The 72089-nt window shown below is 43.0% G+C and overlaps 2 protein-coding genes across 3 annotated transcripts; one reads left to right on the top strand and one right to left on the bottom strand.

Annotated features, from left to right (window-relative positions):
* Positions 1-34327: 34327 nt before the first annotated feature.
* On the top strand, positions 34328-40005 carry LOC113191828 (protein DGCR6). Its single transcript, XM_026401689.2, has 5 exons — positions 34328-34511; positions 34589-34749; positions 38323-38423; positions 39071-39211; positions 39479-40005. The coding sequence occupies exons 1-5, from the start codon at positions 34402-34404 to the stop codon at positions 39560-39562; spliced, it is 597 nt and encodes a 198-aa protein (XP_026257474.1). The 5' UTR covers positions 34328-34401; the 3' UTR covers positions 39563-40005.
* Prodh (proline dehydrogenase 1) lies at positions 36654-57973 on the bottom strand. Of its 2 annotated transcripts, none has more exons than XM_026401688.2 (14): positions 57580-57973; positions 55652-55860; positions 51148-51182; positions 50441-50593; positions 49338-49402; positions 49016-49132; positions 48531-48610; positions 47714-47795; positions 45982-46074; positions 45706-45852; positions 44292-44467; positions 42674-42772; positions 41069-41157; positions 36654-37075 (listed from the first exon to the last, which is right to left on the bottom strand). In XM_026401688.2, the coding sequence occupies exons 1-14, from the start codon at positions 57856-57858 to the stop codon at positions 36948-36950; spliced, it is 1752 nt and encodes a 583-aa protein (XP_026257473.2). In that variant the 5' UTR covers positions 57859-57973; the 3' UTR covers positions 36654-36947. The 2 variants fall into 2 exon arrangements, with proteins under 2 accessions (XP_026257473.2, XP_026257472.2); XM_026401687.2 differs by lacking the exon at positions 36654-37075 and adding an exon at positions 40258-40971.
* Positions 57974-72089: the final 14116 nt, after the last annotated feature.

The raw sequence follows: 72089 nt of genomic DNA, 5'->3' as shown, positions 1-72089 counted from the left end.
ATTATGTCAAAATGAATCCTAATATTATGTATAACTGAAAAGAATAAAAATACCAAAAAAAAAAATGAAAGCATCACCAACAGAGTTGACCACTTTGAAGAGATACTAAGGCCTTGGAGACAAAGTATATAATCTTGCAATAAAGTCAACAATAAAGAAAAGATGTTTAGAAACCATGACAGAGAATATTCAAGAAATCTGGAATAAAATTAAGAGAGCAAATATAAGCATCATTGTTGTAGACAAGGACACTGAAACACAAACTATAGGAGTGCAAAACCTTCACAATGAAACATCAGAAAATTTGCCAAACCATAGAAATGAAATGGAAATCCAACTACAAGATTCGTTTAGAACCCCAAATAGGCAAGATCAAAAAAGATCCTTTCCAAGACATAATTAAAATGCCTAATATAAACGTAAGGTTAGAATTTTTAAAACTAGAAGAAAGCAATGGCAGGCAGGTCACATTTAGAGGTAAGCTAATTTTTTTATTTTTTTAAATACACGCAACAGTGGAATGCATTATTCTTATTACACATATATAGTACAATTTTTTGTATCTCTGTATATAAAGTATGTTCTTGCCAATTTATGCCATTATACATACACTTTTTTGTTTTTTGTTTTGCATTACAATTCTTAATAAACATATATACCACAATTTTTCATATCTGTTTGTATATAAGGTATGTTGAGGGGCTGGAGATGTGGCTCAAGCGGTAACGCGCTCGCCTGGCATGCACAGGGTGTTGGGTTCGATCCTCCGCACCACATAAAAATAAAATAAAGATGTGTCTACCAAAAACTGAAAAATAAATGTTAAAAAATTCCCTCCCCCTCCCTCCCCCTGTCTGTCTGTCTGTCTCTCTCTCTCTCTCTCTCTCTCCTCAAAAAAAAGGTATGTTAATACCCAATTCAAGTCTTCATACATGTACTTTGTATAATGATGATCATCATATTCCACTATCCTTGTAGAGGTAAGCTAATTTAAGATTTCAACTTATTCCTCAACTCAGACCCTAAAATATAGGAGGATTTGGAATAACATATGCCAGGCTTTGAAAGGAAATGGGTGCCAACCAAGAATACTATATCCAAATAAATTATCTTTCAGAGTTGAAGATGAAATTAAAAATTTCCAATTTATTTAATATCCACTGTTTAGGGCCTATTCTGCTATTGAGTGGAGTACCTAGTATTTAGGTATACTAGGAGTGTGGGAGGTTAGTATGTTTTACTTGTACTAAACCCATCTCCAAAGTTTCCTTTTGAAAAGACTTTTTCCCCTCCTTAATTTTTAAATTCCTGCTTTACTAAATATTAAGTGTTTGGGGACAATTTTCATGCTCATGTGAGCACAAAAGTGAAATGATTCTGTCATTACACCAGAATGTTTGTTTTTAACTCACAGATCAAATGTACGTTAGTAATTTTTTTATTTAGATTTCAAAGAGTTGATAGGCTTGCCATTTTAAGACACATCATTGGAGATCTACTTATTTGCAAATAGCCTAGTGCTCATTGGGAAAAATAAGTCAGTGGAAAATATTTTTCTATTGTTCTTTTGAAAAAAATTTTGTCTAATTATTCGTGTTTTAGCTAAAGAATTGTATTACATTTGTGTTGGGCCCAATCTCCTCAAGTCATGGAGAGTGCACCCTGAAAAATCTAAACTCGGAGTTCCTGTTTATTAACCAAAGCCAAGGAGGCTAGAATGTGGAACACAGCAGGACAGCTTTAACTCTTCATGCTATGCTAATTCTTATGGGGCATGATGTTCCAACTGTACCACCTGCTACATACTTTTAAGTGTATGTTTCCTTGCATTTTATGAGAACATATTTTGTCACTGGGAAAAATGTTTTTTTGGTTTTTTGGTTTTTTTTAGTACTAGCAAACAAATTAGCTGTTTTCAATATGTTATGGGAAGTCAATGAGTGTGAGGTTCACACTGTCCTATAAAAGATGTGCTGTGAAAGAACAAAGTAGTCTGCAGCTTTTCAGGCTCCCCAATTCCCAACAAACAAATTGTCAATTTTAGGACTCAGAGTCTCCATGCATAATTGCTGGACCAAAGCTTAGCAGTGGTTCATTCTCAGTACATTTGGAGAATAAAAAAACAACACACATACATACATACACACCAAAAAAAAGCTTCCATGATAAGCTAAAATAATTCATAACCACTGTCTTTTTAAAAATATTTTATTTTTTTTAGTTGTAGTTGGACACAATATCTTTATTTCTTTTTATGTGGTGCTGAGGATGGAACCCAGAGTCTTGCACATGCTAGGCAAGTACTCTACCACTGAGCCACATCCCCAGGCCAACCACTAAGTCTTCACTATAAAATATATTCAATGTAATATTTCATGCAGAAGAAATTAAAATGAGAACCAACAAAGGTATGAATATCACTGAATAGTCAATTAAAGAAGAACCAAGTCTGAATGAAGAATTAGAAATCAAAATGTCAAAAAATAATAATTATCTCTCTACAATAACACTGAATGTAAATGATCTCAATTCTCCAATCATAAGATAACAGAAGTGAGATCAAAGATGGCAGAATGGACCTAGGCACTGATCCCCAACCTCCCTACAACACAGAAAGGAGGCAGTGAAAGAACAGCTGATCTGAGAGATAGATGACAGAGCAAATGTTCTAAGACACAATGGTAAAGAGTCTGAGACCTGGAGAGACTTGTAGTTAACAGAGTGGAAAATAAGGGCAGAGTTCCCTAGCCCCAAACCAGGACTCAGGTGAAGGAAGGGGGAGAGAAAACAGAGAAAGAGGAAGACAAAATACACATAAGTTCACCCCTTTAACAACATCTGGAAAGAAAAGACACCAAATTAAAATGTGACAATAGCATTGGAGTCCTTGAAGCAGTTCAAACAGTTTAAAATCAAATTATGTATACGAAGACATACTAGGGTCTGCAGCCATTTTTCGGGAGCCCACAGCTGAATGGTCACCCTTTAATTTATCATGGCATTCTCCCACCTCCAAATAGCAACAAATTAAACAAGATGGAATACTCTTACAATGGGATATCTTAATGATTCATCAGAAAGACCTTGTAGAGGAGTCATTACAAGCCAAAAGTCACTGAAACACTCTCCCTGCCCCCACTGCAAAAAAGGGGAGTTCAGTGGAGCAGACAGACCCTGGAAAGTGCTAGTTCAACCCAGTGCTCTGTATGGCCTGCATGGGAGCCCAGGAAGAGAGGTAGTAATTGCCTGCAATTCACTGTGACAATAATTGAGAGCCCAGATAGAAGAGGGAAGGCAGTTTTGGTCCAAGAAAGAGGAAAGAGAACATATCAGGACTTTTTACCCCACTGATGAGAAACATGTCATGGCAGGAAGATGACTATATCCCTGGCAGTCTAGAGGGACTCAGGAACTCAGCTGCAGCTAACAAGAGGCATTCATGGCAGAAAATTGCCTGCATCCTGGGAAACCTAGAAGGACAGTATCCCCAATCATGACCACAGTGTGAGACCTTATCCCAGTGGAAAGCTACCTGGATCCCTAGCAGCATGGAGAGATGGTCCCCAGATTGTAACTGCAGCCAGAAAAGGGCCAGTCATGTCAAGAAGTTGCCTGAGTACAAGGAAGCTAAAAGAGAAGATGCCTGGAGCCAGGTGGTAATTAGTCAAGATGGAAAACTGCCTGGATCAAAGGCAATAGGGAGCAGTGACACCCAGAATGACCCATGTTTGGACACTGGCTGCTTGATGCCTCAGTCATAGTGAGGGAAGCAGTGCCCATTCAAATCCTGGGGCAGTGGAAGCTAGAATTCAGGCAAACTGGTTGAGTCTTTAATCAGTAGTAAGGACATTATCCCAGTAAGCTGCATCAGCCAGGGGAATGCTTCTGCACTACAGATCATCCATCCACAATCACAGGACCTATGCTTATAGATATCAACCAGGCTTTATGCCACTTTGAAAAGGATCTGGTAGATGGGACCAGTTACACAGTGACCAAATCATAGTGACAGCCCAGAGCCCTGCAATCTAAATTCCTGCACACAGCAGAAACAACTAACAGACATAACATCACACCCACAAAGAGTCAGTCCTAGGTCCCTGAGCTGACAAAGCAGAACTGTCTGGTGGGTGATCCATAGTAATTAAGGGAGTGGTCCCATACTCCAGCACCTCTGGAAGGATCCAAGGCCAAAGAATGACAAACATCTTCTAAATGTCCCAAATCCTGATGAAATCCAAACCAAATTTCAATATGAATTCTTCACCTTGGCATAGTTTATTATAAATAATTCTAACATCGACTTTGATCATATATATCACTCTTTATCTTGGTTTAATAATTGTTAGCCTAATAGCAAACATTGTATCCTCAACCCATTTGAATGTATTTTTTCAATGGTTTACTGCACTGATTGGAATCATTCTACATTTTTCTAAGTTCTGATTTATATTTGTTCCCCTTACCCCCACTATTATCCACCTTACATTATCTCCTACTGCCTCAAATCCCCCATCCAACTTTTTCTCCCTTTTACCTTGGTGTATATTATTCTTTTCTATCTTTTTTTTCTATTTTGTTATTCTCTCTTCTGTCCATTTTTTCCCTTTCCCCCTTTCAGTTACTATAATGTTATAGCAATTTTACTATAGTTAACTAATTTTTCAAACTATTTCAGAACTCTACAACAAGTTTATACCTGGATTAAAAGGAACTATGAAGAACAGTATCAACAGGTTTTTTACTTCATATGGTTGTATAGTACATGGATTTATCCTGAAGTGAATGTAGTAAATAGGGCTTAGTGGCTTCTCTCAAAATGACACTGATGCTTGTAACATCAGAGGCCACACACTGAGTTAAAATGTCAATTCCTGGATATTCACCAAGCCCAGGGCACATCAGAGAAAGAAGCTTACAAAATAGTCCTTGTTTTAAAAAAGAAGCAATGGCCATCCAAATAGATGGATAGATATACCAATAATATGAAAAAGCAAGGGAACAAACCACCCCAAACAGCCCATAACACTTCAACAATTCACTACATTGATACAACCATGGAGTAAATGACAGAGTAAGAATTTAGAAAGTTCATAGTTAAAATGTTCTATAAGCTCAAAGAATATGGAAGGAGTAAAATTAGAGACAAAATACAGGACATGAAATATCATTCCAATAAAAAGATATAGATTCTGGAAAAGAATCAAATGAAAATCCTGAAAATGAAAGACCCAACAAATCAAACTAAAAATTCAATGGAAAGCATCACATTAGACCACTTTGAAGATAGATTTTTGGCCTTGAATATAATGTACATGATCTTGAAAATACAACTATTTAAAAAAAAAAAGTTGTTAAGAGACCATGACCATTCGGGTAACCTGGAATAACATCAAGAGGAAAAAATTTAAGAATCAATGGGGTAGATGAAGACTATGGAATACAAACTAAGGGGATGCACAATCTTTTCAATGAAATAGTATTAGAAATTTTCCCAAATCTTATGATTGAGATGGAAATTCAATACAAGAGCTATATAGAACTCCAAATAGGCAGGATCAAAAAATATCTTCTTCAGGCAGGGGTTGTAGCTCAGTGGCAGAGTGCTTGCATAGTATGTGTGAGGCACTGGGTTCAATTCTCAGAATTGCATATAAATGAATCAATAAAATAAAAACCATTGACAACTAAACTATATTTTTAAAAAACTCTCCAAAAAAACAGTATAATAAATATGCCTACTAAAAACAATAGAAAATACTACAAGAGAAAAATGGCAGGTCAAACTTAGAGGTAAACCAATTGAGATTACAACTGATTTTTCAACCCAGCCCCTAAAATCCAGGAGCGTTTACAGTAGTATATACCAAGCTCTGAAAAAAAAATGAGTGCCAACCAAGATTACTATACCCAGCAAAGTCATCCTTCAGAAATTATGAAATAAAAACTTTCCATGATAAACATAAACCAAAATAATTCATAACCACAAACCTGCACTGCAAAAAGTACTTGATGAAATTTTTCATGCAGAAAAAATAAAAAATTAAAATTAAAACTAGCATAAAATTAATTGTATTAGAAGAACAATCAAAGGAGAATCAAGTCTAAATTAAACATTAGAAATAAATCAAAGCAATAAGAAGTAAAAATCATCTTTCTATAATAATATTGAATGTAAATGGTCTAAAGTTTTCAACAAAAAGACATAGATTTGCTGATTGGATTAAAAAAACAAGGCCCAACAATATGTTGTTCTCAAGAGACTCCTTTACAGACAAAGAAATCCACAGACTAAGGGTGAAAGTTTGGGGAAAGACATACCACACAGATGGTATGCATAAACAAGTGGAGTAGTTATTTTTATATCAGAGAGTGGACTTCAGTCAGAAGAGACAAAGAAGGTTCATCCATACTGGATTAACCAAAAACAAGATATTGTTCATAATAAGGCCCTAAATAATGGTGAATCTATGTACATGAAACAAGCTCTCCTCAATATTAAAAATCAAATTAACAGCTGGGCACAGTGGCACAAGAACAGTATCAACTGTTCAGTAGAGCCCAGAAGTCTGAGGCATAAGGATAATAATGTTCAAAACCAGCCTTAGCAAAGGCAAGGTGCTAAGCGACTCAGTGAGACCCTGGCTCTACATAAAATACAAAATAGGGCTGGGGATGTGGCTCAGTGGTTGAGTGCTCTGAGTTAAATCCCTGGTACCCACCCTCCTCAAAAAAAAAAAAAAAAAAAAAAAAAAAAACCATGATACAATAATACTAGGTGATTTCAACACACCTCTCTCACCACTAGACAGATCACCCAGACATCAACTAAGCAAAGATTCTTCAGAACTAAAAAATACTATTAATCAAATACACCTAAGAGACATCTATAGAATTTTTCATCAATCAATGAATGAATTCACTTTCTTCTCAGCAGCATATGAAACATTTTCTAAAATAGATGATATTTTAAATCCCAAAGTAAATCTCAGCAAATATTAGAAAAGCAATAATTCTTTGCATCCTATTAGATCATAATGGAATAAAATTAGAAATCAATGAGAAGATAAAAAATAGAAACCACTCAGACATCTGGAGATTAAATAATACACTTTTGAATGATGAAGGGATAACAGAAGTAACTAGGGAAGAAATACATAAATTCTTAGAAACAAATGAGAACACTCATACAACATATCGAAATCTCTGGGACTCTACAAAGGCAGTTCTAAAGGGAAAGTTATAACACTGAGTTCTTATATTTAAAAATAGAAAATAAACGATCTAACATTATAACTCCAGACACTAAAAGAACAAACTAAAACCAAAATCAGCAGAAGTCGGGAAATTATTAAAAATAATTCTGAATTATTTTCAGAGCTGAAATCAATTAATTTAAGCATAAAAACAAAACAAGTTGGATGGCAACAAATTTAGAAAATTTTTACAACAAAAGAAAAAGTTAAGAAGAGAGAACCTACAGAATGACAGAAATCTCTGCCACCTGCTCTTTGGATAAGGCATTAATATACAGAATATATAAAGAATTCAAAAATACCTAACACACAAAAAGAACCATAATCCAACTAATAAATGGGAAAAATATTAAACAGTTTGAAAAAGAAACACCAATGACCCCACAATATATTAAGCAATATTTAACATCTCTAGCAATCAGGAAAATGTAAATCAAAACTACATTAGGACCAGTTAGAATATCAACTATGAAGAATATAAACAATAAAAATAAGTGTTAGTGAAGATTTTGGGGAAAAGGTACTCTCATACATTGTTGGTAGGTCTGAAAATTAGATCAACTACTCTGGGAAGCAATATAGAGATTCCTTAAAAAAAAAAAAAAAAACTAGAAATAAAACCATCATATGACCCAGTTATCCTACCTTCACTATATATCCAAATGATCTGAAATCATCATACTGTAGAGGTGTAGTCACATCAATATTTTTAGCAGCACAATTCACAATAGCGAGCTATGGAACCAACCTAAGTGCCATAGATAGATGAATGAGGGGAAAAGTAGTTTTATGTAACCGCAAAGTAGAATAAATTTATGGCATTTGCTGGTAAATAGATGAAACTGGAAATCATTGTGCTCAATGAAATAAGCCAGACCTAGAAAGTCAAAGGTTAAATGTTCTCTCTAATATGCAGAAGCCAATGTAAAATATTATGGAAAAAAGAAAAGAAGGGAATTCCATTAAAATAGAAGAAAGATTAGTGGAGCAGAAAAGGGGATTGAGGGGGAAAGGAGATTGAAGGGAAAAGAGATGAATAATGGGATGAATCTGACCTAACTTTCCTATACCACAGTGAATCTCATCATTTTTATATCCATAAAACACTATTTTACAATAAAATATAAGTAAATAGCAGAAGTATCTGAAGAAAACATGGGGTGAGAGGATGGGAAGGAAAGGGGTAGTATGGGCACTGAATTAGAGCAAATTATATTCCATGCTTTTACAATTATGTCAAAATGAATCCTAATGTTATGTATAATGGAAAATAACTAATAAAAAGACATAAATCAACAGGTTGGATTTAAAAACAAGATTGATCATATGTTATTTACAAGAGATTCAACTTATGGGCAAAGACATCCACAGATTGAAAGTGAATGGATGGGAAAAGATATACCATACCAACGGTAGGTATAAACAAGCAGGATTAGCTACTTTTCTATAATAAAAACTGACATCAAGTCAAAATTAAACAGAATGTTTTAAAGCATTAATTGGAATCAATCTTACTATCTTTGTTTTCCTAGTTCTAAATTATACCTGCTTCTCTTATCTACCTACTCATCACCTGGGATTATCTAATATAACCTCAAATAACACACAGCCATCTCTTTATCCTCTATACCTTGGTATAAATTACTCTTTACAGACATTCACCTCGCTGTCTCACTCTCTCGCTCTCTCTCCTATTCTCTCCCTGTTTCTACCTTTCTTTTTCCCTCTCCTACTTGCACAACCCTCTCTACTTTTAGCCCTGCTTAAGGTTATAGTAAGTTTACTAAATTTAATAACTAGGTTTTTTTTTACCTTTTCCAGAACTTTATTATAGATATATGCCTGAATTTGAGGAACTGCAGAGATGAACTGCAACAAGTTTTTATTCTAATAAGGTTGAATAAAACAAGTCTGGCTCAGTGGCATCACTTAAAGTGGCAGTGATATCAGCAGAGATCAAACAGTGAATTAAAATATTCATTATCTAGATGTTCACCCAACACAGGCTTTTAAGAAAAAAAAAAGCTCAAAACCACTCCTTCACTTAACAATACTGATATATGGGTAGTAGATATGCAAACAGTATAAAAAAAGCAAGGAAACAAACTATCCCAAACAACTCAAAATGCCTCAACAACAGATTTCATTGACACCATAATGAAGGAATTGTCAGAGAAGGAAATTAGATAGTTCATAGTTAAACATTTTATGATGTAAGGAGTAAAATCAGAGAGAAAATATAGGAAGTGAAAGATCTCTTCAATAAAGAGAAATTCTGAAAAGGTAGAAAACAGAAATTCTTGAAATAAAAGAATCAATAATCCAAATTTAAAATGAATGGAGCATCACCAATAGAGTAGATCACTTTGAAGATAGACTTTTAGGACTTGAAGACAAAGTATGTAATCTTGAAATTAAGTTGAACACAGGAAAAAAGGTTTTAAGAGACCAGGAACAGAATAGTCAAGAAATATGGAATAACATTAAAAGATCAAATTTAAGATATATTGGGATAGATGAAAGCTCTAAAATACAAATGAAAGGAATGAAAATAAATAAAGAAAAAACTAAAAAAATAGGGGCTGGAGATGTGGCTCAAGCGGTAGCGTGCTTCCTGGCATGCGTGTGGCCCGAGTTCGATCCTCAGCACCATATACAAACAAAGATGTTGTGTCCGCCGAAAACAAAAATAAATAAATAAATATTAAAATTCATTCTCTCTCTCTCTCTCTCTCTCTCTCTCTCTCTCTCTCTCTCTCTCTCTCTCTCTCTCCCTCCCTCCCTCCTCTCTTAAAAAAAAAGAAAATGGATGCTAGTCAAGAAAATTATATTCGGGGATAATAAGTTTTAAGACTGAAGATGAAATAAAAGCCATACATGATAAACAAGAGATACAAGAATTCCTAACTATAAAGCCTACACTAAAAAAAGTACAAAATATTTCATGAAGCATAAATGAAAAGCAAAAACTAGCAGGAGTAGGAACTACACTAGAAGAATAATCAATCAAAGGAGACTCAAATTCTAAACACTAAAAGTAAATCAAAATGACAGGAAATAAAAATAATCTCTCAAATAATAATATTGAATGTAAAGAGTCTAAACTCCTCAATCAAATGACATAGGTTAGCAAATTGGATTAAAAAACAAGACCCAAAAAATATGCTGTCTGCACAAAACTCACATCACAGGCAAAAACATCCCCAGACTGAAGGTGAAAGGATGGGGAAAAAAACATACTCTTCACAAGGCTCTTATAAACAACCAGGGGTTACTATTGTCATATCAAATAAAATGGACTATAAGATAAAATTAATCAGAAAAGACAAAGAATATTATTTCATGCTGCTTAAAGTAATCATATATCAATAATATATAATGTTTATAAATATTTATGCCCCAAGCAATGGAATATCTATGTACATCAAAGTCTTCTCAATATTAAGAATCAAATAGATCATAGCACAATAATACTGGGTAACTTTACCATTCCTTCCTCATCATTGGACAGATCATCCAAACTAAATAAAAATGCTACAGAACTAAAAAACACAATAATTTGAATGTGACAGACATCTGTAGGATATTTTTCATCAATCAATTACACAATTCACTTTCTTCTCAGCAGCATATAAAATGTTTCCTAAAATAGACCATATATTAGCCATAATAGCAATTCTTAGCAAATGCAAAAAAATAGAGATAATATCTTGCATTCTATCATATCATAATGAAATTAAATTAGAAATCAACAATAAGATAAAAATAGAGGATGCAGGACAGAGGGAAGCAGCATTCTGTGTCGCTCCATGATCTGGGACTCAAGTATTGAGAATACTGCTTCTCTGTATGTAATATTCCTGCTCCTGCACAGGAATCATGGCCACCATGCCTGTACAGGGCTCCAGGCCTCAGCATTAGACTACTCACCCATGCAGGACTACCAGGTACCCCAGCGGGACCATCAACAACAGCACCCACACAAAACTTCCAGCCACCCACCCAAGCAGAAATCTTGGACACAGCTCCCACACAGGAGACCTGAAAGCTACCCACATGCAGGATCTCCAGCCAACACTCCCCTGTGGACACCCATCTACCAATGTGGGGTTGGTTGCTTCCATCTTGGGACTCTACAGCAACAGAAATAGTCCCCTAGGGTGGTAGCCTGCCTGCACCTGGGAAGACAGACTCTGAAGACAGCCAACAGCCACACTGCATGCCACAGAGCTAGTCTCTGAACTCATCATCCAATGTCATCACCAGGCTCCCCCCACCCTACCAGACACCCCATCGCTGAAAGAAATAGCCTCTTGGGTCACCTTCATCACCATCTTTAGTGGGAGCAAATTCCAGTTTGGAACTCCAGCTGGCCAGGTACCCAGTTTCTAACTCCCCCCTCTCCCAAGCAGCCACCAATCCTGCACAATGACTATACAAAACAAAACAGCTCTCAGCAGAGCAGGTGTGCACCATGCCCAAAGCACCACATACAAGAGCCCCAGAGAGAAAGATCCCTATCTAATAAGATTGCAGTAGGGGGAAAGGTGATTGTGATACAGTTTAGAGACTAACATAGAGACTAGGAACTGGAGGTCTTCATGCAAGATAAGGAAATAAGACCAGGTGCCCACATCACAGGAGTAGGCCCAAAAAGAGATTCTTGAGGTACAGTCTCCCTTCAGAGACTGATAGGTGCCACACCCCACTTTCAGATGCAGTTCACCCGGAACCAAGCCTCCCTCCCTGGTTATCTTCACCATCCTGAGGGCAGAGATACCAGCTAACAACAGACAACCTTTCTATTGGATGAGAAAGGAAGCAGGAAAGATACTGATCTCCAACCAAAACAATCCTTATTTCTTCTTCAAGATTTTTTTTCTTCTCTCTCCCTATTCTCTTGCCCTCACATCTCCAACATATGTGAAACCAAGTATTTTGCATGGATTAGGATATTGAGGACTGGGATGACTGAATAGTATATTACAGTTGTGTTGTATATTCTTTTTTTCTTTTTTTCTCCAATTTTTACTACTTTAACATTTTCTATTTTTATTAATATATACGTGTTTTTTCTGAGTACTCTACCGTCCTGTCACTAGTCTACCCAAATTTACTTCCTCTATATTCTCCTACTACTAACCTTCTTCTTTAGATTTCTTTCACACTTCCTAAGATATAATAACTACATCACCTCCTACAGCTTCAGCATATCTTCCTATACCTCACCCCCAGTTCTTTGTCCACCATCAGAAACTGTAAACCCTTATACAAACCTACTGATTATATTGAAGATAATAGTTGAATTCACCATTTCTGTACATTATGACCAAACAATAAACATCTTAATAGCATCTATTTGTATATTAGGTTGTATATTGTTTATATTGGGATCTGTTAACATTGTTCTTCCACTCTAAGGAGAGGTATTAGAACCCTAGAGGGACACTATAAGCCTATGGGGTAAAAATGGTAATGAGTTCTAGAAGGGAAGACACACAAACAATATGAAAAGACAACGGAAGAAAGTGCCCAAACAAATCAAGATATCACATTATTAGAATCCATGGCCAGCACAGCAGATGAAATTACAGAGAAGGAGTTCAGGATGTACACAATTAAAATGTTCTGTGAATTAAAGGATGATATAAGAGAGCACATACAGGCACTAACAGATTAGACCACTTGGAAGATAGGACCTCAAACAATGAAGACAAAATATATAATCTTGAAAAGAATGTAGACCACACAGTGAAAATGGTAAGAAACCATGAGCAGAACATTCAGGAAATATGGGATAGCATAAAAAGACCAAAATTAATAGTTATTGGGATATATGAAGGCATGGGGTTCCAAACCAAAGGAATGAACAATCTTTTCAATGAAATAATATCAGAAAATTTTCCAAACATGAAGAATGAATTGGAAAACCAAATTTGAGAGTCTCACAGGATGCCAAATATACAAAATCACAACAGAACCAAGCCAAGTTACATTATAATGAAAATGCCTAGCATACAGAATAAGGAGAGACTATTAAAAGCACAAGAGAAAGAAATCAAATTACATATAAGAGGAAACCAATTAGATTATGTGCAGATTTTTCTACACAAGCCCTAAAAGCTAGAAGACTCTGGAACAACATATATCAAGCTCTGAAAGAAATGAATGTCAACTAAGAATATTATATCCAGCAAAATTAAGCTTTAGATTTGATGATAAAATTAAAAACTTTCATGGCAAAGGAAAGTTAAAAGAACTTACACCTAGAAAACCTTCATTATAGAACATCCTTGGCAAAGTATTCCATGAAGAGGAAGTGAAAAACAACAATGAAAATCAGCAGAGGGAGGTAATACACTAAAGAAAAAACTAAACAAAGGATAAACCAAGTCAAGTTAAATAACAAAAATGGCTGGGAATACAAATCATGTTTCAAAAATAACCCTGAATGTTAATGGCCTAAAGTCATCAATCAGAAGAGATAGGCTAGCAGATTGGGAAACAAAAAGTTTCAATAATATGCTGTCTCCAAGAGACTCATCTCATAGGAAAAGACATCCACAGACTGAAGGTGAAAGGTTGGGAAAAATCATACCACTCACATGAACTGTGGAAGCAAGCAAGGGTTTCCATCCTTATATCAAATAAAGTAGACTTGAAGCTAAAGATAATCAAAAGGGATAAAGGAGGTCATTTCATACTACTCAAGGAACTCATACACAACAAGATGTAACAATTATAAATATATATGCCTCAAACAATGAAGGATCTATGTTCATCAAGAAAACTCCTCAAGTTCAAGAGTCAAATTGACCAAAACACAATAATTCTGGGTGACTTTAACACACGTCTTTCACCATTGGATAGATCTTCCAAACAAAAGCTGAACAAAGAAACTATAGAACTCTGGGCTGGGGTTGTGGTGCAGTGGCAGAGCACTTGCTTCAAATATGTGAGGCACTGGGTTCGATCCTCAGCACCACATAAAAATAAACAAACAACAAAATAGAGATATTAAAAATAGGGGCTGGAGTTGTGGCTCAGTGGTAAAGCACTTGCCTCGCATGTGTGAGGCCATGGGTTTGATCCTCAGCACTGCATATAAACAAATAAATAAAACAAAAAGTCCATTTACAACTAAAAAAATATATTAAAAAGATATTTAAAATGTATATTTAAAAAAAGAAAAAGAAACTATAGAACTCAATATTACAATCAATAACTTAGATTTAACTGACATATATAGAATATTTCATCGATATTATATTATGCCACAAAGCAACTCTTAGCAAGTACAAAAAAGTAGAGATAATACCCTGTCTTCTATCAGATCATACTGGAATGAAAATTAGAAATCAATGATAAAATAAAAATAGAGAGGCTGTGGTTGTGTCTCAGTGAGAAAGTTCTCGCCTAGCACATACAAGGCACTGGGTTCGATCCTCAGCACCACATAAAAATAAATAATAAATAAATAAATAAATAAATATAAATAAATAAATAAAACAAAGGTATTGTGTCCACCAACTAAAAAGATATATTTTACAACAAAAAAAAAAATAGAAGTTGCTCCAACACCTGGACTCTAAATAATATGCTACTGAATGAACAATGGGTTTCAAAAGACATCAAGGAGGAGATAAAAAAATTCTAAGGGGTAAATGAGAACACTGATGTAACATATCAAAGTCTCTGGGACACTATGTAGGCAGTACTAAGAGGAAAGTTCTTTGCATGGAGTTCATTCCTTAAAAGAAGAAAAACATCAACAAACAAATGACCTAACATTACATCTCAAAGTCCTAGAAAAAGAAGAACAAATCAACACCAAAAGCAGTAGAAGACAGGAAATAACTAAAATCAGAGCTGAAACCAATAAAATTGAAACAAAAAAAAAACAATTGAAAAAAATTGACAAAACAAAAAGTTAGTTCTTTGAAAAAATAAATAAAATTGAAAAACCCTTAGCCATGCTAAGGAAGAGAAGAGAAATTACTAACTGGTGAAGGCGATCCCTCTCCCACTGTCTTGACAAGGTCACAGTAAAAATAAGTGCTGGCAAGCTCTCTCCCACTGTCTTGACAAGGTCACAGTGAGGATGAATGCTGGCAAAGCCGTGCTGGTTGGTAGGAAACCGAAACCATGAGACCCTTTTTTATGTAATTGGGACTTTTCATTTTCATGCTCATGTTCCTGACAGGAGGCATGAGTATGTTAAATAACAAACCAAATTAAATTTCAGATGGCTAGAACATAACAGGTAGTTCATGCCTTGAAGGCTGTTCTAAAGCATATCAAGAACAAAGTAGAAAGCTGCTCTACTATCTCAGCACATTGAGGACAAAACTGATAATGGACATCAATCATTCTCCGAAAGGTCATGAGAATTTTAGGCACAACATTGATTATATCAACTAGAACCCAAGCCCATATTTCCAGCCTCTTAGAAAACCTAATCATTATGCTCATTGTACAAAACCCACCATATGTAGTTTCATTCTTGATTAAGGAAAGTTATGTTATACGTTTAGGAAAGTTAAGACATATAAGGATACATTCTTTTCATTTCTATAAACCTTTTTTTACTTCACATAGGGATTTATGATGAGCATATTTAATATTGGCAGAAAGTGGACGGATGTTTAGAACTTACTTTTTATTGAGAAAGGTTATAAAGATATAAGAACTAGTGCACCTTGATTGAGAAACAAAGAAACTCTTTGAAAAAGCAGCTCAACCAGTTTTATGAGAATAAATTTAGGAATTAATTAAAGTAGCTTTATAAGACATATTTTTAGAATAATGTTAGAAGTATTATTCTATTTAGATTCTTGGGTTTAGAATTCTTAAGTTTTTAGTTGTATGGGTTTCTGATATGTTTTAAGAATGGTTTATAAACTTTAGGATATTTTAAGTATAAGATTTAAAGGGACTTTTTTAGATGGGAATTTTGGATTAGAAATAAAAGTGCAGGTGTACTTTAAAACTGAAAGGTTAATGATAGGTTAGGAGACTTAGTCTGGTTACATAGTTTGGCATTAGTTAATAAGAAAATAGTACATCTTGGGAAAATCTGAAAAAAATGTAAATTAGTGACACATTTTATTAATGATTGATAACTAAAAAGTCAAATTCTGGAAAAATCTAAATTGATATTCCATTTTTCTATACCTCTAATTATGGTTAAGGAAACGTTATGTCTTGGCAAAGTTTTGAAATTGTATAATTAATGACATATTCTGAATCTATAATGATTAGAAAAATTGTAATAAAAGATGATCCAGATAAACTGCATTAGAACGAACTAACACTCTCTCTCTCTCTCTCTCTCTCTCTCTCTCTCTCTCTCTCTCTCTCGATTGCTCCAATGAAATGACTCCTGTCTCATCTTTTCGCCAATGCCACTCATCCATCAGGACTCCCTGGACCCCGCTAGGGCTGGACCCCCGCAACTAACATACATGATGAAAAAGGGAATGTCACAATGACACTACAGAAATACAGAAGATAATTCGAAATTATTTTGAAACCTGTACTCCAATAAAATAGAAAATATCAAAGTCACTGACAAATTTTTGGAGTCATATGAATTGTCCAAATTGAATTGGGATGATATACACAACTTAAACAGATCAATTTCAAGCAATGAAATAGAAGTTACAATCAGAAGCCTACCAACCAAGAAAAGCCCAGGACCAGATGGATACACAGCTGAGTTCTACAAGAACTATAAAGAAGAACTAATACCAATACTCTTCAAATTATTTCATAAAATATTTTTAAAAAGGGAGCACTTCTAAACTCATTCTATGGAACCAATATCACCCTGATTCCAAAACCAGGCAAAGATACATCAAAGAAAACTTCAGACCAATATATCTAATGAACAGAGATGCAAAAATTCTCAATAAAATTCTGGCAAATCAAATACAAAAACATATCAAAAAGATATTTGCACCATGATCAAGTGGGGTTCATACCAGGGATGCGAGGTTAGTTCAATATATGAAAATCAATAGACTTAAAGATAAGAATCATATGATCATCTCAATAGATGCAGAAAAAACATTTGCCAAAAAACATCACCCATACACATTCAAAACACTAGAAAACCTAGGGTTAACAGATATATATCCTAACATCATAAAAGCTATCTATGCTAAGTCCCAAGCCAACATCATTCTAAATGCAGAAAAATTGAAAGCATCCCTTCTGAAAATTGGAACAAGACAGGGATGCCCTCTTTCACCACTTCTATTTAACATAGTACTTGAAACACTGGCCAGAACAATTAGACAGATGAAAGAAATTAAAGGGATACACATAGGAAAAGAAGAACTCAAATTAGCACAATTTGCCAACAATGTGATTCTATACCTAGAAGATGCAAAAAATTCCACCAGAAAACTTCTAGAACTAATAAATGAATTCAGCAAAGTAGCAGGATACAAAATCCACACCCCTAAATCAAAGGCATTTCTGTGTATCAGTGACAAGTCCTCTGAAATAGAATTGAAGAAAACTATCCCATTTACAATAGCCTCAAGAAAAAAAAAATAAAATACTTGGGAATCAACCTAGTGAAAGAAATGAAAGACCTCTACAATGAAAACTATGAAAGACATTAAAGAAGAAAGAAATTAAAGAAGACTTTAGAAGATGGAAAGATCTCCCTTCTTCTTGGATAGGCAGGATTAACGTTGTCAAAATGACCATACTACCAAAAGCACTATACAGATTTAATGCAATTCCAATAAAAATCCCAATGGTATTCCTCATAGAAATAGAAAAAGTAGTCATGAAATTCATCTGGGAAAAAAAGAGACCCATAATAGCTAAAGCAATCCTTAGCAGGAAGAGCGAAGCAGGTGCCATCGTTATACCAGACCTTAAACTATACAACAGAGTAATAGTAACAAAATCAGCATGGTATTGGCACCAAAACAAAACTGGTAGTCCAATTGTACAGAATAGAGAATACTGAGACGAACCCACAAAATTACAATTATCTTATATTAGACAAAGGTGCCAAAAACACGCACTGGAGAAAAGATAGCATCTTCAACAAATGGTGCTGGGAAAACTGAAAATCCATATGCAACAAAATGAAATTAAATCCCTATCTCTCACCATGCACAAAATTCAACTAAAAGTGGATCAAGCACCTAGGAATTAAACCAAAGACCCTGCATCTAATAAAAGAAAAAGTAGGGCCAAATCTCCATTATGTCAGATTAGACCCTGACTTCTTTAATAAGACTCCTATAGCACAAGAACTAAAATCAAGAATCAAAAAATGGGATGGATTCAAACTAAACAGCTTCTTCTCAGCAAAAATAATAATAATAATAATAATCAGTGAGGTGAAGAGAGAGCCTACATCTTGGGAAGAAATTTTACCACTCGCACATAAGATAGAGCACTAATCTCTAGGATACACGAAGAACTCAAAAAGCTAACCACCAAAAAAAAAAAAAATCAAAAAAGGCCAAGGAACTGAACAGACACCTCTCAGAAGATGATATACAATCAATCATCAGATATATTTTTTAAAAAAATGTTCCACATCTCTAGCAATTAGAAAAATGCAAATCAAAACTACTCTAAGATTTCATCTCATTCCAGTCAGAATGGCAGCTATTAAGAACACAAACAAAAATGTGTTGGTGAGTACGTGGAGAAAAAGGCACACTCATATATTGCTGGTGGGACTTCAAATTGGTACAGCCAATATGGAAAGCAATATGGGGATTCTTTAGAAAACTTGAAATGAAACCACCATTTGACCCAGCTATCCTACTCCTTGGTCTATACCCAAAGGACTTAAAAACAGCATACTATGGTGATGCAGCCACATCAATGTCTATAGCAACATAGTTCACAATAGTTAAACTGTGGAACCAACCTAGATGCCCTTCAGTAGATGAATGGATAAAGAAAATGTGATATATATACACACACATACATACATACATACATGATGGAAAAGTACTCAGCAATAAAAGAGAATAAAATCATGGCATTGCAGGTAAATGGATGGAGTTGGAGAATATAATGCTAAGTGAAGTTAGTCAATCCCAAAAAAAACAAATGCCAAATGTTTTCTCTGACTCATAGTAAGGTTGGGAGGGGGAGCATGGGAGGATTAGATGAATGCTAGATAGGGCAAAAGGAGGGAAGGAAAAGGGAGGGGGAATGGGGATAAAAAAGATGGTGGAATGAGATAGACATTATTACCCTAAGACATTATTACCCTAAGTACATGAATTGTGTGAATATACTTTATATATAGCTAGAGATATGAAAAAATGTGCTCTATGTGTATAATATGAATTGTAAGGCATTCTGCTGTCATATATAACAAATTATAATTTTTTAAAAAAGAAAAAACAGAAACTACTCTATAACATTGAGATAAAATAATACACTCTTAAATGATGAATGAATTGCATAAGAAATAGGTAATATAAATATATATATATAGAGAGAGAGATAAATAAGAATACTGATAAAACATATTAAAATCTCTGTGACACTATGAAGGTAGTTCTAAGAAGAAAGTTGAGCACATATATAGAAGCACATATATCAAAAGAATAGAAATATAGCAAATAAATAATCAAACATTATACCTCAAAGTCCTAAAAAAAAAAAGAACAAACACCAAAATCATTAGAAAACAGGAAATAATTAAAACTGGAGCCAAAATCAATAAAATCGAGATTTGAAAAACAATTTTTTAAAAAATCAGTGAAACAAAGAGTTGCGGGGTTTTTTGTTTGTTTATTGTTAAAAAAAAGAAAAGAAAAGAAAAGAAAATTGGAGCTGGGGTTGTGGCCTCACACATTCGAGACCCTGGGTTCAATCTTCAGCACCACATACAAAAATAAACAAGTGAAATAAAGGTGTTGTGTCCAATACAACTAAAAAATAAATATTTTTTTAAAAGTGCACAATGATCAAGTGGGTTTCACCCCAGGGATGCAATCTTGATTCAACGTATGGAAATTACAAATAGGCATGAAGACAAGAATCACATGATTATCTCAATAGATGCAGAAAAAGCATTTGACAAATTCAGCACCCACTCATGTATAAAACTAGCAATAATACCCAAGGCCAACATTGTTCTAAATGGAGAAAAACTGAAAGCATTTCCTCTAAAACAGAAACAAGAAAGGGATAACCACTTTCAGCAACCCCTATTCAACATAGTCCTTTAAACTCTAGCCAGAGCAATTAGGCAAGGTGAAAAAAATTAAAGGCATATGAATAGGAAAAGAAATGCTCAAATTATCAGTTTGCTGATGACATTTCTCCAAGAGAAAACATCAATTGAGTTTCTTCAATGATTACAGTCGATAGAAGGCAAATATTATGTGACTAGAATACAGATTATGAGATGAAAATACAGATCCAGGGTGATGAATAAATAGTGCTTGATAGATAATTCACAAAAATAAATGCACCTAAATATTAGCATTTTAAAGTCAGGATTTTGAATTTCTCAACTAAAGTACAAAAATTGATGGAAATTATAAATTATGTTGTTAAATTTTCTGACTATGCCCCTTTAACATTTGTAAATATTCTTTGTGTATTATTTTATCTTCTCAACAACTGGAGTATCTTCTGTTTTTTTTTTTTCAATTTACACTATCTATAAAAATGATGTAAGCTGAAATAAATGCAGGAAATATCATTGTTTAGTTGAAAAATGTAAAAATGTATATATTAAAGTTCATTTTAGCAGATGCCATAATAAATCAAAAATAAGCCACCAGAAATGAGTGAAAAATAATGGAGCTTCACAACCAGGTAAGCAAGTCAGCACCCAGCCATCAGGAATAGCTGGCAAGGAAGTGCATGACTGGGAATATTAAAGGGCACAGGAAGGAGAGATTGAGTTAGGAGAGTGAATCAGAGCCAGGAATCATGTGGTCCACAGGCTACAGAGTGGGCTCCTACACCACATGAGTGAAACCCAAAGGAGATTCCTGGGGTGCAGTCCTCCAGCAAAGACCAGTAATTGATGGTGCATTGATTTAAAATCTAGATCAATTGGCATTCAATGAAGGGACTGGAGCATACCCAAGCTTGAACCACACTACAGGAGTTCAGCCTCCAGGATTGACCCTCCCACCCTAACAATGCCTCCCTGAGGGTAGAGCAAGCATCAAATCCCAGACAAACCCAACTAACTGCTAAAAAAGAGAAGCTGAGAAACTTTTAAACTCCAATGAAAACAACTTTTCAATTTTTATCCAGATTTAGTTTTCTTGTCTTCTTTTTCTTTTTCCTAGCATTTATACCATTTTTGAAACCAACTATTTTTTTTTTTGCTTTAATTTATTGAGGAGGCAAGTCTAAATAGTGTATTTCAGTTTGGATTTACATTCTTTCAGTTATACCTTTTTCTATTTTCATGTTTTTATTATTAGCTGTTCAAAATATTATGAAGCTCTTGATATATCATATTTCATACATTTGATTCAAGTGGATTATGAACTCCCATTTTTACCCTGTATACAGATTGCAGAATCACACCGGTTACACATTCACTTTTTTACATACTGCCATACTAGTGTATGTGGTATTCTGCTGCCCTTCCTATCCTCTACTATCCCCCCTCCCTTCCCCTCCCCTCCCCTCCCCTCTTCTCTCTCTACCCCATCTACTGTAATTCATTTCTTTCTCTTGTTTTTTCTCCCTTTCCCCTCACTTCCTCTTATATGTAATTTTGTACAACAATGAGGGTCTCCATCCATTTCCATGCAATTTACCTTGTCTCTCCCTTTCTCTCCCCCCTCACATCCCTGTTTAATGGTGATCTTCTTCTCATGCTCTTCCTCCCTGTTCTGTTCTAAGTTGCCCTCCTTATATCAAAGAAGACATTTAGCATTTGTTTTTTAGGGATTGGCTGGCTTCACTTAGCATAATCTGCTCTAATGCCATCCATTTCCCTGCAAATGCCATGATTTTGTCATTTTTTAGTGCTAATACTCCATTGTGTATAAATGCCACATTTTTAATCCATTCATCTATTGAAGGGCATCTAGGTTGGTTCCACAGTCTACCTATTGTGAATTGTGCTGCCTTGAACATTGATGTAGCTGTATCCATATAATACACTCTTTTAAGGTCTTTGGGGAATAGTCCAAGAAGGGAAATAGCTGGGTCCAATGGTGGTTCCATTCCCAGCTTTCCGAGGTATCTCCATACTGCTTTCCAAATTGGCCACACCAATTTGCAGTCCCACCAGCAAGGCACAAGTGTACACTTTTCCCCACATCCTCGCCAGCACTTGTTATTGTTTGACTTCATAATGGCTGCCATTCTTACTGGAGTGAGATGGTATCTTAGGGTGGTTTTAATTTGCATTTCTCTGACTGCTAGAGATGGTGAGCATTTTTTCGTGTACTTGTTGATTGATTGTATGTCCTCCTCTGAGAAGTGTCTGTTCAGGTCCTTGGCCCATTTGTTGATTGGATTGTTTTCTTATTGTTCAATTTTTTGAGTTATTTGTATACTCTGGATATTAGGGCTCTATCTGAAGTGTAAAAATTTGTTCCCAGGATGTAGGCTCCCTATTTACCTCTCTTATTATTTCTCTTGCTGAGAAAAAACTTTTTAGTTTGAGTGAGTCCCATTTGTTGATTCTTGTTTTTAACTCTTGTGCTATGGGTGTCATATTAAGGAATTTGGAGCCCGACCCTACAATATGTAGATTAGAGCCAACTTTTTCTTCTATCAGACGCAGAGTCTCTGTTTTTATATCAAGCTCCTTAATCCATTTTGAGTTAACTTTTGTGCATGGCTAGAGAAAGGGATTCAGATTCATTTTGTTGCATATGGATTTCCAGTTTTCCAAGCACCATTTGTTGAAGATGCTATCTTTTCTCCATTGCATGCTTTTAGCACCTTTGTCAAATATAAGATAGTTGTAATTTTGTGGATTGGTCTCTGTGTCCTCTATTCTGTACCATTGGTCCACCTGCCTGTTTTGGTACAAGTACCATGCTGTTTTTGTTACTATTGCTCTGTAGTATAGTTTGAGGTCTAGTATCACTATAATGCCTATTTCACTCTTCCTGCTTAGAATTGCCTTTGCTATTCTGGGTCTTTTATTTTTCCAGATGAATTTCATGATTGCTTTATCTATTTCTACAAGAAATGCCATTGGGATTTTGACTGGCAATGCATTAGTCCTATAGAGAACTTTTGGTAATATCGCCATTTTGATGATGTTAGTTCTCCCCATCCATGAACAGGGTATATTTTTCCATCTTCTAAGATCTTCTATTTCTCTCTTTAGGGTTCTGTAGTTTTCATTGTATAAATCTTTCACCTCTTTTGTTAGGTTGATTCCCAAGTATTTTATTTTTTTTGAGGATATTGTGAATGGGGTGGTTGTCCTCATTTCCATTTCAGAAGATTTGTCGCTGATATACAGGAATGCCTTTGATTTATGCGTGTTGATTTTATATCCTGCCACTTTGCTGAATTCATTTATTAGCTCTAGTAGTTTCTTTGTAGAACCTTTTGGGTCTACTAGATATAGGATCATGTCACACAAATAGTGCTAATTTAAGTTCTTCTTTTCCTATCTTTATGCCTTTAATTTCTTTCATCTGTCTGATTGCTCTGGCCAGTATTTCGAGAACTATATTGAATAGAAGTGGTGAGAGAGGGCATCCTTGTCTTGTTCCAGATTTTAGAGGGAATGCCTTCAATTTTTCTTTACACAATGATGCTAGCTGAGGCTTAGCATAGATAGCTTTTACAATGTTGAGGTAAGTTCCTGTATCCCTATTTTTCTAGTGTTTTAAACATAAAGGGATGCTGTACTTTATCGAATCCTTTATCTGCGTCTATCAAGATGATCATATGGTTCTTTTAAGTCTATTGATGTGGTGAATAACATTTATTGATTTCTGTATATTGAACCAGCCTTGCATCCCAGGGTTGAATCCTGCTTGATCATGGTGCACAATTTTTTTGATATGTTTTTGTATCTGATTTGCCAGAATTTTATTGAGGATTTTTGCATCTAGGTTCATTAGAGATATTGGTCTATAGTTTTCTTTCTTTGAAGTGTCTTTGTCTGGTTTCAGAATCAGGGTGATGTTGGCCTCATAGAATGAATTTGGAAGCGCTCCCTCTTTTTCTATTTCCTGAAATAACTTGAAAAGTATTGGTATTAATTCTTCTTTAAAGGTTTTGCAAAACTCCGCTGTATACCCATCCGGTCCTGGGCTTTTCTTGGTTGGTAGTCTTTTGATGGCTTCTTCTATTTCATCCATTGATATTGGTCTGTTTAAATTGTGTGTACCCTCCTGACTCAATCTGGGCAAATCATATGATTTAAGAAATTTATCGATGTCTTCACTATCTTCTATTTTATTGGAATATAGGTTTTCAAAATAATTTCTAATTATCTTATGTATTTCTGTAGCATCTGTTGTGTTATTGCCTTTTTCATCCCATATGTTAGTAATTTGAGTTCTCTCTCTTCTTCTCTTCATTAGCCTGGCTAAGGGTCTGTCGATCTTATTTATTTTTTCAAAGAACAAAAAAAATTTGTCAATTTTTTCAATAGTTTCTTTTGTTTCAATTTCGTTGATTTCTGCTCTGATTTTAATTATTTCTTGCCTTCTGCTACATTTGCTGTTGTTTTGCTCTTCCTTTTCTAGGGTTTTGAGATGAAGTGTGAGCTCATTTATTTGTTAAGTTTTTTTCTTTTTTTTTTTCTTTTTTTTTTTGAGGAATGAACTCCATGCAGTGAATTTCTCTCTTAATTAAAACTGCTTTCATTGTGTCCCATAGATTCTGATATGTTGTGTCTGTATTTTCATTTATCTCTAAGAATTTTTTGATTTCCTCCTTTATCTTCTGTAACCCATTGATCATTCAGTAACATATTGTTCATTTTCCAAGTGATGTAGGATTTTTCCTTCCTTCTTTTATCATTGATTTCCAGTTTCATTCCATTATGATCAGATGCATGGTATTATCTCCACACCTTTATATTTGCTAAGGGTTGCCCTATGGCATATTATATGGTCTATTTTTGAGAAGGATCCATGTGCTGCTGACAAAAAAGTATATCCACTTGATGATGGTTGATATATTCTATATATGTCAGTTAAGTCTAGGCTATTGATTGTGTTATTGAGTTCTGTCATGTATGTCTAAAAAGAATAAATTTTTAAAAGAATAAAGCCAGGAGTGGTGATGCATGCCTGTAATCCTGGTGGCTCAGGAGATCACAAGTTCAAAGCTAGCCTCAGTAACATATCAAGGCACTAAGCAACTCAGTGAGACCCTGTCTCTAAATAAAATCCACAAAGGGCTGGAGATATGGTTCAGTGGTTAAGTGCCCCTGAGTTCAATTTCCAGTACCAAAAATAGTTTTGGATTTTGAATCATTTGGGTTTTGAATTTTCAGATTAGGGATGACATAACATAATTCAGGTCTGCACAATCACACCCCATTGATGTCATATGATCTCATTTATGACCATAGCTTCACATCTGAAATCATTCCCAATAATGACTTCAATACACCAATGGATTCACTGCCTAATAACATCAATCCCAGGCTATTCACATGCCAATAATGACTTCATCCCTAACTGGACTCATCCTTGATGAGGATCTCATCCTGAAAGCTCATACCTGATAATGACATCAGCAACAAGGTTGGCTTCCCCAAAAAAATGATTTCAGATCTGTACTTAGGCTTACCCTCAATGCAGCGGGTAACATCAGGCCAGCAACAGGACTATTCCACAGCCCCAAACTGGCTTCATCCCTGATATTAGCCTAAGATCCTCAGGTGGACTCAACACCAATGATAATGTCAGACCCACAGCTGGACTTCATGATGATGACCCAACACCAAGGCAAACATCCCCTCAACACACATGCCTACCTCACCTGACACAGAAACACAAAAAAACACATCCTGATACACCCTTCAATAGGCCTACCAGATGTATCTAGGGATGATGTAACTAGGCAAGTACCACACTCCACCATTAGGGCAGTCGTCTCCCATGTGTGGGACAAACCATTTTCTTTGGGATGACACACCAGCAACAGCAGGTCAGCACACTACTCCAGGATTTAAGATAAAACATCCATGAAATCGGGCCTAGGCATCCTCAGGAACCTCAGAGTACTAAAGATTCCAAGAAACTGGAGTTGATAGCCTGGCCCCTGTATCTGAAAGTTGACATCCACCTACTCATGTCAATTGACACTTGGTTACTGCCAGTTTAATTCTCCCCATGAACATACAATGTATACTTATAGTGAATGTGTTGGGCAATACCTTGTGAGCATCCTCATCTATGACCAGTCCCATGATAGAGAGATTAGTGACAACAACATGCTTTTTATATATATATATTGTCAGTGCACACCAGCATCCACTAATAGGCCAGTAATGACCCCCTAAATATGTTCTATCAAGCAGTGATGTCAGGTCCATGCCATGATGAAAACCCCAGGGGGTGCTTTGCCTAATGGCCATATCTTTTGCCACAGTTTGCAGTCTGAATAACTGCCATAACTCAATAGTCTCCTTGGGGCTGACTCGCCCACGTGTAAAAGCCATGTACACGGTTTTTATGAACAATTTCTAGGTTTTATTGGCTGAGTCCCTATTCGAGTGTCTGCCTTTTAAAAGATGTAATGGGCTGAATAAGATCCTCCTATGAAGCATAAACTGCCTCTAATATCAAAGTAGTCATTTCAGATGCTGTGTCTCATCTTTTGCTGGAGATTTTAAGGCTATATAGTCAGTTTTCTGTTGTATAAAATACCTAAGATAATTAACTTTTAAAGAGAAAAGGTTTATTTTGTCTCATGATTTTTGGAGATTCCAGTCCAAAATCAGGCAGGCCTATCGCGTTGGGCATTTGATGGGAGGTGCCAGATGGCAACAGTAGACAACACACAAGAGAACAAACTGCACACCTAATTACCAGAAGGAAAGACACAGAAGCAAAATACAGGGTCCTAAAAACCTCTCCATAGGTACAATGACTTAAGACCTCCCACTGGGCCTTTTCTCCTAATGGTTTCACAGCCTCCCAATAATAACATCCTGGGGACCAAGCCTTTAACACATGAACCTTTACGGCATGTTCAATATTCAATATTTGGAATATAGTAAAGGCCAACAGTTTTTTTCTTAGCAAGATTGGGGATTGCTCCATGAGCATAAGCCATATGGTTCCTATATGGGTTTATGATGGTTCATTCTCAGTGTCAGCCTGACTGCATCATGGCATGTTCATATTAAGCATCATTATAGGATGTGTCTGTGATGGTATGAGTCAGTTTTCAGTCACTATAACAAAATGTCTGTGGATCAGTACTTTATTTTAAAAGGAGTTTTTTTGTTTGTTTATTTTTTAAGTTCATAGTTATGGAGGTTGAGAGTCCAAGATTAAATGGCCCCATCTATTCAGCCTCTGGTGAGGACTTCATAGCAGATGGTATCATAGCAGAAGCATATGCAAGAAGGACTACATGGCAAGACAAGAATCAGGAAAGGGAGTCAAGGTCCAGGCTTGCTCTTTTATATTAACTCACTCATGAAAATAAACACATTTCATGAGACCAGCATTAATTCCTTCCAAGGAATTAATTCCCTCTATGGCCTAATTATCTCCTTCTTGTTCCTACCACTTAAAGATTCTATCACCTCCCACTTCACCACGCTAAGGACAGAGCCTCCTACATATGAACCCCTGGGGGACACACTCAAACCATATCCAAACCATAGCAGAAAGTATTTCCAAATGATGTTAGCATTTGAATCAATGGGTACAGCAAACTAGATCACCCTTCCTAATATGCATGGGGATCACCCTATCTGTTGAAGCCTGAATAGAACAAAAGTGAACAGAGGAAATTTTTTCTTGTTTTTCTCCCTCACAACTGTAAATCTCAACTTTTTAATACCTTCTCTCAATCTCCTGCCCTCAGACTGAAATTTATACCTTTTCCTGCCCTGGTTCTCAGACCTGGGGAGGGGTGGTGTAAATGTCTTGTAGCAATGTCAATAAAAGCAACAAAGAGGGGCTGGGATTATGGCTCAGTGGTAGAGCGCCTGCCTAGGACAGGTGAGGCCCTGGGTACAAACCTCAGCACCCATAAAAACAAATAAACAACAAATAAATAAAGGTTAAATTCTTTAAAAAAGAAAAAAAAGCAAAAGAGAGGGTCTAAGTCTTCTTTGTCCCCCTCAAGACTGTCCAGAGTAAATATCAAGACTGGTCAGGATCTTCAAATTGGTGGCCTGCTCATGACTTGACAGAGAAAGACCCCTTGGTGTCCTACATGGTCACATAGTCTAGCCTTCCTGGTCTCTTTTTCTCTGGAGGGACATTTCCCTTGGTCTGTTTTCAATCTTCCTTTCTGGGAGCTATATCTAAGGTCAAGAAAAGATTTACTTTTGCTGATAGCCTGATGTTACCAACTGAACAAACTGGTCAATGTGATCCTGAAGGACTGTTATGAGCAGAATTGTCCCCTAACACTACCCTTCATATGTTGAAATACTAATGTCTAATACCTCAGAATGCAACTATATTTGGAGATAGGTTATTTATAGAGGTAATAAAATTTAAATGAGGTCATTAGGATGGACCTAATCCCACCCTATAACTGACCTATAAGAAAAGATATAGAGGGGCTGGGGATGTGGCTCAAGCGGTAGCGCGCTCGCCTGGCATGCGTGCGGCCCGGGTTCGATCCTCTGCACCACATACAAACAAAGATGTTGCGTCCGCCAAAAAAAAAATAAATGAAAAATAAATATTGAAATTCATTCTCTCTCTCTCTCTCTCTCTCTCTCTCTCTCTCAAATAAAAAAAAAAGAAGAAGAGATATAGATACATCAAACATAGAGGTATGATCCTGTAAGAGAAGATGGTTACCTCCAACTCAAGAAATAGGCCTCAGGAAAAAAAAAAAAAAAAACCTGTCCACATGCCTTGATCAGGCAGGCCCATTGCATTGGGCATTCGATGGGGGTGCCAGAACTTTTAAGAAAATTAATTTTTGTTAAGATGACCAGTCTGTGGTATGTTGTATGGAAACCTGAAAAGACTAATACAGTGCCCAATTCATAATCTGAGTGTGCATGTTTTCCTTTATAAATCCAGACTGGGGTTGCTCTGGCCTTGGGAAGATATAGCTATTCCTCCTACTGTCCCTGAGCACTTCTAAGGATAGAAATCCATCTGGGCAGTGCAATGTTACACTATAAATATGAAGACCTTTTGTCACACCCCTAGTTGGAGTTTACAATTCATTTTTCCAGGGCTCGGGATGTGGCTCAAGTGGTAGCGTACTCGTCTGGCATGCATGAGGCACTGGGTTCAATCCTCAGCACCACATAAAAATAAAGATATTGTGTCCACTTAAAACTAAAAAATAAAGACATTTAAAAAATTCATTCTTCTATGTTCATGTCATTAGCACAGTGAAAATGCCAGCCAGGATGGCTTGACACATGGAGCCTATCATTAGGCAATCAAGTGATATCCACTCCTTCCTACCCAGAAGACTGCAGAGTGTGGACCTGAATATCTGTATTATTAACTGCCCTTGAGCTTCATGGAGTATTTTATTAATATTCACCACTGCCAGTGATAAAGGAGCAATCTCACTTTACCAGTGGTAGGTAGTGAGCAGCAGCCATAGAATACATTTCTCAACTTATGGGGCCCTCCTTGAAATATCTTTAATTTAACAGTCAAGGATCACTTGCCCTTTCTCACAAAAAACTTAAGCAACTAGGTCCATTGATACGAACAAGGCTTTGCTCCAGACCCAGTTGGTTGTCCTCACTTGGGGTCTCATTTGCCCTTTATCCAAAGAGCCTTGTGACTGGATCAACCTTCAAGAGTTAAAGAGCCAATAGTGTCATTCTGTTTAGAGCATGCAGGACAAAGTCCAAAGACAAGTAGTCTCTTTTCCACAGGACAAATGGGCCTGCTTTCACAAAAATTGCAGCTTTTGCATGAAGAATATAAAGTTCTTTGTAAAAGAGGTGTATCTCTGACTACCTAATATTTCAGTGCTCTGAATCTACAGATATCATTTTGAGAAACTCTACTCAGCTTCCCAGTAGAGGCATTATGTATGAAGTGAACAGCACACACATCAGAGGAAGGATTCTAACTTTATGAACTTCCACAATGCACAAAATTCATGCAGTAGTTCTCCCATATTCCTGAGATACAGTCCAAGATTCCTGTGGATACCTGAAATTGGAGTACCGAAACCCATATATATATACTTCTTTTTTTTCTAAACAAACATACCTATGATAAGCTTCCTCCTACTCCATGGTGGGGATTAAACTTAGGGAATTGGGGTCAGGGGGCTCACAGAGCAGCAACTTGCTCCAGCCAGCAGGCACACATTCTCAGCTAGGGTAGGTTCACTTTTGGTTTAAAATAGCTGATCACTTGACCTCAACATACACTTACAAGGTTCCAATTAGGTCACTGGTTTCAATCCCATCTCTTGCCACTCAACATTCCAACACTTACATGAATTTGCAGCATACACTATCCCCAGGTTCTAGGGAGTCACTGACACTGAGCAGGTGGTACAGTAGGAGGACCCCTATTCCTTACCACCACCATTTAGGCAAAAGTTGTGCCCAGGGGCTGTCTTAACCTGACCTAGCCCATTCAGTCCCTTGTCTTCTAAGAGGTTGCTGCTCATCTATAGCCACCATGTTATGGCCAAGTCCTGACTAATTTGACTGACCAGTAAAGAAATTATGCTAGAGAGTTTATTACTTATTTAGTGAAAGAAAGAGAAGACTTAAATCACAGGTCCTCAAACCACATGTCAAAAAGGACAACATGGAAACAAATGGGGCCAAACAGCATTAGTTGTAGGACACCCAAAGTTCCTGGTAAAGGGCTCATTTGTTTTAAAAAAAAAAAAAAAAAAAAACAGGGAAAGAGAGAGAGAGAATTTTAATATCTATTTTTTTGTTGTTGTTGTTGTTTTTGGCGGACACAACATCTTTGTTTGTATGTGGTGCTGAGGATCAAACCCGGGCCGCAAGCATGCCTGGTGAGCGTGCTACTGCTTGAGCTACATCCCTAGCCCTAAAGAGCTCATTTGATATTGCAATCTCATTTGAGATTTTGGTTTATTTTCATCAATTGCAGCTCTGTTCTGAGGTAATGGAGCAGTGAATCTCTTCAGAACCAAAGATGGAGGTGATGAAAAGTTGTCTCATGAGATTGAGATTGAGTGAGAGGGAGCTTTGTGCAGACTATACTTGGCACAATTCTACGCTGCGCACAGTCATCCAATGAAGACTCATGTCAACTGTAGGTCACATCTCTGCCTGCCTAGCCCATGAGGATACACGCAAAGACTGTTTCTGCACTCACAGGATGGGACACACACCAAACACAGGAAAACTCATGGAGAAACACAGAGAGGCACATGCAACTCAAAGACAGACACAAAAAACACACCAGAAAGCCTACACACACACACACACACACACACACACATTCTTCATATCACAGGCTCAAATTGTGCTTTCCCAAGCATATCAAACTTTGCCAGAAATAGGAAAACTGCAGGTCCCTGAAGCACACCACCATCATTCCACACCAGTCCAAAGTATCACCAGTCAGCATGGAGAACTTGGGAGGCCAAGTGGAGCAGGTGACTACAGAGTGAAAAGAGGACACTACCCAACATGAAGTGTCACATGGCCCCACCATGTCCACACATACACGGGGGATATGTAACCCCACTGCACATCTGCACACCTGCCTCACTGCCACCAGTTCCTAAACACACACTTAGTGGGGAGATGATCACCAAACAATCCATTCCTGGGATTCTGGGGGATCTAAACCCATTCTTCTAGATCAGACCTTCCCTGACAGTCAGAGGTAGACTAAGAGTTCCCATGCCTCAGTGACTCACACAGGAGGGGTGCTGCTGAGCTGGGGACACTGGCCCCAGTTAGAAGAGGTGTTGCTGGAGGGTCTTCCTGCAGTAGCAGCCAACAAAGTGAACTGTAGGTGTCATAATCTAGGCCTGATCCACTCTAGCTGCAGTTCACGGCCCCCACCCCAGCCGCTGACCCAGGACAGAGTAAAGAGGCCAAAGGCCAAAACCTTATTACATGGGGCTGCCCAGTGCATATTCCAGGTCTCACATGGACTCCTTTCATAAATGCACATCCTACTAGGCTCTTTTTCATAAAAATGAGGACACAGGTGGGAAGTATACCTAGATTGAACATCCTCAGGCAGATGCCTTCAACCAATTGGTGCCTTCCCCAAACCTTTCCCCAAGGCCCAGCCCCAGCTGCTAGCAGAAGGCTTGGCTCTCACAAGTTCCAGTCATGCCTCTAGCCCTCCCTATGTATTCCATGGCAATGGCCTCAGCAATTGCCATTATTCATTATATTCATTTCAGATTTTGAACTAGGTCATGAGCGTGATACTATATTAGTATCACGTGATACTACTCCCTAGTATAGCCAACAATGGCTAAGATTGAGGAAACGGATCCTAGAGAAAACTGGGAGACCATCTACGGAATTCAGTATGATCCTAGAAATCTCAATACCTCTCCTACTTCTCTCCCTCAATCCCCCAAGTCGAAAGAGGGCCACTTCACACAATGCCAAACACTCAACTCGGCAGCTGGAAAATGACTTGTGAACAGCAAATCTGACTTGTGTCTGTGCCTCCAAATCCTTCAGAGGCCACTACTGCTCTCAGCACAAATCCGAGAGGTCTCTGTAATGCAAACCCCTGGCCTCACTCTCTCCCTGGCCTTCTGCAGCCCATATCAGAATTCCTCCACATTGATGGCTGTTCTTTGTTGTTTCAGCACCAGCCAGCTAGAAGCCCCTCAGTGCCCAGCACAGCAGCTGGGGACAAGCCCACAGCCTGTGGGATGTGGGAGGTGGGGCTGTAACACAAGGAAGCTAGGGGGCTCGTGGTCCCGGTTCAGGATGCAGGATGGGCAGCACTGAGAAATCAAGGCAGCTTCAGACTGGGACTCAGCCTCCCCACTATTCTAACCAGAGGGTGAAGCCAGATTTAAAGATAGGTATAGTGTAGCTAGGTAAATCGGGTCTGATATGGAGTCTAATAGAGAAATATGGAGTCGGAGCTGAGTGGAATAAACCAGAAACTACACCTGGGAGATTGTAATATTAATGTTCCCAAGCCCCCCCCCCACCGCCCATCCTAAAGAACTGTAAATGAAGCAGCTCCCAGCAGAGATGGAAGGTGCTAATCAATTCATCCTAGGCCCTTCTGGCCCTAATCACTCCTCCCCCCCACCCTCCTGCCCCAAGGCCCAGCTGTTTTCCATCTTTTGGCCTCCTCATCTACATCCCCCAACATGCAAGACAAAGGGAAATAAGCAAGATAAAAAACAGGAATATAGGAGGACAAAAGAACGCCTTAGATATAAAAGGGATGAGCCTTCCCCAGCCTACGGATTTCACCTTTCAGGGGACGTCTTTTCTGCTATCCTTTAATAAAGCTTTTTACTTTCCACTCTACACTTGCCTCTGAGTGCATTTCTGGTGTATTTGGGGAAGCAAGGCCTCCTCAAGGTAACCGGCGGTATCAGTAGCTCCAGTGATGTCCTTTATCACAGTCTAAACCCTAGCAGGAAAGGGAACGCAGACTCCAAGCCCACCCCACTGCTTGACCTGAAATGGCATGAGGCTGAGGTGGCTGTGGACAGTAGCACTGGGCTTCCTTTGTTGGACCACTGGTGAAGAATGAGCCAAGTCTTAAAATTCGCGCCTTCCACGGGCGAGGGGGTGGAGAGTTGGTGCGCGCAGACTCTGTGTAAACCGGACAGGAATTCTTTGAAATACCCCGATATCCAGGCAGGATCGGCGGCAGGATCAACCGACCAGACGCTGTGAGATTTAAGACACCCACGTTAGAAGGCGGGTATGGGCTGACGCAAGGGGAGGGACGCGCAGGCGGGCAGACGAGCGGCGCTCAAGAATGACGTAAAAGAGGTCGAGCGAACCGCGCTCAAAGCTGACGTGAAGAGAGCTGGTAGTTGTTGTGGCCAGCAGCTGGTGAACGCCAGCGCCATGGAGCGCTACGCCAGCTCCTTGGAGGAGTCGGTGGACGGGGCCCGACAGCAAGAAAAGCACTACCAACTGCTGTCGGCGCTGCAGAGCCTGGTTAAAGAGCTACCCAGGTGCGCAGCGGAGGGCGGGGCGGGCCGCTTAAGTGGCCCAAGTCCCGCCCGCGCTCACCGCGCCAATCTGCCTGCAGCTCCTTTCAGCAGCGCCTGTCCTATACCACTCTCAGCGACCTAGCCCTGGCGCTCCTTGATGGCACCGTGTTCGAGATTGTGCAGGGGCTACTGGAGATACAGCATCTCACCGAAAAGAGCCTCTACAACCAGCGTCTACGACTACAGAACGAACACCGAGGTGCGGAGGGGTGGCGGGAGAACGCAAACTCCTTCTCCAGGTCGGCCAGCCCCGGGAGTGCTTGACCTTTGTAGGTTTCCTAAGGGTCCCTCGCAGGAGACACCTCAGGTTGACCAGATCAAGGATGCAGAGCTTTCCGTAGTGTCTTTTTGGTGGCCATTGAATCAAGCCAGTATTAATTGCACAACCTCCTTCTGAGCCTGACATAAAGCCAGAAACCCCTGCTTAGAATACCCTGTTTCTCCGCCCACTTCTAAACTAGAAGGCCCAAGGACTTTGCGTGGAGGCCATTGACCACACCCATACCCCACAGCGGATAAACGTTCGTTGACATCTCTGCAGCACTCTAGGGTCAGTTCTTCAAAGGCCTTACAGGGCACCACACCAGCTGTTCATAGAATTCCTAAGCTCTGAACCCTATAGCACCCTCAGCAACTCCAACAGCTTTCCATTTGATCCACAGGCTTGCTTCCTCTTGTGTGTCCCCATCAGGGCTTGAGAGCCCCTTGCTGAAAATTATAATAGGGAGCTGTCCATACACCATCATATTTTTACCTTTGCTATTTTATTTTTTCCTAACTTTGTTATAAAAAAAGTTAAAACATTTGGAAAATTTGAAAGAACTGTATAATGAATACCATTTTGCTCTCCGCCTAGATTCAACAATATTTTGCCATAGTTCGTTTATGTAACACCTGAGCATTTCACCAGAAGTCCTCAGCATTCCACTATACCAGGATTTTCAATCCAACACTGTTGACATTTAAACTGGTGAATCTTTATGATGAGATAGTGTCCTGTGCATCACAGGATGACAGAGGCACCCTTCCGTAGTCATGACAATCAGACATGTCTGCAGACAGCCCTAGGGTCAAACCTTGACCCTGAGAGAACTGAAACAGTGCTCTAGAACAATGTTCTCCTACACAACCACAGTGAACCATTTCAGGTGTCATGGTCACATTACCTAACAGGTCTCAAATTGTCACTTTATAATTAAGGATCCAGTCCAGGTTCATATCCTGCAATTGATTACTTAGATCTCTTATGGAATAGTTCCTAACATTTATAGAGGCTGACTTTTTGAAGAATCCAGTGCATTCTACCTGTAAAATGTCCCTGTACTGCATCTGTTTGATTGTTTCTTCATGCTATCATTTAACCTGTTTCTCCACACTGTTGTTTTTTGTAAACTGGACAGCAGATTGAGGCCTGATTAGATGTAGGATAAATGTTGGTGACAGACCCCCCCCCCAAAAAAAATCCTTCTAGTGTTGCAAGGTCCCTTCCCCATGAGGGCAGGCAATGTCCATGTGCCCCAGGATTAATCTATGACTACTGAAAACCGATGTTGGATTTTATTAAGTCCTTTTCTTCCATCTATGGAGGTGATCAGGTGGGTTTTCTATTACTACAGTGAATTACATTGGTTTTTTTAAATTCCTGAGATGAACTGCCTTCTAGGGATAAGTCATGATGTACTATAATTTTTGTCTATCTTGGATTTGACTTGCTAAAATGTTGTTAAGCAGTTTTGCCTCTGTGTTCATGACAGATATTGGTTTGTAGTTGCCTTGTAATATTTTTGTTAGTTTGGGCACTGGGGTAATGATAGCCTTTTAGAATTTGTTGAGAAGTGGCCTTTTCAGTTTTCCAGAAGAGTTTGTGAAGAGTTGGTATTACTTCTTCCTTAAATGCTTGAGCAACTGTATTTTTAAACATTTTCATTGACGTACAAGGTACACATAGCTCACAGATCCAAAATACATAGCTCATTCTTTTTTTTAATACTTTTTTAGTTGTAGATGGACCCAATACCTCTATTTTATTTATTTATTTTTATGTGGTGCTGGGGACTGAACCCAGTACCTCACACATGTCAGACAAGTGCACTACTACTGAGCCACAGCCACAGCTCCTAATTTATTCTTTTTAATGCTCAAATTGTGCCATGTTTGCCATGTTGAGAGCTTCGGGCTGTCTCCATCTGATGTATTCCCATTATTTTTCCAGCACTTCCTTGCCTCAATCCTGGAATCAGCCATTTCTTCATGGAATCCTGGTTGCTTTTAAGTGGGACAGTTTTTGGTAACTCTCTAGAACCTTTGTCTTGTCCTTCAGAAGGCTTGAGCAAGGTCTTGGTATGGCCAGCAGAAAACAGGCTTGTGCGGACTTTCTGCCTTTCCTTCAAATAATTTTTAACAGGTGGTAATTGGCCTTTGTTTTCCTTGGGCATTCCTAAAGCCAGGCCCCTTCTCAGCAGGTAGTTGGCATGGCTCTCTCCTTAACGTTTTCTTTTGCTTACCAGTGGAATCTGGGAGTTTGCCTGGGATTTATAGCAACATTTGATAAGTGGAGTGAAGAAAATGACATTTCCCTGCATTTATCTGTGCTCTTTGTCCTGCTTCCACTTAATGTACACTATAACCAGAAAACCAGAGTGTCTTTCTTGCCTCTGTGTTTATAGAGGTGTTTTGAAGGTGTCTTCTGATTTCAAACACATTTACTGTGACAACTATCACCATTGTGGTATATAGAGAATGCCAGGAAATGGGATTGGAGATGGCTATATGCACTGCAGGGGCTAGGTTACCTGCCAGGAACCTCAGGGACAGTCATGAGAAAAGCTGTCACATGAGAGCTCTTCCTAGAGAGTGTGGGGTCTTGCATTTTCTTGTCCTGCCAGCAACCCCTCCCTGCTGGGGAGGCATGACTGTTTGATACTTAGACCAGTAAGGTGTAGGGCATTGGCTGTATATTCATCTGGTGCTCCTGTCTTCCTCTGATCAGCCCATCAGAGTGGACAGTTTGCACCCATCTATGTGTGTGGCATGAGTTAGCAGGGACCATGGAGCCTTGCTCAGTGGTGGAAGGTGAAATCCTTTTGGAACAACATAAACTCCTCAGCACAGAACTTCTGCTGGCACCTGACACCTCAGGCTTAACCCAAATGGGGGCCTCCCAGGTCTATACCCACCCTTCTCCCTTCTTTGGCTGCTGTGCAATACCTGGGAGATGCCAATGGGGAGGGGTAGTTCTATTACCCTGAAGGGCATTACCAAGGAAGGAACAGCACAGCCACACAGCTGGCAGTCAGCAATCTTCTTCCCTTCCTTTCCCAGTCCTTTATCTTTTTTGGTCTCCCATAGATGATGGCAGGGCACAATTAAAACTCTTATCTGAGCCTATAAGCATTCAGACCTCAGTCACCCACCCACCTCCTCCAACCACCCTTGGTCTTCCAAGCTTAGGCTGTAGCTCTGATCTCAACCCTATACCAACATTCCCTTTTCCATCTTCCTTCAGTTCCCTGTACCTTCTGGAGTCCCCTGGATGTGCAGAAAGGTGCCCTGGGTGAGGGCAGACCTGGGAGAACTGAGACTCCACATAGCTTTCTTTCACATAGAGCTTAAGGCAGGGTGGGATCATGAGGTGGTGCTTCCCATCCTTAGGCCTGGCTGAAGGGGCAGACATGTAGGATTGAGGTATGCTCTGGGCTCCGTTCTTACCTGTTTTGGGTCTATTCCCTTCTCCCAAAACCTGCTATTCCTAATGACTCGACTCCATTCCCAGTTCTCAGGCAGGCCCTACGGCAGAAGCACTTAGAAGCCCAGCAAGCCTGCCGGCCCCACAACCTACCTGTGCTCCAGGCAGCTCAGCATCGGGAGCTAGAGGTAGGGGACAGGGGTGGGATGGCCAGGCCTGGCTCTTCCTTGCAGGGACTACCTGGTTTTGCTAACAGAGCTCAGGGTGGCTCAGGAGCTGCAGCTATTCTGAGTCTTGACCACCAGAGGTCTGGTGAGTGCCTACACACAGATTTTTGCCATGGGCCAGGGCTGGGTGGGGAGTGAAAGCCCAGCTGTGATTCTCTTACTCTCTAAAACAGTAGCTTCTTGTGGGCTGGGGTGCACACAGAGCAGGCGCTGATGGAGAACATTGAGGCCTCATGCATGCAAATACAATGGTGGAGTGACAGGGACAGCCGGAAAGGGGTCCATCCTTCTCCCAGGTAGCTCAGAGTCAATTGGAGACACATACATAATCAACAAGCCATGGGAGAGTATGGGTGGTGGCTACAGAGATGTACACTAGGTCCAAGGCTGCTGGGGCTTTGGGGGAAGCCTCTTAGAACCTCTCTGCCAAGTCTGGTGAGGCTGAGAAGGGTGAGGACTGGGTGTGGTGAGGATACCTGTGGTCCTGGAGCCAGTGTCACTGGGGATGGGCAAGGTACTCAAGAGGAAGTGGCAGGCAAAATCATGTGTTTGAGGCTTTGAAGGGTGGGGGGTTGAGCCTGGAGCCACCCTCACTCTGTTTGCGGCAGGCAGTAGAGCATCGGATCCGGGAGGAACAACATGCAATGGACCGGAAGATTGTCCTGGAGCTGGACCGGAAAGTGGCTGACCAGCAGAGCACACTCGAGAAGGCAGGGGTAGCTGGCTTCTATGTGACTACCAACCCTCAGGTCAGTGCTTGGCCCTGCTGCAGCCCTTATCATTGGTCCCTGAAGGCCAAATACATTTAGGATTGTACTCCTGATCCCTGATGAGTTAGGCTCAGGTTCAGTGGTAGAGGTGGGAATAGCAAGGAAGTGGGACTCCAGAAAGAACCTGGAGGCCAGTCCCATGGCCCACAGGAGGTGAGCCTGTAGGCCCTGGTATCTGCCTCTAGGCCAGGGTGGAAGAGCACCAGGTGTCATCTGGCCCTCATGGAGGATCCCTCTGTATTCCAGGAGCTGACACTACAGATGAACCTGTTGGAACTTATCCGGAAGCTGCAACAAAGGGGCTGCCAGACAGGGAAGACAGCCCTGTGATCAGGTGGGGATCCCTGCTGGCCACCACTACCAGCATTGCTGGGAATACAGCCCTCTCTGCCATCACCAGAAAGATGCAAGGAACTTATCTTCCTGGTATTTGGCCATTTGCCAGCAAGCATCACCATTCTAAGATCAAGCCAGGTTCATCTGGCTGCACCTGTCACCCACCTTTGCCTGGGTTTTTTGTGCAAGCACTAGGATGGTGTCATGAAAAGGAGGGAGGCCTAGCCTACCAGCTGTCTCCCCCAGTGCTGGGTGGAGAGCAGGGTTGTTGGTTCTATACCTTCCCCATTCCATAGGCACATCCCAACCTCTGCAAGGCCCCAGGTTTTGAGTTTGTTTTGGTCTTGGCCTCTCCTTTGGCAGTTGAAGCCCCCAAATAAAAAGAATTCCAATGCACAAATCCTGTGACCCAAAGAAATAAAGGCCCGTGCACTTGGTTTGTGTCTCATTTCTGCCACAACCCACGTACAGTCCTTTCCTGATAGCTCTGTGGCAGTGTTGGAGATAGCAGAGAGCAGTACCCATCTGATGCAGCCACCACAGTGTGGCTGAGACCTTTCCTGGGGCTCCCCTCTTTTTAGGATGCCCAGTCCCATTATCTGTTTGCCTGTGTGTAAACTGCAAGTCTGGACTTTGAAGTCATGGGTGGCTAGGTCTGCACTGAAGCCATCTGGGAAGTATATCCTGTCCCATCCGTGGTAGAAATGATCTCTAGAACTTGAAAGTGACACTTCTCTATCCAAGCCATTCCCTCTATGCTGCCCAGAGCAAGCTAATTTCATGTGAGGGCACCATGGTAGAATTGAGGGTTTTCAGATGTAGAATAGTAGTTTATTGACCAGGCAGGCTTTCCAGCTGGACCACTACCCACCCATGAGGCTCAGGTATATGGGTTGGACCCTGGCAGCAGACAGTCCCATTAAACTAAGAGGTAGGGACCCAGGCCCACTCATTAGACAATACCTTGGCTCAGGCAGGCATCAGACTCAGCCTAGGCCTGAATATCTGCATCCTGGGTGGGGCAGGAACCACTTAAGGCAGCCCTCCCCACCTCCAACAGGTTTCAAATTCTTGGGTATAAAAAGGCAAATCTGGTGGTGATAGCCTGGGAGCAACCCAGACTTACACCCCTAAATTCCTTTTCCCAGGGCTCTGGGAGGTCACAGAATAACCATGGCAGCAGGTGGTAGAGTAACTATGGTGATGGCACAGCAGTTAGGCTGGGCGGTAGAGAAGGCTGCCAGTGCAGAGCCGCCGCCACAACTCCTGCCACAGCAGCTGCCGTTCCCGCTGGGTGCCCTTCATAATGCTGCTGTTCTCCAGTGCTCGACGGGACAGATAGGGCAGCACCTCCATCACAGGGCCATAGGGTACATACTTGTATACAGAGAAGCCTGCCTGACCTATACACACAGCAGGGACACAGGTGTGACTTCCACTTTCTGCATCCCCACCAGGGTGTCCCCCAAACCCCACCCCACCCAGGAATGCCCAGCTCACCCAAGGGGAAGCTGATTTGGTCACACATGCCCAGAAGCTGTCCAAAGCACACCTGGTAGTCAGCTGGATGCAGCCCCAGTTCCTCCATCCTATGAACACATGAGACCAGGCTGGTGAGGAGTCAACCCTAAGCTATTGCCCTAGGAGAAGGGTAGAGGGCCCCAGTCTTATCTCTGATGCCCTTCTGCCACACCCAGACTCCAACCCCTTCCCTCCAGGATCTATCCCATGCAGGGTGGGGCTGAGCATTTGAGTTCTGCCCTGCCCCCCAACCAAGTCTTGCCAGCAAGACTAGGCTAGGCTTCCCTCCTACTCCTAGAGGGAGGCTTTCCCTGGGTAGGCGTTGGTAATTGGCCCTTTCCTCAACCCTTCTTTCTCCCCATTACCTCCCCCACACCTCTACATCCTGACCCCCTGATCACCTCACCCCAAGAGCTTGCACCTGACCCCAGGAAGCTCCTGGGCTGTCTTAGAGCCCAAGGGGATTTTGCTTGGTGACTGGTCTTCTGTCCCCTCCAACCATTGTCCTCCCCTTGCTGGCTGCTCCTCCATCCCATCTCCACAGCTGTTCTATCCCATATACAGCCACCAGCAGCCCAAGTCTTTAGAAGGTAGCTGGTATGAATTCAGATGTGCTGCCAAATGTCAAATATGGAGTGTGGGAGATTTAGTACAAAAAAAGAATGAAAATTTTTGTGTGTGTGTTGTTGGGGATAGAACCCAAGTCCCCAGACATGCTAGGCAAGTGCATCCTCAGTCCTAAAACATAATATGGAAAATAATTTCATCTTTTTCTTTTAACATAGTTAATAGAAAATTTAAAATTACATCTGTGGCTCACATTATATTTTTATCATCAAAGCCCCGATGTTAGGGTTGGGACCCCCAACTGTCTGGCCCCCTCTCCTGTCATACCATCCCTAATAGGATCATACAGAACTTTCTGGGTTTTAAAATACCTACACATTGATGATTCTCATGTTTTCATCACTAGCTTCCTGTATCAGGTATCCTGATTTGGCACATCTGTACCTGTACTCCAGAATACCCATACATACACCTATACCTTAGGGCACTTTGGGGTCTAGGTGTGAGAGATGGAACCATGGTGAAAATTCTGGAATACTTAAGGAATTTACTTCACCTTATTTCTGTATTTGACTTGTTAGATTTCTCCCAAAGTTGTGCTCCATGGGACAAGCATTTAAAGAGAAAACAGACTGTATTAAGTTCTAAATGCAATTTAAGATGTTAATGGAAACTGTTTTCAGATGAGGCAGCACATCAGAAAGCCCTCCTGAAGGGCACTGAGATTTAACATCACCCTTAGACATTTCATTGAAGCATTTAAATCACCTAAAACAATTTATTTTTTGAACTTGAAATTTTAATTAAAGTCAAGATTAATGTTAAAATCTAAAGTAATGGCAGAGCAGCATCAAGAATACCAGCTAGGTCCAGAGGGCTTAAATACTCCATACCAGCTTGATCCATGGATATTATCCTATAGCACCTAATGGGTTACTGTGAGCTCCTTGACCATTGGAGTGCTGACAATTTTCCCCGCCTTGGAGAACCTAACAGCCCAGTACAAGTAGCACCTACCTGCTCAGGGTAAAACGAATGGTGTCTTCATTGTGGGAGGCTACCATTACCTCAGCCTTAGAATTGTGCTTCAGCTCCTCCAGAACATAGTTGAGGCACCTGGGGAGAGTACCATGTGAGCCTGGCCCCAGGCCTGTACCCCTCACTGCTAACCTTGCAGGCCCAGAGCTATCCAGTAAGCAGCTCCTCCCAAGGGTACCTACCCACAGCATCAGGAGGAACAAAAACAGGTCCTGGCCCTCCTTTCCTCAGCACCTCATAAAGGGAAAGGATCAACAGCCAAGAAAAACTGAGCAACAGCTTGGACTCAACAGTTCACAAAGAACTAGCTAAGGTGTGATTTCCTCACATCAATCATACTGTCACTGCACAGGGGCTGGGAGGGAGCTTGCCTGAACCTGCAGCTTTGCTTCTGGGAAGGGATCCTACAGTTCGCTTCCTAGCCCTTTGAGGAAATAAAAGGAAGTGATGCCAGGGGGCCTTGTGTGGGGTAAGCATCCCTGTTCACCAGCAAGACTCTCAACAGTATGGTCATCATGCAGTGAGGATAACCATCAGGGTTGGAGTACATTTTCTCTGACCCAGGAATTTGTGACACTGTGTCCTAAGACACAAAACCTGTAACAACAGATGCATACAACATGAGGAGGACGAGATGTTCAGTGAATCCTATTACAATAACCAGAAAAGATCATAGACCCTGGACCCATAACTTTGTGCACCTGTATTAAACACGTGCCACTGTTAATAGAACCGCTCTGTTGACACAGGAGGATCCAGATGTACCATTAAATGAAAGAAAAAAAAAAAAAACAAGAGCAAAGGACAGAGTGTACTGTGTAAACATTGATGGGCATGGCATGTACACAGCACAGATGTGCACAATGGGCTTGTGCTGCCAGGAAAGGAGCTGCAGCCAGCAAAGAGACTCTCAGGATCCCTTAGAATTTGCAACAAAAACATAAAACCTCAGAGAAAAATCATGCAGTTGGACTGCCTGTGCTACACAAAAAGATCTCCAAGATAAACAGCAAAGATAGCAGATGCACAACCATTAACATTCCCACCATGTGAACTAAAAAGCAAATAGTAGGGACACCATCATGGGGAGGGCTGGGCACCCTGGGCTCATTGCACATTTCTCCACTAAGTATCAACAGAAGACAGCTGTGGGTATCAAGGCCAGTTTTTGTTTTGTTCAGTAGACACCTCTTTTTAAAAAGAGGTTTCCCTGGTGTAGCGTATCTCATTCACCCAATGCAACACAACCCAGGTTTAAAACTAGATAGAAATAAAATCTATGTACTTTTCCCTTTTCTCTGCCAGATGCTATGGCCAGCCTCAGACTGAGCAAGCCCCTATCTCAAAATAAAATATTTTAAAATGTAGCTCAGTCTTAGAGTGCCCCTGGTTTCAATCCCCAGTACCAAAAAAAAAAAAAAAAAAAAAAAGAAAGAAAGAAAAAAAAAAGAAAAGCCTTCATGTTTTTTTAATAAATGACAAACAGAAGAAATATCACTTATGCCCTGAAGGAGACCTGAATGGGGTTAGCAGTGTGGTCTTCTACTGTCCTCACTCCCCACGTCCCCCAGGAAACAAGACAGAAGGGCTGACTCACTTGTGATACATGGCATTAGTGGCCTCATATGTAGAGTTGATAGGGTCCTCATAGCCAAGATCCACAGCACGGGCACGCTCCTGGACCATGTATGCACCACGTACCAACTTGGCCCCAAAACACCAGCCCTCACGGCGAGCCAGCTCTACATCCAGGGTCACATTGTCATAGGCATCCTGTGGGACCAAGGCCAAGTCACAGGGACCCCAGCTGATGGCCAGAACAGGGACTTACTAGGGCCCAGGGGCTCCAAGGTATGTCAATTTGGGACACCTAGGACTAGGCAGAAGCCGCCTGAGGGAGGTGCCACTCTGGGAGTCTGGCAGACAATTGTAGGTAAGAATGGGCCTCAGATCTGTCCCCAAGAAGGGATGACAACAAGGCCACCTTCATGCATCCTCCTCTGGCCTGGGACAGCCCTGTGGGGGGTCAGCCCAGGTGCCAGGTATCCAGAGTTTCCTCAGCTGGGATCAGGGTGCATGCTGGGGCCACCTGACTGGACCTCCACACCATTCTATGTCTGGATACTTGGCTCATCCTTATAAGCTCTGGATCTATACAGGCCCCCAGCAACTTAGCACCCTCAGGCTTAAGGTTCAGTTTGGGGTCCTATCCTAAAGTACCTCTGGGCTTCCTCAGGACATGCGAAATTCTGCACAAGTCTTTTTCTACAGAGGATCCCAGAGCTTTTATCAAATTCTTAAAGAGGCCTGTGCTAAAAGCAGACAAAAAGAAATGATCATCCATAAAGGGGATTTAAAGTACATCAGATGGATTCTTAAAAAGCTCTTCTGGAGGCTGGGGATGTGGCTCAAGTGGTAGCGCGCTCGCCTGGCATGCGTGCGGCCCAGGTTCGATCCACATACAAAACAAAGATGTTGTGTCCGCTGATAACTAAAAAATAAATAATAAAAATTCTCTCTCTCTCTCTCTCTCTCTCTCTCTCTCTCTCCCTCCCCCCTCTCTCACTCTCTCTTTAAAAAAAAAAAAAAAAAAAAAAAAAAAAAAAAAGCTCTTCTGCCTCCTCCATTCTCATCCCTGCCAACGCTCTTGTCTGAGTCCCAAAGCCCAGAACAGGGACTGGCGACAGGGTCTCAGAGGTCTTGCTTACTACTACTCTAAAGCAATCACCCCAATCTCGCTACCTCTGCAGGGCTGGACATGGGTTTTCTTTCTTGGACAGTAGGGCCCAGACCAGGATAACTGTGCTACAGAGGGACCTCCCCTTGGGAACATAGCCTGCTCTCTCCTCTCTTTCCTCTGCACCCAGCCTCTGCTCAGAGTAGGGCCAGGCAGATGCCACAGAGCTCAGAAAAGCATACCTCTTGCAGGGTAGTTGGTCATGCTGCACACCAGAGGATTTATAGTCAAGGCCTAGAGGTAGACAGGGAAGTGGGGAGGCAGGGGCCCATACCTTGAGGTAGCATTGGTAGGTGTTGAAGATGAGAGGCTTCTCCACATTGAATTTGCGTTGTATTTCCAGTGTCAGGTGGCTGATAGCTGGCTGGAAATAGGTCTGCTCAGCATCCACCATCAGCCGTACCCCTGCTTCCATGGCTTTCTGAGAGGAGCAAAGGGCAGGAGAGACTTCATGGCTCAAGTGAGACAGATGCCCTTCCTCAGTACAAGTCCCAGGGTCCTTGAAGCCCCAGCCCCCCACCCCACATGGGGCTGGCTCACACCGCCCCACCGTGGCCAGGACATCCATTCTCTGCAGTATCCTCATCATCTGCAGCTCTTCCTTCTCAGTGAACTGTGACATCAGGGGTTCCAGCTGTCCTGTCTGAGAGTACAGCATATGGTCAAACTACACTGTAGAGCCAGGGAGGCTACACTTAGAGACCCAGATCGCACCTGTGTCAGCAGTGCTACACTCAGCCCACCAGTACCACCTTACCCTCTCATACAAGGCCAGAAGGACCACCTGAGCCAGCCAAAACCTTGGTGCCTGGCCCTAGAATCAGACAGGCTTCTTTATCCTGCCTTCCCCCAACTACCTTTGCATGTGAAGGTCAGCACCTTGCCCTAGGCCAACCAGACACAGTGATATGATGCCCTGGAATCTCACAGCCAGCCAGCTCTTTGTCCTATACCTGGAGCCTGGTTGTACCAGGAGGGAGTTTAGTGCCCGTGCCAGCTAGCTCCAGGCCCTAGTCAGGCCCAAAGTGTTTGCTTCTATGGCTTCCCCAGGACCCTCAGGGGGGTCCCATAGCTGTGGGGAGAACCCTTTCTGCTCCCACACAAGGCAAAGGATGTGAACCTTGACCAGCCAATCAATTGGAAAGGCTCAGTCAGGAACAGGGAGGACTCCAAAGGAAAAACCCATGATTACAGGCAGACAGGATAGCTATGGGGAACAGACTGACTTGCAGCAGGGGTACCAAGGGGTACCCCTCAAGAAGTCAGGCAGGTAAGCAGTGGGCTGGAAACTGGAAGTGGCAAGACCCAACCTGGGGGGACCATGCAGCACCAGGGCCTGCCAGTCTCCTGCTAATGTGGCAGAGAAGTTCTTGGTAGTGCTGACAAGCATGTCCCTCTGTAGGCCCCCAGCAGCTTCGCCTCACTCACAAACACTTTATCCCTGGCCATATGTATGATTAAGTCTCCAGGTATCAGTGACTCTTGAAGTAGAACCGCACTGAACATGCCACACCTCTAGGCTCTAGGTCAGTGACTCAAAGTTTGGGGGCTGGGCCCTCAACTGGCCAGGGCTGAACAGCATGGAAGGAATGTCTGCAGAATATGTTCCCAAGAAAATGTTCCACCTTCAAATCCCAGCATAGGAGGGGCTTCAAACAGTCTCATTCCTCTCCCTGTGAATGTAGGCTAGCCTAATGATTTGCTTTTAACAAACTAAACTTGACAGGAAGTGACACCATATGACTTCTGAAACTAGGCTGGAAAAGGCAACATTGCTTCTACCTGGCCCTCATCTTAGAAGACACTTGCCCTTGGAACCCAGTCACTATTTTGGGAGGAAACCCAATCAACAGCCAGCATCAGCCTTTGGACATGTAGGTGGGATACCTCCACAATGACTTCCATGACCCTCTGAATACAAATGTATGGAAGATCTCAAACAAGAACCACCCAGCTGAGCCATATAAACCTAGAATTATGAGAGAGAATAAAATGATTGTTGCCATCTCTGGCCAAAGAGGTTTGGGTGACCTAACAAACAAAGTTAGATGACTTAAGAAGTGCCCCCCCCAACTCCCAGATATCCTCTGCTTGTGGCTCCTCAAGGCTCCATGTTGGTCTCTGTTCAGCACTCTGAGGACACTAGTGGGTTTGTTCTCTCCCCTGTGGGGCCAGAGAAAATGGTAGTCTCAGTCACACTGTGTCCCCAGGGTGGAAAACAGGAGATATGTGATGAGCTTAATTCTCTTCTTAGCCAGGACCCAGTGAGAGGGGAACATTACCTGCACATTGGGGATCAGCAGGTGCTTGGAAAGCTGAGTCCTGCAGCGAATGAGGCTGTTCCACTCCAGCAGGTCCATGGTGCTGTGGGAAAACACATCAACAAAGGAGGCCGAAAGATATTTCTTGATCCAGCCACACAGCTTTACCCATGGGTGCTCAGATTGTTGGATGTATCAGGCCAAAGCCAACCCATTCCCCAAAAGAGCACTCCCAAACCCAGCTACCATAAAACTCACTTCTTTTTTCAGTCTTAAAGTTAAAATATAAATATTTTTCTCTATTTAAAAAATTAAAACCAAAATGTAAACATTCCTGAATTAGGGCATCAGCATTTTTATAGCTGATGCCCTAACAGATTAGGTTCAGGGAAAAGCCAAAGGTAGGAGACCAGGTAGGAGGCAGATGCAGCTTTAGAGGGACTAGGTAAGCTACAATGGATAGGGATGGCTGAGCACTACATATGAATGGGATCCCCTGGCGACTTCTGTCTCAGTCTTTGGCCCTGAGGATGGGATATGGGACTCTGATTCATTGCCTACTAGTGCAGGTCTCAGGAAGGGCCAATACCCTTTTTCTGGGACTCAGATAATTCCAGAAGAAGCCCTGTGTCCATGCTGCCCAACCTTATCCCCAGGGATTTCCCAGGTTCCCATCACTCCTACTTAGTACATCTTAGAGAAGTGGTCCCTTCAGCACTATCACCTCTTAAAGGAGCAACCAGGATTTGGAGAAGCTGCTAAAACTCAGCTGGAACCAAGGCTACCCCAGGGTAGTTGAGTAGTCCCCCTTATTCTCAGTCAGGGATGCTGCTCTTACCCAGACGCTCCCAGGGTCTCTGGTGTAAACCAGTTCTCAATCTCAGCCCTGGATGCAATGCCCATCTTAGCAATGCTTTCCTTTAGAAGTAAGAAGGAGGAGTCAGCACTGATGTCTCCGAGCCCTATCCACTAATGTCCCCCTCTTTTGACTTTATTACATCATAAGCAGAATGGAATCCATTTTGGACTTGTTACTATGCCACAGATGAGTCTATTCACATCTGTCTGCTGATGCCTGTTCTCATCCCTCAGCTCCTCCACACTCTTGCTACCTCCCCAACCCTCTGCCAGTACTTCCTGTATTTGTTCAGAAATAGAGCCCATGGCAGGTCCTCTTTTTCTTCCATCCTCCCCAGCTGACAATAGCAGTAGAATGGGCTATCTCTCAGAATTGCTCCAGGGATCCACCTTGGACCACAGCCACTTACCACTGGATGAGGTTCTTCCCCAAGACCCCATGGTGACCATCCCCTCACACTCCACCTGTAGTTCTACCACCTCCAGTTTTGTGTCCATGGCAGCGTGCCCAGCCTGCCCTTGCTCTGCAGCCATTTGGTGAAAAAAATGTCTCCACTTGGTCAGTACATCTGAGAAATGCAGCTGCAAACACAGGCCTGAGTCACTATCCATAGCACACACCCAGCTCTCCCAGACCCTTTAAAGCTCTGATACCCCAAAGACAGGACTTGTATCCTGTACTAATCCTTATATACTCAAGAATATAGACACATATGCTATCATTTAATGCCCACAGCAGCCCAAATGTCTTACAAATTCTCTGGAGATAGAAGGTTCTAGCACTTACCAGAAACTCAGGTCTACCCAGGGAAGTGAGCTTAATTGCTATGAAGTCATCATCACTGGCTTTACCTGTCAGAAGCCAAAGGAAGAACTATGAAGAAACAGATACATAGATGGGAGAAGGAGCACCAGGAATCTGTGCCCTGCTGACTCTGCAGCCAGTTCCCTAATCATGTTGCTATCCAGTCCCCTAAACACATTTACACTTGGATGCTCCAGAGACCCTACCACAGAGGTGGGAAGGGGTGACTTGGTAACATTTTTGTTTGCCACATGATGCAGAAAGATGGTGGCCAAAGGAAGCAGCAAGACCTACACACTGCTATGAAGCCCCAAAGGTTTCCCTGCTTCTCCCTGCCTCAGTTTCCTTCCCTAATGCTATCAGCACCACAGGATATCCATGTATGGGTCACAGGACACAGACATACCAAATAGAGAAGAGGGTGGGGCACTCAGGTTATCTCTGCTTCTGTTTGCCCTCCCCCTACCTCATTTTGCCCCCAGAGAAAAGAGGCAGGAGGCAAGAAGATGTCCCTCACCAAAATGACTGAGCATTGACCTGACCACTAGGGATCCCCCCAGCCCATTAAGCAGAAACTTTGAAGCATCACTCACTCCTGAACTTAAAAGGTTCAGAAGGCATAAGACCTGCTGCCACTATACACAAGACTGCTAGAGATGGCATGGGGACTATGCTGGGATCTCGTGTGACTTAACAACATTGGGGCTCAGTGACCTCATGGCTTAACTCACCACCCCCATTCCCAGCCCCCAGTAGGCTGTACCAGGGAGGGATTCCCTGTCATAGAGGATATGGCATCGTTAGCCGAACCAAACACTGACCCAGGGCAGGGGGTAATTCAGTCCACCATCATGGACCATCTCCCAGTGCTCCACATTCAGGCACTTCCCAAAGAAAGGGCAGGAACATGAGGTAGAGAAGGAAGCACTGTCTCAGGAAAGGACTAGATGCAGCACAAACTGAGTGTGACAGCCAAGCCCTCTCACTGCAGACCCAGCCTTCTTCACCAACCAGTATCTCATCTCTACTTTCCCAAGGGTCTTCCCAAGCTGGGATCAGGCAAGTATGTAGCCAAATCACCCTACCTGAGGCCTCTATGCAGTGCAACAGGGTCTTCATGCGGCTATCATACTTGGTTTCACTGGCACAGAAGTAAGTATGGGCACCACCGATGACGCTGTCCCTTTGGTCTCCAAAGGTTAGATGGGCCTGATATTGCTTCTCACTCTTACTCATGCCTAGAAAAGTGGACACATGGCCTAAAAACAGCCACCAGCTCTACCAGAAGGTATAGCTCAAACCCCCTATACCCAGCACGAACAATCCAATGACTTTGTCCTTGGCACCCTCAGATGGACTCAATCAGCTCTCCTGTGCTATGGGCCCTGCAGCTCTCTACTCCGCAAAGCTGCCTTTTTCTCTCAGCTGGTCATGTACCCCTTCCCTTGCTGTTCTTTTAGCTATAATACATTTCCACCTGGCAAGCTTCATCATCGGGCAAACCAGGTCAGGAAGGCCAAGCCTCCATCACAAAGACCTGGAGTGTCACACACTAAAAGCCAAGAAGACTAAGTCTATATGAAAGGGCTATGAGAAATACTCAGGGCCTGTCACTTGCCAATGTGTGAGGATACGCAGAGCCAGGCCAGGAGCCCCGGTACAGGGAGGAGCCTCAGGACTTAATCTTTACCCCAGCGTTTACTCAGGCCATGAACCCATTTGTCTCCTGGGCCACCAGGGTGCATAGGGGTGGGGGAGAGCATCTGTTCATAAACAGTGGCCTCTTACTCACTGTTGCCATTCCTTTCTGTTGAAGAGGCATAGGACCTGCAGAAAAGAGAAAGAGGCAAAGGTCAGGGTCATAATACCTAGGCCTGCAGGTAACAGGAAGCAGAAGAGGGAGAGGAGGCTGGGGCTGAACTGTGGGCCTGATCCTGATCATGATCTTGACTGAGGGCTGGCTCCAAAGCACAGCTCAACTTGGGTGTGACCACTGGGCCAAGGAGGGACAGTGGCCTCTAGAGCCCTTGAAGCCCACATGAAACCATGTAGATAGAGCTCCTCCCTACTGAGGAAGAGTAAGAAAACTATCCACTGAGATTCTCAGAACAGCCCAGGACATGCAGCTTTGTCTTGAAAAAAAGCTAGCAAGGAGGTCATGCTTCCTCCCAGGAAAAATGGGAACACAGAGCCACAGAGGGCACAGAGGAATGGAGGCAGGAAGCACAACTCCAACAGTGAAATCCCCTTGCTCTGGCTTCTACCTCCATGTCCATAGCCTCCGAGTTCCTCTGAGGACACCTGGGCAGAGCTCTGGGATCCTTCCCCCACTGCAGGCACAACCACAACCTGCAGGGCCAGCCTCCCTGCTTTATTCTTGCCCCTTAGACTTATTTTCCAAGCAGCAACCAGGAATTTTCTTTTAAAATGCAAATCAAATCTCACTAGCCCCTTGTTTAAAAAGCCTCCCAGGTTCACAAGGTACTCCAGAACACCTAAAGTCTTCAATAAGACAGGACATTGAGGTCAAGACACTGGCTGCCCTTGGCCCAGCTCATTTGCCCTTTGACTAAGGCTCAGTCAGGCCTACAGTCCTCCCCACAGTCTTTCAACTAGCCTCACTGTAACTTCCCTACCCTATTGCTACTTGTCCTTCACTTCTCCACTGTACCTCCTTCTGATGTCATCCCCCCCATTAACCATTCTCCCCCCTAATGTGGCAACCAGTTTCTAGTGCTCAGTTCCAATGCTATGCCATTGGGATAGCAAGAGTTTGGGCTGTTATAAATAATGGGGATGCTCACCTTAACCTTAATCCTAAAACACTGGGCTTTTTACATCTCAGATTTTGTATTTAAAGCTGTTATATATTAATCATTCATTAATTATTCATTAATTAATGAAGAGAGAACTCAGCCTCATAGCCAGCACCATCCAGGGTCTCCAGGGCCTATGATCCAACCCATACCCCCACCATCTCTTGAGGCAAAAGTAAAGCCATGGAAAGGTCAAACCAGGAAAGCAAGGACAGATGACAGTTAACTGCACCTTCAAAAGGCCTCTTGTATCAAAGGGCCTCACCATTAGTGGCTTTTGACCTTACTGATCACAGGGCAAGGCCTGGGCCACTAAGCCACCTGACGAGCCCTCTGCATTGGCCCTGGCTCCTAACCTAGGACCTTTATCAGGGGACTTTGAGCCAGAATATCCAGGTCAAAACCCAAAAATCATGGTGGACCCAAGCCCTTAGGGGAATGGGATTCCTCATGACACCACAGTCCATGAAGCCACAATCCAGGATCAGGAGGTAGGCAAGCAGCTACTGCTCTTGCGCCTCCTGCTGACAAGATGTAACAGAAGAGAAGAGGGCAAACTGTGACTGTGTGATAATGTTCTAACTCTGTAACAAGGGAGTAGTCAGGTCCCACAAAGACCGCCAGTCTGTGACAGGAAGCTTCCTGGCCTCCTTGTAAGGCTTCTGGCATGAACTGGCAGGGTCAAACCCCTAGCCCTTTAAATCAAGGCCCAGGAACAAGACAAAAGCCACACATTCCCATGCCTTATATGCTAAGGCAGAGGAGGCAGCCTGAGTACTGCCTAGAGTAGAAAGTCTCATGGCAAGGGACAGCTGACCTTGGGCCTCTGGACCTGGGTGACCCCCAACAGGAAGATCTGGTTCTGAAACTGCTCAGCCCACAATTTATATAGCATGTGTTTTAACTAGCATACACAACTGCTGGACCTTGAATCAATTCTTCTCATGGTTAGTCCAGGGGCAGGCCCAGAACCACCACTACTGTCCCCTCCTTCCCACAGTCTTAATTCATGGTAATGGCCTCTGCTTCTCTCCCAGAGTACAATCTATGGGCCTTGTTACAAGACAAAAAAGGTTGATATTTCTCCACCACCACCCGTTATGACAAGGACACTGAAGCAGATCTGTACTGCTAGTCACTCCTGACCAGGACTATCCACTGAGCCCTGCAGGCCATGTGATGGTATGGAGTGGTGCTTGAAAGTCTAGTCCTTCCCTACAGCCTGGGTTCCTCTGAAGGCAGAGCAACAAGCAGCAGAATTGGGTGTATATCTTTGTTATCTACCATTGGCATTAGATGGTGGTCACCCTATAATGGCTCCACTTTATGCTTCAAATATAAACCTTTATGCTTAAAATGTAAACCTCTCTGCTTGACTACTGGTGCCTTATTTTTAAACTGACATGGGCTTTTTTCCTTCTTCTTCTTCCTTTCCCCATTCCTAACCATGAGGGAAGCAAGACTGACCTTCTTCCTGTCACAAGTTGACAAATTATCTGTTCTTCAGCTCATTGGCCAAAGCACTCAAGAAATTCAGACCTCTGGGCTGGCACCAATGGGTCTGAGAATTGGTTAACTCTCAAGGCTACAAATACATTATGACTCCTGATAGGGCACTTGAGGAATTTAGCCTCTATATCCCTTTTTAAAAGCCTACTGTCCCCCCAGCAGTTAGAATTCCAGTGTCTGAGGCAAAAATCCCCTGTGTATTCTACTTTGCTAAAAAAGCAATAAAACCTTTTTCTCAAAACCTTGTCCCAGTAACTGGGTCAACATCAGGGACAAGGACTGAGCTTTTGTATCAACACTGTCAGGTCAAGAAGGGACTACCACTTAGGTCTCAGAGCCCGCAGACAAGTAGCCATCAACAGCAGGCAGCCTAACAGAGGCACAGCCTTTGCAGAGTGAGGGAAGTGGATTTCCAGGTGGGGTGGACAGTCCCCAGGCAAGGCACGGGCTAGCCCACCTCCAAATGCTCCAACTACTGCCAAGCATGGAGGAAGCCAGAGGGGCAACTCTAGGAAAGGATTCTTTTCATATCAAAGGCGCCTGAGAAACTGCTGTTGTGAAATCACCCTGTCTGGGACCGAGGCCACAGAGCCCATTAGTTATTCAACAGGCAGCTTCAGTAAAGGCTGCAGCCAAGTCCCCAGGGGGAAGGGAGGCTCGCAGGGGATGATGGACTAGAGCACCCTGCCTTCAAAACAGCCAGTGGCAAGGCAAGGGGCTGGGCTCCCCAGGCCAATGAGCCAGAAGCCAGCATGCTGAGACAAGGCGATACACTCTGTTCCCAGGGAAAGAGGCCTCATGTGACTGCCTTTCCCACCCTACTCCCCTGCAGCTACCTGGGGCGGGACAAAACAAATGTGAGGCCTGATTTGCTCCCCAGAGGGCATGTCCTGAGCCTCACATGGGTCAGGCCCAGAATCCAAGCCTGTCCTGGAGAGTCACAGGAACCAGCACTTTGGGAGAAAAAAAAAAAAAAAAAAGCTAGCCTCTGGTGTGTCTGCTATTACCTCAAGAAGTAGAGGGCAACATCATCCTTGACATTCCATCCTACTGCCCAAGTGGGCAGGTCAGTGAGATATGCCCCCTACACTCCCTGCCCAGGGCATGGGCCTTGCAACAAGTTTAGTGACAACAGGAGGGGACTCCAGGCCTGCCTAACCACAGTGTTCCTGGCTGTGATTCCCTTCACCATGGATGCCTGGGCAGAGGCCAACCCTGGGAGACTCCACACCCTCTAGGCAGAGTCACCTGCAGATTAGGAAACTATTTCAAGACCAGCTGAGGCCACGCAAGGGTGGAATGGTGGACCCACCAGCCAATCGGGAATTCCTGGGAAGAGAGACTGTAACAGAGCAGGAAACCAGAGCAGCCTCCTGCAAGCGGGGGGGGGGGGGGGGGGGGGGGGGGGGGGGGGCAGTGTCGGACAAATGTTTGTGTGAACAACCAGGCAGCACATATTCTCAGTATTGGAGGCCACACATTTACACAACTCTGCCCCTGTAGGGCAAAAGCAATGTTAATTTCATAAAACTTTACATGTCACAAAACATGATTCTTATTTTGATTTTTTTTCAACCACTTAAAAATGCAAAAGCCATTCATAACTGGCAAACTATATAAGACCAAGTGTTGGGCTAGACTGGGCTGAGGATCCATAGTGTTCAGTCCCCAGTCCTTAACCACCTCTGGGTTCAGGCATACTGGTGTCCATTCTCACCCTCCTCCCCAGGTAGTCTTTACTTACACCAGCCTTTCCATGGAAGCCCAGAGTTGTCATCTGCAGAAAGTAAAAACACAAGAACTACTGGCAGAACCCAAGAGGGCCACTTGTAATCAAGCTGATGGCTCATCCAGCATTGGCCTCTACCTAGACAAGGCTGAAGTTCAGCAGCTGAACTGGCTCCCCAAAAACCCAGTGTTCTTTGGGGTTACTACCAGATGCCTGTGCAGCTCTAGATAGGTAAGCCTTACGCCATCTCCTTGCACTCTGCCTCCTCGGAGCTCAGATCTTCCTCCACTCCGTAGTCCAGGATGGAGCCAACACCAAAGGCCTTATTGTGCCTGATCAGGGGCTGAATGGACTCCTGGTCCTCGCCAGCCACAAACTGCCCATAGAAGGTCATCTTCATTAGCTTGTCAAACAGCTTCTGCCCAAGAAGTTTTCTGGCTATCTGAAGCAGCTGGAAGGCAAAGGGAAGAAGCTGACTGGGCCATCCAGCCTACCCCTTCTCAGCAGAGAAATCTTCTTTATACCTCCCTATAAACTTCAACCACTTAGGGCCAAAGTGCCTAACAGCATCAGGTTGTTTAGGGTGGGTTTTGGGGGTTTTGCTGTCATTGTTGTTTTAGTACTGGATATTGAAACTAGGACCCTGAGCATGCTAGGTAAGCTACATCCTCAGCCCTTTTTTTAATTTTTATTTTGAGACATGGTCTCACTAGGTCACCTAGGCCACTATCAATTTTATAAGGAAGATCATTAAAGCAGCTTGCTTATTCACTTACAGCAACAATAAGTCAATCTTCATTTAGAGCAGAACAGTGGGTACTAAAGTACCCCTTTAGTCTTCCATCTACTCTGGTCTCCCTATGACTATGAGCACATTGTTCCTTTCTGGACCCCACCTTTGAGGGGGCCAGCTCAGAGTTCACCCCAGGGCACAAAGGGGTGCCTGACCACTGCTTGATAGGTAAAGAGGAGCATGGCGTATCTCTGGGAATACAGTTTCTATCCCTCTCTCACTCCCTTTTAGTCACAGGCAGGCATGTGTACTGTTTGACCCTATCCCACAACCAGTCACTTGTGATACCACTGAGAGACCTGGATATAGCCTTTGCCCTGTCACAGAGTACCTGTGGTTGACCACTCCCTCCTGTCATTCCTGCCCCAGAAGGCTGCCTCCTCCTGATTACAGTGCCAACAGCACTTCCTGCTCCTTTCCAGTTGCCCCTTATAATGCTGGTCCTCCCCACCTGCTCTACCAAATCCTTTACCTCCAATGTCCATTCTCACCCTCCTCCCCAGGTGGGCTTTACTTCAGGACATTACCATCTGCCACAAACATACTGGGTCTCCTAGAGGAGACCAGTTCCAAGTTCCACCCCTTCTTCCTCTACCACACTCCCATTCTTGCCACCTAGGCTCCAAGTGTGACTGTGAAGCTCCTCCAAGGGATCCAAGCCAAAACCTCTGATGAGCACCTGACTGTAACTTCAAGGGTGTTGCTCTCACATCCCACCTGCTATGGCCTCGTCTAAGCTGTAAGTGTGACTTACGTGCTTCTTTTACTCCTCCTGCCTCCCAGTGGAGTTGAGGGCAACACGAGGCACTCAAAAGTCTCACGGGAAAAAGCCACCACTACCTACACAGCCTTCCAGACTCCGGGGCCAACAACCAGACCCCTACAAATTGTTCCCAAGGTCACCTTGAAATAACTGTCATCTCTAATACCTCTAAACTGGTTAATTCCCCAAGACTCCCACACTTCTTAAAGTTTAAATTTGGGTGTTTAGGTGATTTCCTATTTTCTTCAGCGTTGTTCAGAATGACGGTGTCTGGGAAGTGACTGGTCACAGCTTGTGGAACTCTGCCAGAATTCCCTTTGAGCAAAATGAAAGATACTTGATTTTAAATTCCAGGGTGATAACTTTGTATTCCTGCAAATGGTACATATCTTAAACATTCATTGGTCTTTGCTTTTCATTTTAAATGATGAGTAGGGAAATTCACTAGGTCCGAAAAGGAATGCAGGAAACGCCTCCCTTCCTGGCTTCAAATCATCGCTTCAGGCGATATTTCAGTGGCCCCAGCTTAACTCCATAACGGCTCCCGGGACAGCAAAAGCTCCCAGCACCGCCCCTAGCCACCTGCAAGCCCACCCATCCGCCCACTCGCACACCTGCTGATGGCGCTCCAGGAGCGTGGGTGAGGCACACAGCCGTAGCACCAGAAGATTGCGCGCTAGCTCCCAGGTACGCAGACTGCGGTACGCCTCTTGCGCGTTGCTGAAGTCCACCACGGGAACTGGCGGCCTCACGGCCTCAACCGGCCTGCATCCCGGCACAGCCCTGGGACCCGCGGCGGGCTGCTCGCGGGTAGCGGGCGAAGTGGACAGCAGGGCGAGATGAGGTGTGCGGGGAGAGCGGGATCGAAGGGAAAACACAAGCCTCAAAGCCATGGCGGGCAGTCTCTACGATCCCGAACAGCTTAAGTACACCCCGACAAGGAGGCTCCTCCCTGGAGCCACGCCCTCACTTCGGAGGTCTGGTCGCTACCCGCCCCCTCACCCCCAGTTCCGAGCCCGGTCCTCTCTTCCAGAGGCCCCGCCCCGCGCGCTCCGGAACGGTGCGCGTCCAAAGGCAGGCCCCGCCCGCCGAGCAGCTTGGGTCACCAGAGTCTCCTCCATTTTCCTTTCAAGGTGATCACCCTGACTCCTGGAGACCCCTGTCCACACCCGCCATAAGTTTTTTGCATATGCTTGTCATTCTGCCAGCCACTCCTCAGAGCTTCATGCTGTTAGCATGCTACTCTAGAGCACTGATCCCTCTCCCTGCAACCTGATTACTCCTCTTACTCAGCTCAATTTGAGGAACACCTGCCTATAAGGCCCTGATCTCTAGGGTGGTTTAGGCACTTTCCCCTTCTCTTCTTACACTTGTTGGTAGTGACTTGCTGGATCCCAGTCACACTCACTGATATCTTGATGTGCCCTTATTGACCGGCCTAGGTCCCAGGATCTAGGCTGGTAATTATGTGTTCAAGACTTCTCCAGAGCCTGCCCTGGTCCCTAAGTTGCTCTGGATTATACCTGGTCTTCACCCAGTACCCAGGCCTGAGTTAGATGGTCAGGACCCTCTGCAGGCAGGGATGGAGCCAGGGCCCATTAGCTTCCTAATAACTCTGATTCTACACAGACACACCTTCCATGCCATTTCCTCTCCTGTGGTAGGACTAGCCATGCCAGCCTGGGCTGCCTTGTTTTTCCAGAGTGTCTGTTTCTGGTAACCAGTATTAGACCCCAAGATTCGGAGCCTCAGCTCCACCCTAGTATCATGTGTCAAGAAAAACAACACTGTTTCCGCAGGTGCATGTGTCCATTAATACAAGGGACATGCTTGAGAAGGTGGGAGAAGCTTACCCTGACCCTGACCTTCCCCACCAAGAGCAAACACCATGCTTAGTCCATTTTCTAGATGATCCTGTTGATCTCAACTAACCCACCCCAGGAACCTCACTTTAATATAGTCACTGATCCTGCATCCTTATTCCTCCTCTTACTCAGCTCAGCTTGAGGAATACCTCCCTGTAAGGCCCTCCATAGACTTAAGTCAGCAGTCTGTGGACTAAGACCTCTGAAACCATGAGCCCCTAAAAAACTGACTAAAACAAAGGGCAATGTCACAAAGTGGTCATTGGTTGCACTCAGACTGGTTCCAGCACCACAGCCACCTGAAACAATCCCCAGGAGTGTTCAATATTAATGCTATGTAGTTGTTATGCTGTGTTGTTTAGGGAATGAGAACAACAACAACAAAAAGTCTGTACATGTTTAGTATAGACACTTTTTTTTTTCCTGAAAATATATGATTCTCGGTTGGTTAAATCTGAGAAGGAACCTGTGAATATGGAGAGCTGACTGTACCTTAAGATAGTTCATTTTAGCTGGGTATGGTGTTTCACTCCTGTAATCCCAGAAAGTAGAGAGGCTGAGGTGGGAGGATCACAAGTTTGAGGTCAGCCTGAGCAATTTAGGGAGACCTTGTCCCCAAATAAAAAATAAAAAGGGATGGAGCTGAAGCTCAGTGGTAAAGCACCCCTGGGTTCAATCCCCAGTACCCCCCTCCCCAAAAAATGTTTGTTTTAGTTCAACTGTTTTCTAGAGGAAGCAGGGGTTCCTGGAGCTTCTTGCTCTGCCTACTTCCCTGATGTCACTCTAGAATTCTTGGTGTTTGAGCCTCATCTACAGGTAGGAAGCTTTAGAATAAGACACGAGGTAAGACACCTAGTTCGACTCTCCTACCTACATGAGGCAGAACTACAGTCGACATTGTTTTAAGCGCAATACATAATGTAGAGATGATTTAAAGTATACAGGAGGATGTGCATAAGTTATAGGCAAATACTATGCCACTTTAAAGAAGAGACTTGAGCATCCATGGATTTTAAAACCCTGCAAGTATCAAAGGACAACTGTATTTTTGTAATTCTAAAATCTAATAGACTCACAGCAGGACAGTTTGTTGAAGATGCTCTGTCAATTTTAGTGAATATTGGTTAGTCTCTACCTTTACCAGGAGTAATTATTATCTCCTGTCCCCATAGGCCAGCACAAGCAGCTTTGGGGATAGAAGCTCTATTCGCAGGAGCCAAAAGGTGGAAACAACCCAAAAGTCCATCAACAAGTGATGAGTAAATAAAAGTAGTCAATTGACATAAAGGAATATTACATAGTCATCAAAAATGAGTGGAGTGGCATGAACCTTAAAAATATTACACTAAGTTAAGCAAAAGATGAAAGGTCATATGTTATGTGATTTCATATATATTAAGTGTTCAAAATTAGGAAATCTATAGAGACAAAAATCTCTTTAAGGTAAATCCATAAAATAGATTGGTGATTGCCTGAAAATGGGGGGAATGGAAAGAGAGAGAGAGATGGTTAATGATATGAAAATATTCTGGGTCCAGATAGCAATAACATTTGTTCAACCTTGCGAATACAGTTATACCATCCCTCAGTATGCTTAAGGGATTGGTTCCAGAACTCTCCATGGATACCAAAATTGGCATATGCTCAAATCCTTTATTTGAAATGGCATAGAATTTGCATATAACCTATGTATATGTTCCTGTAGATTTCAAATCACCTCTAGATTGCTTAAAATACCTAATATAATGTGATATTGTATAAATATTTTTATGCTATACTGTTTAGGGAATCATGACAAGAAAAATAAAGTCTGTACATGTTCAGTGCAGATGCAATTTTTTTCAGATATGTTTAATCCTTGGTTGGTTGAATCCACAGATTCTGAACCCATGGATGTAGAAGGCTGACTGTACAATAAAAACCACTCAATTGTGCCCTTGAAATGGGAGAACCATATGGTATGTGATTTGAATTTCAGTAAAGCTGTTTTGCTCTGTGTGTGTGTGTGTGTGTGTACACGAGCGTGCACATGTGCTTTTAAGCAAAGAGTTCAAAGTTACAGTATTTGCTTCAAGAAAGTTTATAGGGGTTGGGGATGTGGCTCAAGCGGTAGTGCGCTCGCCTGGCGTGCGTGCGGCCTGGGTTCGATCCTCAGCACCACATACCAACAAAGATGTTGTGTCCGCCGAGAACTAAGAAATAAATATTAAAAATTATCTCTCTCTCTCCTCCTCTCTCCTCTCTCACTCTCTCTTAAAAAAAAAAAAAAAAAAAAAAAAAAGAAAGAAAGAAAGTTTATAGCCAGGGTGGGCCAACTGAACATGACAATAAATGAAACAGTTGAGTTTTACAAACACTCCATAAAGGCTAAGGGGCAGGTTCTGCCCTCTGCTGGGAACTCTTGGCAGATAACCCCACTCTATGCCAGTTGCTGGCTCATATTAGAAGGATGGACCCCAGGTCCAGAGAATTCTGGTGGGAGTGGGGAGGAGGGTCCTCCAGGAGGCCGACTAGGTAGGGCAAGCATTGGGATCAAGAAAATGGGCTTCTGTCCTTCAGCTGTGGCAGATCCAAGATCCAGACTCAGTGCATAGTGGCAGCATGGCCACAGATTGCCCCATAAGATTGAGTCAGGACCAGGAATTCCAGAGAAGGAAGCAGCCAGGGGATAGATCTTAGCAGAAAGACCTTTGTGCAGCCAGCCCAGCCACTCAGGACATTTATGGACCCCCCTTTTGTGCAGATAGACAGCCCACTTAAAACTGTGCCCGTTTTCTTTCTTGTATAGGTACAGTACAGTGAAATATGGTTCTACTTCAGCCTTGAGCATGACATTGGGGCTTTCAAAGTTGTTCTTTTGCCACGTGCCTCTTACCCATATTTCCTGAAAATATTTGTCTGTCATGGCTTCCCGCACATATTCTGATTTGTGGCATTTTGCTGCTTCTTCTGTACCTGCTTCTACTGGTATATGTATTCTGTCTGTAGGAAGAGGAATTCATTCACAACTGTTTGATTTTGGGGCTTGTCTTTCTGTTGCCAGCCTACGTCAAACTCAGGTCCCTATTTGCTCCCCCTGAACACTGTAAATCCCCTCACCAGCACGTTATCCCATTATCCACTTCATGCTGGCATTTATAGATCCTACTTGAGTTCTATTTAGCTATGTCATTTTATGCATTTTTTCAGAGCTAGTAGAATATTAATGCATTATGTTAGGTTAAGATTGTCTTCTAGATCCCCCAACACACCACTGTGTTTCCTGAATGCAATCACATTTAGCCACTTTATATAATCACTTTCAATGTATGTATGAAGAAAAGTACCACCCCGGATTCTTGTAAAATCAAGGTGTACTGTCTATTGATATGCATGGTATTCACAATCTTCCCATGCAGGAACTACAACTACTGTTCCATTTTATGTATGGGAAACTAAGGCTTAGAGAGGAGGTACACTTTCCCCCTAGGGCTTATCGCAAGATTTTAAGCAAAATCAGGAGTGCCAAATCACAGTCTTTATTGGATGTCTTGACATGGGAAAATGTCAGGGGATCTCTGCCCAGTGTCCCCCCACAACAAGGTGTGTCACAACCTTCAACCGGGTCACCAAGAGAAGGTCCCTTGTGTGGGGGGATAGGGTCAACAGGAGCTTCACACACCACAACTGAATTGTCCTCTCTCTTGCTATCCCAGAGCCTCTCCTGTAGGGGCCATCTCCTGGGGCCCTGGAAGGAGGCACATCATCTCCAGTCATAGCCAGTAGTTAGCACCCAGTGACACAGTCAGAGCCTGGCCTGCCTCATTCCCTATACTGGCATGCTTGGTCCTAGATTGACATGGCTGGGCTCTCCCATAGCCTCTGACCTTAACCTTCCAGGCAGTGGCCAGAGCCAAGGCTTCTGGCAAGGAAGTTTACACAAGTTTCCTTAAATGTCTACTACCAGGGGGCAGTGGACTCAGAACACCATGAGGTGTCCCAAGATGATGGACAGCGACATGGACACCCATCCCTGATAAATTGGGAGGGAAGAACCTTTGTGGGTAAAGCCTATCTACCCAGGACACATGTGAGAGGAGCCAGGACATGGCAAGCCAACTCAAGATGACTCTAGTTTTTATAGTAATTGTTTTCATTGACTGTTCTTTTATAAAAGATCTCTATCATTTTTTATAAAAGTAATAATGCCCTGAAATAACCCCATAACTTATTTTGTAATATGTAATAATCAGGGCTGGTCAGAAATGTGTCCTGCTGTCCCAAGCAGACTTCAAGCCAGGCTTTCTAGGATTTATTAAGCTTTCTGGGATTTATTTATTACATGGCGAGGCCTGGCTGATATTGGCCTTTGTCTTCTCCCTGAAGTGAGTTGAGTGGGGTTCTGAGTTGAGTGGGGTTCAATTCTCTTCCTCCGGAGGATGTTCAGAGCCTAGGTAGACCAACAGCTGAGTGCCACTCACGTGGCCATCCTTTAAGTGGGTTATAACACAGATGGGAATGTGCTCCTAGCATGTGGAGCCCAAGATGAGCCTGGCCCTTGAGCCCTTGGGCATTTGTGGTTAGTCTTTCTGCCCAACATGGATTTCCCTCCTCAGTAAGGTTATCTTTTTTTTTGTTGGTACTTACTGTAGTGCTAAGCTCTGAGCAATGCTGACCTTGGCTTCCCTATCCCTATATGGCACCTGAGGCTGTCATCCTCCTGTGTATCCTGCCCCTGCTGGAGTCACCACCATGTAGACAAAAAGCACTGCCTAACCCGAGGGTCATCATGTGCAAATGCCATTGGCTCCCGTCATCACTGAGTTAAGTCCTGCCTTGCTGGATTGGGGCTGAGAAATGGCTTTGGGCTGTGACAGACCCTGTCATCACAGACAATAGTATACAGGGAAACTTTTCCCTGCTTCTGATTCATGTTTAATCCCATTTGTATATGAGTGACATAGGAAGCCAGAGTAATCCTCTAATACCTCAAAGAGACTAGTGTACAACCACCACAGGAACCAGAGAACCAAGTACTTTTTTGGGGGGGAGGGGTATAGGGCTTTGAACCAAGAGGTGCATTAAGCCACATCTCAGCCCTTTTTATTTTTTTGTTTTTGAGACAGGTTCTCATTTAGTTGCTTGGGACCTCACTAAATTGCTGAGGCTAGCTTTGAACTTGCAATCCTCCTGCCTCAGCCTCCCAAGCTGCTGGGGCTATAGGAGTACACCACCACACCCAGCCAAGAAACTACTTCTTACTCCTGCACCCAGGAAGGAGCAGCAGGCTAGGTCAGGGCAAGGATGAAAGTTCAGGGGTACTAGGTCCCCTACCCATCCAGATGCTCCCATCTGGAGGGCCTGCCAGAGAAACAAGAGAACACAGCATTTGTAGTCCTTGTGCCCTCTCTGGGGATCTAAACCTGGTTTAAATTTGGCTATCCTAGGCAAGCCCTGGAGAGTATGGGGGAAGTGGTGGGTCTGAAGATGCTAGAGTGGGTGTCAGAGGGCAGAGCAGGGCTCCTGAGCCCACCAATGGAGCCATAATGAAGTCAGCCTAGAAGAAGCCATGGCAGGGTGGGTGGAGATGGGCTCACTCAGGCTGTGGGGTGTCCTTAAGAGATGTGTTATATACAAACACACATTTTTATATTGGGGCTCTGGATATCCAAGTTTCTCAGCACCATTTATTGTAGAGTGTTCCCAATGTGTGTTGTTGGCAACTTTGTGAAAAATCATTTGGCTGTAGATATGTGGATTTATTTCTGGGTTCTCAATTCTATTCCATTTGTCTATGTGTCTCTTTTCATGCCAGAACCATGCTGTTTTGGCTACTATAGCTTTGTAGTATATTTTGAAAACAGACAGTGTGATGCCTTCAGTTTTGTTCTTTTTGCTTAAGATTGATTTGGCTATTCTGGGTCATTTGTAGTTCCATAGGAATTTTAGATTCAGCAATCCAACTACCAGTTTATATAGAGAAGAAATGAAATTAGTATGTTGAAGAGACATCTGCACTCCAATATTTATTGCAGCACTATTTACAAATAGCCAAGATATAGTCAATCCAACTGTCTATCAACAAATGAATAGACAATATATATATATATATATATATATATATATATTTTATATATATTATATATATATTATTTTATTTTATATATATATATATAAAATAAAATATCACACATACACACACACACACACACACACACACAATGGAATCCTGCTCAACTATTATAATGAAATCCTGTCACTTGCAACAACTTGGATAAACCTGGAAAACATTATATTATGTGAAGTAAGCCAGGCACAGAAAGAAAATACCACATGATCTCACTCATATGTGAAAGCTAAAAATGTTCATCTCCTAGACGTAAGAGAGCAGAACAGCAGTTACCAGAGGAAGGATAGGAGGGAGGAGGAATGGAGAGATTTTGGTCAATGAGTACTAATTACAGTTAGATAAGAGGAATGAATTCTAGTGTTCTATTGCATATTATGGTTAACAAAATTGTAGCATGTATTTCAAAAGAGAGGATTTTTGAATGTTCTCGCAAAGAAATGATAAATATTTTAGTTGATGGACATGCTAATTACCAATTTGATCATTACACAATGTATACATGTATCAAAAGATTACGTGGTGCCCAGTAAATATATACAATTATTTTGTCAATTAAAACAAAACTTAAAAAATAAAAAGTAAATAAAGCAGAGCCCTGCCCCTGTCCCTCACATCCTACTGCAACTACCACCTTAACCCTTTCCACTCCTAGATTGCAGGAACCTGTCTCCAGACCACCCAAACCCCTCGCCCTCAGACTCCCAGAGGTCTTTGCATGCTCTTAACACAGGCTGATGTTTTGAAAAAGCTCATTTTGTTTCTGATCATAAAGCTAAGGCATGCTTCAGGAGACAATGTGATAAAATACAGGGAATAGTAATGCAGAGAATGACCTGATCTGAAATATCAGCACCCAGGACAAAAGCCAGAAAGGACATTTGGGTATATTTCCAGTATTTTTTCTTTGGTGTGATGCACATGCACATACACATGTGTATACACACAAAAATATGTGCACAAACTCATGCACTTGTGGGACATGTTCTCTATTCCTTGTATGTGTGTGAGGAATAAGAACACCCGCTATCCTGTGGGGAAAGGAGGTATGCATGTGTGCCCACTTTTAAAACTTGTGCACACCCCTGAGGCTACTCTGTCACTGCAGACCCCTGTGCATTACCCTGCATTTTATTATACATTCTCCCTGGTGCATTTACACTGGGCTTCGCCTCCCTTCCATCAGTCATGTCCTCCCTCTTTTCTGGAAATTTTCACCTGTCCTAGTTCTGTGTTCTTGGTGCTTCCTCCCAGGGTCCATCTGTGTCTTCACTGGGGACTAAAGATCCAGGAATTAGCCCTGGGATAGCCTGGGATAAGCCCAAGTGGCAGGATGGATTCTCTAGACATTGAACAAGCTACACCAGGCATATGGCTCTCCATTAACTAAGAGGCCCAAGGGTTAACCCAGAGATTTCAGCACTTGCACCCACCCTCAGCCAGCAACCAGTAGGTGGGCCCAGGAGCAGCAGTAACCAGGAAACTTCTGATGATACCAGTTCTGCTCCCCCAAATGTTGATGTTTGAACATTAGAGAAGCACGCAGAGGCAAGCATATAAAGCAGGGTTTATTTTTAAAAGGGTAGTATAGACTTCTCCTGGGAGGAAGAAGAGGGCCATAGCTGGTGTCCTGGTACCTCCAGAAGCGAGGATAAGCCCTTTTTTTTTTAATTTTTATTGTTGGTTTTTAATCTGTCCTAGGTTTCCTTGGTTCTCCTGCTCTCTTCCCTTTATCTCTGTCCTTCCTGAATAGGTGACTAGCCCTAGGAATGCTCTGTGGGTTGGCCAAAAGGTGGGCTGAAGGGGGAAGGGCAGGATGGAGCAAATAAGGACACATTAATTAACAACCTCCCTGTAGGGAGGGGCAATTCCTGAAACAGGTTACCTTAGCAACAGGTGGGAGCTGAGGCAGGTTCTTGATAAGGGTGGAGGAAGGCCTCTGAGGAATTAACATTTCAATCCCTCAGGGGACAGTCTCCAACTTCCCTCTCTCACTCAAAATTGGCTACCTTGATCCAACCTGAGTTGATTTACTGACTGCCTGTCTAATTCTGGCTTCACTGACACCCCTACTAAAGACCAGGGGCAGGAGCAGAGATGAAGGCTTAGGGCACTAAGGGCTTCTCATCCAACAAGACCTATTGAATCCACAGTGCTTTCTCCAACCCCCAAGTCCTTTATGTCTTCCATCACAGTTAAAGATCCAGCCTCAGCTTAGCTCCAACCACTGCTCCCTGAATGCAATGGTCCTATCCATCCGGCACTAAGGAGCCCAGAGACAATTGGACAGCCTTTGTCCTGGCAGCACACAGTCAGGGTAGGAGCATCCTGTTGAAAAACCAGCCTCTACCTCAGAGCAAAGCCTGTCCAAGGAAGGGACATGATCTTTGTCCTTGGAAAGATTCACAGAGCACTCCTAGGCACATTCCCACCCTGCTAAGTTGTTTATCTATAAATAATAGGAGAGATCTGCTGCGCCAGGTGTCCCTGACTCAGGCTAGGTGGGGACCCATAGCAATCCCCTAGCAGCCACCAATCAGCATGAGACAGGGAAATACCTGGGATGCCAGATGACCCTCCCAGTAGTTTATGGTGTTGAGAAACCATGTAGTTCAGCATGAACACCCCTCTTGGCTTAAACCAATCAGTTCAAATGAATCCCCCTCTTGTAGTAACCAATCACCCCTACCCAACTTGTTCCCACCAGTGAATGTGCTAATCATGTTTTAGAGTTGTTTTATGATTTTCCCGTGGTGTGTGATGATTTGCTAAGAGATGCTATGATGTATGTGAAGTCCCTGCCTTCCCCAGAGAGTGTATAAAACTGCTGCAAACCCTGGGCTCGGGGCCTCTCAGCATCACCAGTTGCTGTGTGTACTGTACTCGGAGGACCAAGTTAGCTCGTAATAAACACCTCTTTGCTGCTTACATCGATCTTGGTCTCTGGTGGTCTTTTGGGGGTCCTGCATTCGAGCATAACACTGTGGGAGTCAGCAAGCCCCAGAGACTCCAAAGGAGAGCAGTCATACTTCCTGACAGCAGCCACCCTCCACTGAATGCTTGCAAGGTTGGTGTCAGGGTCAGTATCCATTAAAACCACCAAAGAGGCTCAGCTAATCACTACAGAGCAGGAATGAGTTCAGGGAGTACAAGAAGCTCTTCAGCATGCAACAATGTCAGCAACAGGCTGGGGCTCCAACTCAAGTGTGTGCCAGACCCTCAATTTTAATCCCAGCCTCCCCAGTCACAATCTCTTCCAGGACCCAGGAGGCTAAGTCTGGGTCTGAGCCTGGACACATCCCTAGTGTCGATCTCACTTTAAGCATGCTTCTGTGTCCCTTGGCTATGGCTGCCCAATTTTAACTGTATATATTAAATGCCATTAAGGTGGATGGAATTAATTTTTAATGTCCAAAGCTCTGTGGCACACAGAAAAAGTGCACCATAAAGGAACTTTCCCTCAGTCTGAGTGACAATCCCCATGGTAGGAGGGAGTGCAGACAAAGCCCTATTCAGGATGCAATTGGAGGGCAGAAGTCAGGAAGCAGGTGGTGATCCTGCCCTTGGCCTCACCTCAGACACCTCTCCCAAGGGCCAGAATGAGGAGCCTCAGTTGGGGCATCCAGCAGGTTTCCTGTCCCCTGGGCCATGGCTGCTGCTATCTCTCCTGCTGCTATCTCTCCCCCAACAGGGAGCATTCTGCCTCACTAACTGTGTGACCTTAGATGGCAGCTCAGCTTCCCTGGGCCCCTCTTTCCTCTTTAACCACTGGAGTCCCCCAGGCTATCCACCAGAAAGAATCCCCTAGGAGATGCTGGCCTGGAAAAGAATAGACACAGGTGTCAACATAAGCTCTTGGCCCCTTCAGACACCCTTAGATGAGATTCAACTTTATCAAGAACCCTGACTGGGCTAGTTGGTGAGCAGGTGGGATGAGACAGGCCCCAACAGGCCTGCAGTGACTCAGGTGGCCAGCAGAGGGCAGTAAAGGTCCATAGAGCTGCCAAGTTGAGGAAATCACACTTGTCTGGCTGGTACCAACTGCAGTTCACCTACATCTCTCTAAGCAGCTCTTCCTACTGCCCCTGGGACCTTGTCAAATCCCTCAGGACACCCCAGAACCTGGCCTGGCTACTGCAGGAAGATATCAGGCCTCACCTCTCCCACTTGCAAACCTAGCCTAGCTGTCAGCCTGGAGGCCACCTCCCCTTTAGGCCTCTTTCTTCTTGCCTACTTCTCTAGCATGGGGCTCTCTGCACACCCACCACTGCCCCTCCAGTGAGACACAATACTGGATGTTCTTCTGGTCATCACAGAGCCCACTGTTGGGTCTCCCTTCTGTACTCTGGAAGACTGAGTAAGATTCCAGCACTTATTTATGTCACCCAGCACCACACTTCCCAAATGCACCTCCTCACAGTGCAGCATGAAGACTCCTATTCAGCAAATGGGCTTGCAAGACCATCAGCAATATTTGTGGCATGGCGCCTCCAGAGTGGTGGTCAATGCAAGCCTGCAGCATGATGATCCAAGTGTAAGCCTCCTCAGGGGTTAAATTCATCCTAAGAGGGTCCCAATAAAGGTGGCCAGGGCCAGGCCCATATGAGGCTGCTTTCAGTCAGCACCTTGAGGGCTGCAGGGCCTCATAACTTCAGCTGGGGGTCAGTCCCTTGGTAGCATCCAGTAACAGAGAGCTCACTCCTTCCCATCCACCCACGTTCATCTATGTTAACTCTCTCATCCTCAGGGGTGATATCTCAGAATCTATCAGAGACCACCTGCAAACCATCAACCTTCTTTCTCTCGTGACCACATCCAGTGTCTTATATATAACTAGGATCCACAACTATAACCAGTGAGGCTCATGGTCCTGGCTCCAACCCATCCACTCTTTGGGACTTGCTTTGGTGGCCAGTTCCTACAACAGATGCACATACATGACCCATCTAAAACTAGCACTCCCTCTCCTGCCCACGTGTCCCAGGAATATCACCCTCCATCTCCTTCACTGGCCCCACCTCCATCTTCCTTTCCCTGCCTCCTCATCCATCCAGTGGACCCCCAGAATCCATCTTTCTCAGAAGTTCCTAACTACCCTCCTGCTCCCATCTGCTCTGGAGAAATCCCTTGGCAGCTCCTGCTACACTGAAGAGCAGCCCTGCCCTATCCCCTACTGGCACCTGTCCCTTCTATCTACAGCATCTGTGCCTAATCCTATACCACTGAGAAGTGAGACCTGGGTGACTGAGCTCATCTGCAGATTTTTCCCCACCACAGGCTGGTCAGTAACAAGCAGAACCCAGGCCAGACAGGTTCTGTTGAGGCTGTGTGATGGTGCAGATTGGTGCAATGAGGATGGATCTCAGGGTGGCTAATGGATAGCTGGGGTGAGAGATGAAGAAGAGCTGCCCAGAATGTGATATAGGCCCACAGGGCAACATAGCCAGCAGAACCATGAGGAGCAGAGCTGAGCCCTGAGCAAGCAGAAACTGAAATCTACCTTACTTAGAATTTCCTCACAAATCCCCTTCACGATCTCACTCAGTTTTCAGTGAGTCGTCTGTCTCTTAGAGTCACAGTAAACTTTCTGTTTACTCCACCTCACCTCATCCCAGCTCAAAGCTTCTCTCTGCTTCATGCGACACTGAGGAAAGAACTGTCTTAGCACCTTTGCTTTCTGCCCCTGCTTGGAGTGTGCCCAAATACCCCACCATAGCTGGCTTTACCCCTTCTCCCCCACCCCACCCCAGCCAGGCTCTTTGCTGAGTGCTGGTCACTTGTTATTTATTCCTCACATCTGCCTTGATTGAGAGTAGGTGATGCATCTTTCAGTGTTGGACACAGTAAGCTGGAAGAGGAACAGAGCTGGATCTATCTGATCCTCAGCTTTGTCTTCCTCTGGACACCCCTTCCCCAGGGAACCCTGTGAGAAGGAGGCTGAGCTGCCCCAAGAGAGCCATGCTCTCCCCAGAGGAAGAGCCAGCTGCAGTACTTCTCCCCTGAGCTAAAGTCCTGAGTTTGAACTCAGAGGTTCCCATGTGTCCCAACCCCCACTGTGGGCCATCAGAAGCAAATTTCTGACTCAGGGTTCACTTGTTCTATGTGGGCAGACATTCCACCTGTACACATTCTCTCTTCCTCTTCTTCTTTCTCTCTGTCACACCTAGGGTGTGGTGAATGTTTTGACAATTCTGGGGCATGATATCAGAGATATGGAAGAGACAGTTTTGTCTGTTTTAATAGGAAACATTTTAATTTTTCTTTTTGCTCTACCTAGTTAGGAGGGAGGTGGACTGGGAAAGAGCATGGCCACTTCCCCAACCTGTAGGAGAAGGGGCTGTTCTAGACTACAGTGAGCTCAGGTTTAAAGACAATTATGGTTTTTTGAGAAAGAAAAGAGAAAAGGCTCCTGGGAGAGAGAAGGAAGGTCAAGGACATGAATTTCACTTCCAGGTCCCGAGTCATCCACTCAGTTGCTCCTCATCTTCCCAGCCGCACCTCAGTACTGAACTTCCTCACTCTGTTGTCAGAAAAATGCCACCTCCTTAAACAGATGGCAGCACATGGGGGCTCCCAATTAGGCACGGGGTTCAGCAGGTGGCCAAGTCCCCAAGTTCTGGTGCAGCGGATGCACCCCAGAGCTTGGCTCCATGTTAAAAGCCTATCTTCCTAATTATCTGTAGCAGCCTTGCCTTGAGGATAATTGGCTCCCCGCAGCTCCACAAGGCCCCAGGTCTCCTGAGGAAGTAGATAGGGACTGGGCCAGGCAGGCAGGCAGGCAATAGGCCCAGAACAATCACATTGGTGTACACGGAACTCTAGACACACCCTGTGGCCCCTAAGGTCCCCATGCTAGCCCACAAAGGAGGTCCATCCAGAGAGGCAGACAGGTGGAAGAACATTTCCCAGAAGGTGTTCCCTAGAGATCATTGTGCCCCAGAATGATTTGCTCTCAACTTTGACCCTAAGGTCCATACTTGGAAGAGACAGGAGCTAAAGACCCCTGCAGACCCTCCCCCCACCCCCACACACAGACACACATACAAGACCTATCACTCTTGACCACACAACTACTTCAGGACCCATACCCAGGAGCTCCAGCAGTACTGACCCTGCCCACTGCTTTACCGGGTTCCACACTCCTATCCTCAGG

The sequence above is a fragment of the Urocitellus parryii genome, chromosome 3, assembly GCF_045843805.1.
Source record: "Urocitellus parryii isolate mUroPar1 chromosome 3, mUroPar1.hap1, whole genome shotgun sequence".
Lineage (NCBI taxonomy): Eukaryota > Metazoa > Chordata > Mammalia > Rodentia > Sciuridae > Urocitellus > Urocitellus parryii.
The sequence above is the reverse complement of the archived record's forward strand: the minus strand, read 5'-3'. Positions and strand labels throughout refer to the sequence as shown.

Excerpts from the sequence above, each read along its gene's own strand:
- Prodh (XM_026401687.2), bottom strand. The coding sequence starts at position 57,858 with ATGGCTTTGAGGCTTGTGTTTTCCCTTCGATCCCGCTCTCCCCGCACA. Across the intron at positions 55,861-57,579 it reads TCCTGGAGCGCCATCAGCAG|CTGCTTCAGATAGCCAGAAA; the intron begins GTGTGCGAGTGG and ends TTTGCCTTCCAG. Across the intron at positions 48,611-49,015 it reads TGGAGGTGGTAGAACTACAG|GAAAGCATTGCTAAGATGGG; the intron begins GTGGAGTGTGAG and ends TTACTTCTAAAG.
- LOC113191828 (XM_026401689.2), top strand. The coding sequence starts at position 34,402 with ATGGAGCGCTACGCCAGCTCCTTGGAGGAGTCGGTGGACGGGGCCCGA. Across the intron at positions 34,512-34,588 it reads CTGGTTAAAGAGCTACCCAG|CTCCTTTCAGCAGCGCCTGT; the intron begins GTGCGCAGCGGA and ends ATCTGCCTGCAG. Across the intron at positions 38,424-39,070 it reads CTCAGCATCGGGAGCTAGAG|GCAGTAGAGCATCGGATCCG; the intron begins GTAGGGGACAGG and ends TGTTTGCGGCAG.